Source organism: Dendrobates tinctorius, unplaced genomic scaffold, assembly GCF_039654945.1.
Source record: "Dendrobates tinctorius isolate UK_male_01 unplaced genomic scaffold, ASM3965494v1 ptg000332l, whole genome shotgun sequence".
In the NCBI taxonomy this organism is placed as follows: Eukaryota; Metazoa; Chordata; class Amphibia; order Anura; family Dendrobatidae; genus Dendrobates; species Dendrobates tinctorius.
Genome location: NW_027361998.1, coordinates 7,640,972 through 7,713,060, shown reverse-complemented (window position 1 = coordinate 7,713,060; position 72,089 = coordinate 7,640,972). Strand labels below are relative to the sequence as shown.

At 49.5% G+C, this 72,089-nt stretch overlaps 1 protein-coding gene across 2 annotated transcripts; it reads right to left on the bottom strand.

Moving 5' to 3' along the window:
• Positions 1-29,736: 29,736 nt before the first annotated feature.
• On the bottom strand, positions 29,737-50,538 carry CCDC25 (coiled-coil domain containing 25). 2 transcript variants are annotated; one of them, XM_073561966.1, is made up of 10 exons: positions 50,385-50,538; positions 41,954-42,040; positions 41,542-41,589; positions 41,412-41,451; positions 37,551-37,602; positions 37,390-37,465; positions 37,058-37,161; positions 34,641-34,843; positions 33,144-33,189; positions 29,737-30,267 (listed from the first exon to the last, which is right to left on the bottom strand). In XM_073561966.1, the coding sequence occupies exons 2-10, from the start codon at positions 41,976-41,978 to the stop codon at positions 30,238-30,240; spliced, it is 624 nt and encodes a 207-aa protein (XP_073418067.1). In that variant the 5' UTR covers positions 41,979-42,040; positions 50,385-50,538; the 3' UTR covers positions 29,737-30,237. The 2 variants fall into 2 exon arrangements, with proteins under 2 accessions (XP_073418067.1, XP_073418068.1); XM_073561967.1 differs by lacking the exon at positions 50,385-50,538 and adding an exon at positions 50,144-50,315.
• Positions 50,539-72,089: the final 21,551 nt, after the last annotated feature.

Sequence of the window (72,089 nt, the reverse complement as noted above, 5' to 3'; positions counted from 1 at the left end):
AGGTGACATCACTGAGAATGCCTCCTATCCATCACTAGAGATCAGAGGTGACATCACTGAGAATGCCTCCTATCCATCACTAGAGATCAGAGGTGACATCACTGAGAATACCTCCTATCCATCACTATAGATCAGCAGTGACATCACTGAGAATGCCTCCTATCCATCACCAGAGATCAGAGGTGACATCACTGAGAATGCCTCCTATCCATCACCAGAGATCAGAGGTGACATCACTGAGAATGCCTCCTATCCATCACTAGAGATCAGCGGTGACATCACTGAGAATGCTTCCTATCCATCACTAGAGATCAGAGGTGACATCACTGAGAATGCCTCCTATCCATCACCAGAGATCAGTGGTGACATCACTGAGAATGCCTCCTATCCATCACTAGAGATCAGCGGTGACATCACTGAGAATGCCTCTTATCCATCACTAGAGATCAGAGGTGACATTGCTGAGAATGCCTCCTATCCATCACCAGAGATCAGCGGTGACATCACTGAGAATGTCTCCTATCCATCACTAGAGATCAGCGGTGACATCACTGAGAATGCCTCTTATCCATCACTAGAGATCAGCGGTGACATCACTGAGAATGTCTCCTATCCATCACCAGAGATCAGCGGTGACATCACTGAGAATGTCTCCTATCCATCACTAGAGATCAGCGGTGACATCACTGAGAATGCCTCCTATCAATCACTAGAGATCAGAGGTGACATCACTGAGAATGTCTCCTATCCATCACTAGAGATCAGAGGTGACATCACTGAGAATGTCTCCTATCCATCACCAGAGATCAGCGGTGACATCACTGAGAATGCCTCCTATCCATCACCAGAGATCAGAGGTGACATCACTGAAAATGCCTCCTATCCATCACCAGAGATCAGAGGTGACATCACTGAGAATGTCTCCTATCCATCACTAGAGATCAGCGGTGACATCACTGAGAATGCCTCCTATCCATCCCTAGAGATCAGAGGTGACATCACTGAGAATGCCTCCTATCCATCACCATAGATCAGAGGTGACATCACTGAGAATGTCTCCTATCCATCACTAGAGATCAGCGGTGACATCACTGAGAATGCCTCCTATCCATCACTAGAGATCAGCGGTGACATCACTGAGAATGCCTCCTATCCATCACTAGAGATCAGAGGTGACATCACTGAGAATGCCTCCTATCCATCACCAGAGATCAGCGGTGACATCACTGAGAATGTCTCCTATCCATCACTAGAGATCAGCGGTGACATCACTGAGAATGCCTCCTATCCATCACTAGAGATCAGCGGTGACATCACTGAGAATGCCTCCTATCCATCCCTAGAGATCAGAGGTGACATCACTGAGAATGCCTCCTATCCATCACCAGAGATCAGAGGTGACATCACTGAGAATGTCTCCTATCCATCACTAGAGATCAGCGGTGACATCACTGAGAATGTCTCCTATCCATCACCAGAGATCAGCGGTGACATCACTGAGAATGCCTCCTATCCATCACCAGAGATCAGAGGTGACATCACTGAAAATGCCTCCTATCCATCACCAGAGATCAGAGGTGACATCACTGAGAATGTCTCCTATCCATCACTAGAGATCAGCGGTGACATCACTGAGAATGCCTCCTATCCATCCCTAGAGATCAGAGGTGACATCACTGAGAATGCCTCCTATCCATCACCAGAGATCAGAGGTGACATCACTGAGAATGTCTCCTATCCATCACTAGAGATCAGCGGTGACATCACTGAGAATGCCTCCTATCCATCACTAGAGATCAGCGGTGACATCACTGAGAATGCCTCCTATCCATCACTAGAGATCAGAGGTGACATCACTGAGAATGCCTCCTATCCATCACCAGAGATCAGAGGTGACATCACTGAGAATGTCTCCTATCCATCACTAGAGTTCAAAGGTGACATAATTGAGAATGCCTCCTATCCATCACCAGAGATCAGCGGTGACATCACTGAGAATGCCTCCTATCCATCACTAGAGATCAGAGGTGACATCACTGAGAATGCCTCCTATCCATCACTAGAGATCAGAGGTGACATCACTGAGAATGCCTCCTATCCATCACTAGAGATCAGAGGTGACATCACTGAGAATGCCTCCTATCCATCACTAGAGATCAGAGGTGACATCACTGAGAATACCTCCTATCCATCACTATAGATCAGCAGTGACATCACTGAGAATGCCTCCTATCCATCACCAGAGATCAGAGGTGACATCACTGAGAATGCCTCCTATCCATCACCAGAGATCAGAGGTGACATCACTGAGAATGCCTCCTATCCATCACTAGAGATCAGCGGTGACATCACTGAGAATGCCTCCTATCCATCACTAGAGATCAGAGGTGACATCACTGAAAATGCCTCCTATCCATCACCAGAGATCAGAGGTGACATCACTGAGAATGCCTCCTATCCATCACTAGAGATCAGTGGTGACATCACTGAGAATGCCTCCTATCCATCACTAGAGATCAGAGGTGACATCACTGAGAATGTCTCCTATCCATCACTAGAGATCAGAGGTGACATCACTGAGAATGTCTCCTATCCATCACTAGAGATCAGCGGTGACATCACTGAGAATGTCTCCTATCCATCACTAGAGATCAGAGGTGACATCACTGAGAATGTCTCCTATCCATCACCAGAGATCAGCGGTGACATCACTGAGAATGCCTCCTATCAATCACTAGAGATCAGAGGTGACATCACTGAGAATGTCTCCTATCCATCACTAGATATCAGAGGTGACATCACTGAGAATGTCTCCTATCCATCACCAGAGATCAGCGGTGACATCACTGAGAATGCCTCCTATCCATCACCAGAGATCAGAGGTGACATCACTGAAAATGCCTCCTATCCATCACCAGAGATCAGAGGTGACATCACTGAGAATGTCTCCTATCCATCACTAGAGATCAGCGGTGACATCACTGAGAATGCCTCCTATCCATCCCTAGAGATCAGAGGTGACATCACTGAGAATGCCTCCTATCCATCACCATAGATCAGAGGTGACATCACTGAGAATGTCTCCTATCCATCACTAGAGATCAGCGGTGACATCACTGAGAATGCCTCCTATCCATCACTAGAGATCAGCGGTGACATCACTGAGAATGTCTCCTATCCATCACTAGAGATCAGAGGTGACATCACTGAGAATGCCTCCTATCCATCACCAGAGATCAGCGGTGACATCACTGAGAATGTCTCCTATCCATCACTAGAGATCAGCGGTGACATCACTGAGAATGCCTCCTATCCATCACTAGAGATCAGCGGTGACATCACTGAGAATGCCTCCTATCCATCCCTAGAGATCAGAGGTGACATCACTGAGAATGCCTCCTATCCATCACCAGAGATCAGAGGTGACATCACTGAGAATGTCTCCTATCCATCACTAGAGATCAGCGGTGACATCACTGAGAATGTCTCCTATCCATCACCAGAGATCAGCGGTGACATCACTGAGAATGCCTCCTATCCATCACCAGAGATCAGAGGTGACATCACTGAAAATGCCTCCTATCCATCACCAGAGATCAGAGGTGACATCACTGAGAATGTCTCCTATCCATCACTAGAGATCAGCGGTGACATCACTGAGAATGCCTCCTATCCATCCCTAGAGATCAGAGGTGACATCACTGAGAATGCCTCCTATCCATCACCAGAGATCAGAGGTGACATCACTGAGAATGTCTCCTATCCATCACTAGAGATCAGCGGTGACATCACTGAGAATGCCTCCTATCCATCACTAGAGATCAGCGGTGACATCACTGAGAATGCCTCCTATCCATCACTAGAGATCAGAGGTGACATCACTGAGAATGCCTCCTATCCATCACCAGAGATCAGAGGTGACATCACTGAGAATGTCTCCTATCCATCACTAGAGTTCAAAGGTGACATAATTGAGAATGCCTCCTATCCATCACCAGAGATCAGCGGTGACATCACTGAGAATGCCTCCTATCCATCACTAGAGATCAGAGGTGACATCACTGAGAATGCCTCCTATCCATCACTAGAGATCAGAGGTGACATCACTGAGAATGCCTCCTATCCATCACTAGAGATCAGAGGTGACATCACTGAGAATGCCTCCTATCCATCACTAGAGATCAGAGGTGACATCACTGAGAATACCTCCTATCCATCACTATAGATCAGCAGTGACATCACTGAGAATGCCTCCTATCCATCACCAGAGATCAGAGGTGACATCACTGAGAATGCCTCCTATCCATCACCAGAGATCAGAGGTGACATCACTGAGAATGCCTCCTATCCATCACTAGAGATCAGCGGTGACATCACTGAGAATGCCTCCTATCCATCACTAGAGATCAGAGGTGACATCACTGAAAATGCCTCCTATCCATCACCAGAGATCAGTGGTGACATCACTGAGAATGCCTCCTATCCATCACTAGAGATCAGTGGTGACATCACTGAGAATGCCTCCTATCCATCACTAGAGATCAGAGGTGACATCACTGAGAATGTCTCCTATCCATCACTAGAGATCAGAGGTGACATCACTGAGAATGTCTCCTATCCATCACTAGAGATCAGCGGTGACATCACTGAGAATGTCTCCTATCCATCACTAGAGATCAGAGGTGACATCACTGAGAATGTCTCCTATCCATCACCAGAGATCAGCGGTGACATCACTGAGAATGTCTCCTATCCATCACTAGAGATCAGAGGTGACATCACTGAGAATGTCTCCTATCCATCACTAGAGATCAGCGGTGACATCACTGAGAATGCCTCCTATCCATCACTAGAGATCAGAGGTGACATCACTGAGAATGTCTCCTATCCATCACTAGAGATCAGAGGTGACATCACTGAGAATGTCTCCTATCCATCACCAGAGATCAGCGGTGACATCACTGAGAATGCCTCCTATCCATCACCAGAGATCAGAGGTGACATCACTGAAAATGCCTCCTATCCATCACCAGAGATCAGAGGTGACATCACTGAGAATGTCTCCTATCCATCACTAGAGATCAGCGGTGACATCACTGAGAATGCCTCCTATCCATCCCTAGAGATCAGAGGTGACATCACTGAGAATGCCTCCTATCCATCACCAGAGATCAGAGGTGACATCACTGAGAATGTCTCCTATCCATCACTAGAGATCAGCGGTGACATCACTGAGAATGCCTCCTATCCATCACTAGAGATCAGCGGTGACATCACTGAGAATGCCTCCTATCCATCACTAGAGATCAGAGGTGACATCACTCAGAATGCCTCCTATCCATCACTAGAGATCAGAGGTGACATCACTGAGAATGCCTCCTATCCATCACCAGAGATCAGAGGTGACATCACTGAGAATGTCTCCTATCCATCACTAGAGATCAGCGGTGACATCACTGAGAATGCCTCCTATCCATCACTAGAGATCAGCGGTGACATCACTGAGAATGCCTCCTATCCATCACTAGAGATCAGAGGTGACATAACTGAGAATGCCTCCTATCCATCACTAGAGTTCAAAGGTGACATAACTGAGAATGCCTCCTATCCATCACTAGAGTTCAAAGGTGACATAACTGAGAATGCCTCCTATCCATCACCAGAGATCAGCGGTGACATCACTGAGAATGCCTCCTATCCATCACTAGAGATCAGCGGTGACATCACTGAGAATGCCTCCTATCCATCACTAGAGATCAGCGGTGACATCACTGAGAATGCCTCCTATCCATCACTAGAGATCAGAGGTGACATCACTGAGAATGCCTCCTATCCATCACCAGAGATCAGAGGTGACATCACTGAGAATGTCTCTTATCCATCACTAGAGTTCAAAGGTGACATAACTGAGAATGCCTCCTATCCATCACCAGAGATCAGCGGTGACATCACTGAGAATGCCTCCTATCCATCACTAGAGATCAGAGGTGACATCACTGAGAATGCCTCCTATCCATCACTAGAGATCAGAGGTGACATCACTGAGAATGCCTCCTATCCATCACTAGAGATCAGAGGTGACATCACTGAGAATGCCTCCTATCCATCACTATAGATCAGCAGTGACATCACTGAGAATGCCTCCTATCCATCACCAGAGATCAGAGGTGACATCACTGAGAATGCCTCCTATCCATCACCAGAGATCAGAGGTGACATCACTGAGAATGCCTCCTATCCATCACTAGAGATCAGCGGTGACATCACTGAGAATGCCTCCTATCCATCACTAGAGATCAGAGGTGACATCACTGAGAATGCCTCCTATCCATCACCAGAGATCAGTGGTGACATCACTGAGAATGCCTCCTATCCATCACTAGAGATCAGCGGTGACATCACTGAGAATGCCTCTTATCCATCACTAGAGATCAGAGGTGACATTGCTGAGAATGCCTCCTATCCATCACCAGAGATCAGCGGTGACATCACTGAGAATGTCTCCTATCCATCACTAGAGATCAGCGGTGACATCACTGAGAATGCCTCTTATCCATCACTAGAGATCAGCGGTGACATCACTGAGAATGTCTCCTATCCATCACCAGAGATCAGCGGTGACATCACTGAGAATGTCTCCTATCCATCACTAGAGATCAGCGGTGACATCACTGAGAATGCCTCCTATCAATCACTAGAGATCAGAGGTGACATCACTGAGAATGTCTCCTATCCATCACTAGAGATCAGAGGTGACATCACTGAGAATGTCTCCTATCCATCACCAGAGATCAGCGGTGACATCACTGAGAATGCCTCCTATCCATCACCAGAGATCAGAGGTGACATCACTGAAAATGCCTCCTATCCATCACCAGAGATCAGAGGTGACATCACTGAGAATGTCTCCTATCCATCACTAGAGATCAGCGGTGACATCACTGAGAATGCCTCCTATCCATCCCTAGAGATCAGAGGTGACATCACTGAGAATGCCTCCTATCCATCACCATAGATCAGAGGTGACATCACTGAGAATGTCTCCTATCCATCACTAGAGATCAGCGGTGACATCACTGAGAATGCCTCCTATCCATCACTAGAGATCAGCGGTGACATCACTGAGAATGTCTCCTATCCATCACTAGAGATCAGAGGTGACATCACTGAGAATGCCTCCTATCCATCACCAGAGATCAGCGGTGACATCACTGAGAATGTCTCCTATCCATCACTAGAGATCAGCGGTGACATCACTGAGAATGCCTCCTATCCATCACTAGAGATCAGCGGTGACATCACTGAGAATGCCTCCTATCCATCCCTAGAGATCAGAGGTGACATCACTGAGAATGCCTCCTATCCATCACCAGAGATCAGAGGTGACATCACTGAGAATGTCTCCTATCCATCACTAGAGATCAGCGGTGACATCACTGAGAATGTCTCCTATCCATCACCAGAGATCAGCGGTGACATCACTGAGAATGCCTCCTATCCATCACCAGAGATCAGAGGTGACATCACTGAAAATGCCTCCTATCCATCACCAGAGATCAGAGGTGACATCACTGAGAATGTCTCCTATCCATCACTAGAGATCAGCGGTGACATCACTGAGAATGCCTCCTATCCATCCCTAGAGATCAGAGGTGACATCACTGAGAATGCCTCCTATCCATCACCAGAGATCAGAGGTGACATCACTGAGAATGTCTCCTATCCATCACTAGAGATCAGCGGTGACATCACTGAGAATGCCTCCTATCCATCACTAGAGATCAGCGGTGACATCACTGAGAATGTCTCCTATCCATCACTAGAGATCAGAGGTGACATCACTGAGAATGCCTCCTATCCATCACCAGAGATCAGCGGTGACATCACTGAGAATGTCTCCTATCCATCACTAGAGATCAGCGGTGACATCACTGAGAATGCCTCCTATCCATCACTAGAGATCAGCGGTGACATCACTGAGAATGCCTCCTATCCATCCCTAGAGATCAGAGGTGACATCACTGAGAATGCCTCCTATCCATCACCAGAGATCAGAGGTGACATCACTGAGAATGTCTCCTATCCATCACTAGAGATCAGCGGTGACATCACTGAGAATGTCTCCTATCCATCACCAGAGATCAGCGGTGACATCACTGAGAATGCCTCCTATCCATCACCAGAGATCAGAGGTGACATCACTGAAAATGCCTCCTATCCATCACCAGAGATCAGAGGTGACATCACTGAGAATGTCTCCTATCCATCACTAGAGATCAGCGGTGACATCACTGAGAATGCCTCCTATCCATCCCTAGAGATCAGAGGTGACATCACTGAGAATGCCTCCTATCCATCACCAGAGATCAGAGGTGACATCACTGAGAATGTCTCCTATCCATCACTAGAGATCAGCGGTGACATCACTGAGAATGCCTCCTATCCATCACTAGAGATCAGCGGTGACATCACTGAGAATGCCTCCTATCCATCACTAGAGATCAGAGGTGACATCACTGAGAATGCCTCCTATCCATCACCAGAGATCAGAGGTGACATCACTGAGAATGTCTCCTATCCATCACTAGAGTTCAAAGGTGACATAATTGAGAATGCCTCCTATCCATCACCAGAGATCAGCGGTGATATCACTGAGAATGCCTCCTATCCATCACTAGAGATCAGAGGTGACATCACTGAGAATGCCTCCTATCCATCACTAGAGATCAGAGGTGACATCACTGAGAATGCCTCCTATCCATCACTAGAGATCAGAGGTGACATCACTGAGAATGCCTCCTATCCATCACTAGAGATCAGAGGTGACATCACTGAGAATACCTCCTATCCATCACTATAGATCAGCAGTGACATCACTGAGAATGCCTCCTATCCATCACCAGAGATCAGAGGTGACATCACTGAGAATGCCTCCTATCCATCACCAGAGATCAGAGGTGACATCACTGAGAATGCCTCCTATCCATCACTAGAGATCAGCGGTGACATCACTGAGAATGCCTCCTATCCATTACTAGAGATCTGAGGTGACATCACTGAAAATGCCTCCTATCCATCACCAGAGATCAGAGGTGACATCACTGAGAATGCCTCCTATCCATCACTAGAGATCAGTGGTGACATCACTGAGAATGCCTCCTATCCATCACTAGAGATCAGAGGTGACATCACTGAGAATGTCTCCTATCCATCACTAGAGATCAGAGGTGACATCACTGAGAATGTCTCCTATCCATCACTAGAGATCAGCGGTGACATCACTGAGAATGTCTCCTATCCATCACTAGAGATCAGAGGTGACATCACTGAGAATGTCTCCTATCCATCACCAGAGATCAGCGGTGACATCACTGAGAATGTCTCCTATCCATCACTAGAGATCAGAGGTGACATCACTGAGAATGTCTCCTATCCATCACTAGAGATCAGCGGAGACATCACTGAGAATGCCTCCTATCCATCACTAGAGATCAGAGGTGACATCACTGAGAATGTCTCCTATCCATCACTAGAGATCAGAGGTGACATCACTGAGAATGTCTCCTATCCATCACCAGAGATCAGCGGTGACATCACTGAGAATGCCTCCTATCCATCACCAGAGATCAGAGGTGACATCACTGAAAATGCCTCCTATCCATCACCAGAGATCAGAGGTGACATCACTGAGAATGTCTCCTATCCATCACTAGAGATCAGCGGTGACATCACTGAGAATGCCTCCTATCCATCCCTAGAGATCAGAGGTGACATCACTGAGAATGCCTCCTATCCATCACCAGAGATCAGAGGTGACATCACTGAGAATGTCTCCTATCCATCACTAGAGATCAGCGGTGACATCACTGAGAATGCCTCCTATCCATCACTAGAGATCAGCGGTGACATCACTGAGAATGCCTCCTATCCATCACTAGAGATCAGAGGTGACATCACTCAGAATGCCTCCTATCCATCACTAGAGATCAGAGGTGACATCACTGAGAATGCCTCCTATCCATCACCAGAGATCAGAGGTGACATCACTGAGAATGTCTCTTATCCATCACTAGAGTTCAAAGGTGACATAACTGAGAATGCCTCCTATCCATCACCAGAGATCAGCGGTGACATCACTGAGAATGCCTCCTATCCATCACTAGAGATCAGCGGTGACATCACTGAGAATGCCTCCTATCCATCACTAGAGATCAGCGGTGACATCACTGAGAATGCCTCCTATCCATCACTAGAGATCAGAGGTGACATCACTGAGAATGCCTCCTATCCATCACCAGAGATCAGAGGTGACATCACTGAGAATGTCTCTTATCCATCTCTAGAGTTCAAAGGTGACATAACTGAGAATGCCTCCTATCCATCACCAGAGATCAGCGGTGACATCACTGAGAATGCCTCCTATCCATCACTAGAGATCAGAGGTGACATCACTGAGAATGCCTCCTATCCATCACTAGAGATCAGAGGTGACATCACTGAGAATGCCTCCTATCCATCACTAGAGATCAGAGGTGACATCACTGAGAATACCTCCTATCCATCACTATAGATCAGCAGTGACATCACTGAGAATGCCTCCTATCCATCACCAGAGATCAGAGGTGACATCACTGAGAATGCCTCCTATCCATCACCAGAGATCAGAGGTGACATCACTGAGAATGCCTCCTATCCATCACTAGAGATCAGCGGTGACATCACTGAGAATGCCTCCTATCCATCACTAGAGATCAGAGGTGACATCACTGAGAATGCCTCCTATCCATCACCAGAGATCAGTGGTGACATCACTGAGAATGCCTCCTATCCATCACTAGAGATCAGAGGTGACATCACTGAGAATGCCTCCTATCCATCACTAGATATCAGTGATGACATCACTGAGAATGCCTCCTATCCATCACTAGAGATCAGTGGTGACATCACTGAGAATGCCTCCTATCCATCACCAGAGATCAGAGGTGACATTGCTGAGAATGCCTCCGATCCATCACTAGAGATCAGTGGTGACATCACTGAGAATGCCTCCTATCCATCACCAGAGATCAGAGGTGACATTGCTGAGAATGCAATTTATGCCCAAACTTCCATTAGTAATAGTAGCTTTGGAGCACAAGCTGCTGCTCGAAGGAGTAAAATATTGATTATAGCAGTGGGCTATCCATGATGTGTCCTACTGTAAGTTTTTAGTCTATAGGGGATTCTTGTCGGAGGGGATAAGGGATACAGGCACACTTCTCTCCTGGTGGGGGCTCTTATGTGTCAGGGGCCCTTTAAGCTTCTAGTTTCCCTCCATGTCTGCAGGATGGCTGTGGATGAGATCTGAGCTGGTGTCAGGAGATGCTGACTGCTTGGCTCTGCAGCTGGTCACACAGTTCTTAGGCTGAAATGTGCTGATTTCCTCTGTTTCTGAGTCATCCGTCTTATTTGCTATTTAACCCTGTACAGAGGGGAACGCTGACAACTGGAGAGACTTGTGCATGACTTGTGTGTGGAGACCCTATAGCCTTGCTGTGCCCCCCCAACATGTAAACTTGCATTGTATCATATTTGCAATGTAACAAATATTTACTTTATTTATTAAAGTTACTCCGACTATCTATTATTCCGGTTTCTCAGATGATGTGTTGGACGCCATGTGCAGACGTGTCGTGTGTGTATTGTTTGTGTATTTTGGGATTGCATAATATCCGACATATATGGAGGTGTCCCGGATGTCGGGCTCACATAGTGCAGTGCGGTATGGTCAGATTCATCTATGGCTTATACTAAGATGTAGAGTCCTAAGTCCGATCCCATGGTCCAGGTGACGAAGTTCTGGTCTGGTCCTCGGTGCGTAGCGTGATGACTTTTTCTACGCTCATAAACACGTCTCCTGTATATACAACCACATACAGTTTTCTTGCATAGTCATCCTTCCGTGTGGTTACAGGAGCAGCAGAGAATGGAGTTTCAGCCAACTGTACCATGGAGAAGAATGTGCACAAAGATCACCACAATCCTCCCGGGGACTGTGGGAAAAATTCTTGAAAAGATGGCCATGTAGAAGGTTCAGGAGCTCCAGTATCTCAAAACACCACAGACGTATCTCAGAAATGTGCTGGCTGTCGGGTTGTAGGTCTTTGTACAGATGTAGGTTTACAGGTGGCATCTGAAGGCTTTACTCATGGAGGACTATCTGAAGTGTTATGGTAAGGAGGACCAGAGTCATGGAGATGAAGGAATTATGGAGATGATTAAGTGCTGAGAAAAAAACAAAACAAAGAGATCTTTCGAAGACCGGTGACTACATATATGATACATATATGGGGACAAACCAAAATGAACCCCAGATCTTCTGTGTATGAGGCTTGTGCGGATCCTTCTGCCTCTTCATGTGATCCCCAGACAGACTGGATGATGTGAGATCTGTAGGGTCAGATCATCACAATCAGGACTCCTCATTCTTAATGACATTGGCAGGACGTTGGGGGTCATTGTCGCTGAAGAATAAATTTGGAGCCGACCAGATGCCATCCTGATGATATTACATGATGGATAAGTATCTGCTGGATGTCTCAGCATTTAGAAACTCCATTAATCCTGACCAAATCCACAACTCCATTTGCTGAAATACAGTCACTAGCCTTAGGATCCTCCACCTTGCATCACTGTTCCTGCAGACCCTCATTATTGCGCTGCTCTTCGGTCCTTCAGGGACAATCTGTTTATGTTACAGCAAAATATTCCACATTGTGACTCCTCAGTTCAGAGACCTGCTGACATTTTGAGATCCATATGAACCCCCCAGGCATGGGGCATGTACCATATCTACCACCATACAGGGGCCAGAGACCGTACCATTACTGTATGGGTCTACATCTACTTTCTATTGGGGGGGGTTGTGACTTCTTCTCTGAAGGTTTCAACAATTCATCTCACCTTATCTAAATACCTTCCTACGCAGTCAGCTGCCTAATCTACTGCATTCTTCTTTAGATAGGTCATACTGTATCTTGATGGCAGACAAGACTCTTGACACCATCCTAATAGTTTGCAAAGTCTCCAACACTACACTTGAGGAGATCCAGTTACTCAAAGGTTAACACCATGATATCTTTACATTCATATCTCGGTGACAGCTTCGCCTCCAGCAATTAAACCTTGGATCCAAATCTTGATAGTAGGTTATATCCGTGGACAATGAAGTGAACGGTGGTGTACATGTGGGACCATCACTCCATTCAAACTCTAGAGCCCCATTCTCAGTACTTATCGGGCCAGTAACTGTGAATAGGTGATAGGTATGGCAGAGACAACGTCTTTAGGTTTGTGCCTAAGCATCTGAGCGCAATTCAGGCCCAGATTGTGACTAGACTGCTCCAATATGTTGAAGTTTTTCTTTAGACTTAGTCTTGGGCTTCGATCACTGTCCCACAGTTTGAGTCAACAAACCTATGATTCTACTAGGTCTCAATTAGAGCTCAATGTGGTTCCAGGGTCAACCGTGGAACTTGTCCTCCGCAGCAATCATCATAATCCAGTCCCTGCTTTCACTTGAGTCAAAACACATTACCCAGCCATCTGAACATTCCTGGAGTCATTTCATATTTATTGCTTAAACAGGACAGTAAAATCCAGCAGATTATGGGTTTTCCACTGAAAATCAGCAGGCTCAGCTGCATCATGTCTTATCGAAACAGGGGGCAAAACAACATAACATAGCAGATTGAAGTTCTTTACAACTTCCGCTTCATCGCCGTCCATCTTAAATGTGTCGTACCTGGCAGTAGTCAATGTCTTTGTCTTCTTTATATTGAGTATCAGTCCCATGTTCGAGCTTTTCATCTTGGAACTCCGTAATGTCTTTCATCTCATTTACGCTTGTTGCTATCGATGTTGTATAGTCTGCCTATTTAATATTGTTTATAATTCGTCCAGCAATTGTGATTGCTTCATTTTTTGGCAAGTCCAGACTTCCTGAAAAAAACTTCTGCATATGAATTGAATAGAATTGGTTTCAGGATGCAGCTTTGCCTGACGCTTCAGTCTACTTTGAACCATGCTGTGGTCACCACGTTCCGTTCGGACTGTTGTTTCTTGGTTGATGTGAAGTTTCCTAATGAGACTTATCAGATCGTTCGGCAACACCCATATCCTTCATGGTATTTCAAAATTTCTGGTGATCAACACAGATCTTCATGTTGTATTCTTTGACCTTTTCGATTATAAATCTAATGTTAGCAATTACATCTCTTGTTCCTCGGCCTTTTCTGAATCCTGCTTGTTCCTCTGGCAACTGTTTGTCAAAGTAAGGCAGTGACTTTGTAGGATCTTCAATAGTATTTTGCTGGTATGAGGCATGAGCGCAATGGTCAGATAGTTTGCACAGTTGGCAGCATCTCCCTTCTTCGGAATAGGAACAAACACGGATCTTGTCCACTCTTTGGGTCATTCTAGTAGAGATGCTCCATGTATGCTTTCCACTTCTCCTTGATCTGTTCTGGCTTAGTTTGTTCCCATTGGCGTCTTTGAACATTCCCACTTTGTTAAAACTTTTGTTGTATCTCTTTGATCTTTTGGTATGCCTTCCTGGTCTTGCCCCCAAGATGTTCGCTTTCTATCCCTGTATATCTCTTGGTAATAAAGTTCTTTGCTCGAATGGCTCTCTAGTCTATTACTGATGTTCTCTGCGTCCTGCTTGTCATCTTCTGCCATTCATCTTTCTTCGATGATCTTTAGGGTCTCTTCTGTTAAGTGAAGCGGGGCAGGCGCGCATGTGCCACTACACTTCCATCCTCGTGAGATTTGAGTGGCAGAGAAGGGCGAGCCAGATGGGTGAAAGAGAAGGAGGAAATAGTATACAAGGGTGGGCTTGATTCACTTACACCTTTCCAGTGAGGCACCTCGTCATCTAGACCGCTCCCCGCACCGTATGCGGTGACCGCAGAGCTCTGCCCCCGCCGTGACCCCGGACTTTTGAGATTTTCAGGGGTTAAATAGTCATCTTATACACCAGAAAATACGGTAGTCAGTCTGATTCTTATAGGCACCATTTGATGATGTCCATGTCTAGAGTCTCCGCTTGTGATTTTGGAAGGTGTTCATGATGATCTTCCTCCATCCTCGTTTCGTTCACCAAGTACTAAGTTTCCAACAACAGTTTCATGTTTGCCGTGGCCCACTTAGGTAATCAAGTCTCCCATGATAATGAGTAAGTCTAGTTTTGGCATATCAATTTCTTCTTGAACATCATAGAATAGTTCAATGTCCTCCTCCTCGGCATCCGTTGTTGGGGAGTAGACTTGTATAACTGTGACATGGATTGGTACCCCTTGTAGTCGCATCGAGATGACTATCACTGACCGCATTGTACTTCAGGACACTGTCGGCTAATATACGGTTGAGAATAAAAGCGACACAGTTTCATCTTCGGTTATCGTTGGCAGAATAGTAGACCCACTGTTCATATGACTGTATAGGTCCGGATTGAGCCCATTTTAGTTCACTACTTCCGAGCTAGTCAAGTCCTGTTTTGTCCGTTTCGGCTTTGACGATGTCAACTTTGCCTTGGTTCATGGTTCGTACATTACAAGTTCAGAACTTTTTGATATTTCTGCAGCTTTTGATGTTCCCTTTTGGCTATGCGATATCAGCACCAAGGCATCCATCCGGCTTTGATCCTGGCACACCATGAGCATTGGTCATACTAAGGTGGAGAATCGTCCCTTCCTCAGTAGCTTGCTGAGTGCCTTCCGACCTAAGGGTGCATATTCCAGCACTATATCAAATTCCTATAGCTGTTTTCTCCATCAGGTATTCTCGGCATAATACGGAAGTAGATTTCCAGGCCTTACTTCACTGTGGCACCCGTGCAGGAACTATAGTGAATCAACGTTGTGTGTGGTCAATGTAAGTCGCCTCATTGCGCAACATCCCGTTACCGACGCTAGGCAGTATGTTTCAGATCCAATATTTTGAAATGTGAATACACATTTTGCATTATACTCCAGAGCTGCACTCACTATTCTGCTGGTTCAGTCACTGTGTACATACATTACATTACCGATCCTGAGTTACATCCTGTATTATACCCCAGAGTTGCACTCACTATTCTGCTGGTGCAGTCACTGTGTATATACATTACATTACTGATCCTGAGTTACATCCTGTATTATACTCCAGAGCTGCACTCACTATTCTGCTGGTGCAGTCACTGTGTACATACATTACATTACTGATCCTGAGTTACATCCTGTATTATACTCCAGAGCTGCACTCACTATTCTGCTGGTGCAGTCACTGTGTATATACATTACATTACTGATCCTGAGTTACATCCTGTATTATACTCCAGAGCTGCACTCACTATTCTGCTGGTGCAGTCACTGTGTACATACATTACTGATCCTGAGTTACATCCTGTATTATACCCCAGAGTTGCACTCTCTATTCTGCTGGTGCAGTCACTGTGTACATACATTACATTACTGATCCTGAGTTACATCCTGTATTATACTCCAGAGCTGCACTCACTATTCTGCTGGTGCAGTCACTGTGTACATACATTACATTACTGATCCTGAGTTACATCCTGTATTATACCCCAGAGTTGCACTCACTATTCTGCTGGTGCAGTCACTGTGTATATACATTACATTACTGATCCTGAGTTACATCCTGTATTATACTCCAGAGCTGCACTCACTATTCTGCTGGTGCAGTCACTGTCTACATACATTACATTACTGATCCTGAGTTACATCCTGTATTATACCCCAGAGTTGCACTCACTATTCTGCTGGTGCAGTCACTGTGTACATACATTACATTACTGATCCTGAGTTACATCCTGTATTATACCCCAGAGTTGCACTCACTATTCTGCTGGTGCAGTCACTGTGTACATACATTACTGATCCTGAGTTACATCCTGTATTATACCCCAGAGTTGCACTCTCTATTCTGCTGGTGCAGTCACTGTGTACATACATTACTGATCCTGAGTTACATCCTGTATTATACTCCAGAGCTGCACTCACTATTCTGCTGGTGCAGTCACTGTGTACATACATTACATTACTGATCCTGAGTTACATCCTGTATTATACCCCAGAGCTGCACTCACTATTCTGCTGGTGCAGTCACTGTGTACATACATTACATTACCGATCCTGAGTTACATCCTGTATTATACCCCAGAGTTGCACTCACTATTCTGCTGGTGCAGTCACTGTGTACATACATTACTGATCCTGAGTTACATCCTGTATTATACTCCAGAGCTGCACTCACTATTCTGCTGGTGCAGTCACTGTGTACATACATTACACTACTGATCCTGAGTTACATCCTGTATTATACTCCAGAGCTGCACTCACTATTCTGCTGGTGCAGTCATTGTGTACATACATTACATTACTGATCCTGAGTTACATCCTGTATTATACTCCAGAGCTGCACTCACTATTCTGCTGGTGCAGTCACTGTGTACATACATTACATTACCGATCCTGAGTTACATCCTGTATTATACCCCAGAGTTGCACTCACTATTCTGATGGTGCAGTCACTGTGTACATACATTACATTACTGATCCTGAGTTACATCCTGTATTATACTCCAGAGCTGCACTCACTATTCTGCTGGTACAGTCACTGTGTACATACATTACATTACTGATCCTGAGTTACATCCTGTATTATACCCCAGAGCTGCGCTCACTATCCTGCTGGTGGAGTCACTGTGTACATACATTACATTACTGATCGTGAGTTACATCTTGTATTATACTCCAGAGCTGCACTCACTATTCTGCTGGTGCAGTCACTGTGTACATGCATTACATTACTGTTCCTGAGTTACATCCTGTATTATACACCAGAGCTGCACTCACTATTCTGCTGGTGCAGTCACTGTGTACATACATTACATTACTGTTCCTGGGTTACATACTGTATTATACACCAGAGCTGCACTCACTATTCTGCTGGTGCAGTCACTGTGTACATACATTACATTACTGATCCTGAGTTACATCCTGTATTATACCCCAGAGCTGCACTCACTATTCTGCTGGTGCAGTCACTGTGTACATACATTACACTACTGATTCTGAGTTACATCCTGTATTATACTCCAGAGCTGCACTCTCTATTCTGCTGGTGTAGTCACTGTGTACATACATTACATTACTGATCCTGAGTTACATCCTGTATTATACTCCAGAGCTGCACTCACTATTCTGCTGGTACAGTCACTGTGTACATACATTACACTACTGATTCTGAGTTACATCCTGTATTATATTCCAGAGCTGCACTCACTATTCTGCTGGTGCAGTCACTGTGTACATACATTACATTACTGATCCTGAGTTACATCCTGTATTATACTCCAGAGCTCCACTCACTATTCTGCTGGTGGAGTCACTGTGTACACACATTACATTACTGATCCTGAGTTACATCCTGTATTATACCCCAGAGCTGCACTCACTATTCTGCTGGTGGAGTCACTGTGTACATACATTACTGATCCTGAGTTACATCCTGTATTATACTCCAGAGCTGCACTCACTATTCTGCTGGTGCAGTCACTGTGTACATACATTACATTACTGATCCTGAGTTACATCCTGTATTATACCCCAGAGCTGCACTCACTATTCTGCTGGTGCAGTCACTGTGTACATACATTACATTACTGATCCTGAGTTACATCCTGTATTATACCCCAGAGCTGCACTCACTATTCTGCTGGTGCAGTCACTGTGTACATACATTACTGTTCCTGAGTTACATCCTGTATTATACCCCAGAGCTGCACTCACTATTCTGCTGGTGCAGTCACTGTGTACATACATTACATTACTGATCCGGAGTTACATCCTGTATTATACCCCAGAGCTGCACTCACTATTCTGCTGGTGCAGTCACTGTGTACATACATTACATTACTGTTCCTGAGTTACATCCTGTATTATACACCAGAGCTGCACTCACTATTCTGCTGGTGCAGTCACTGTGTACATACATTACATTACTGATCCTGAGTTACATCCTGTATTATACCCCAGAGCTGCACTCACTATTCTGCTGGTGCAGTCACTGTGTACATACATTACATTACTGATCCTGAGTTACATCCTGTATTATACTCCAGAGCTGCACTCACTATTCTGCTGGTACAGTCACTGTGTACATACATTACACTACTGATTCTGAGTTACATCCTGTATTATACCCCAGAGCTGCACTCACTATTCTGCTGGTGCAGTCACTGTGGACATACATTACATTACTGATCCTGAGTTACCTCCTGTATTATACCCCAGAGCTGCACTCACTATTCTGCTGGTGCAGTCACTGTGTACATACATTACATTACTGATCCTGAGTTACATCCTGTATTATACTCCAGAGCTGCACTCACTATTCTGCTGGTGCAGTCACTGTGTACATACATTACATTACTGATCCTGAGTTACATCCTGTATTATACTCCAGAGCTGCACTCACTATTCTGCTGGTACAGTCACTGTGTACATACATTACACTACTGATTCTGAGTTACATCCTGTATTATACCCCAGAGCTGCACTCACTATTCTGCTGGTGCAGTCACTGTGGACATACATTACATTACTGATCCTGAGTTACCTCCTGTATTATACTCCAGAGCTGCACTCACTATTCTGCTGGTGCAGTCACTGTGTACATACATTACATTACTGATCCTGAGTTACATCCTGTATTATACTCCAGAGCTGCACTCACTATTCTGCTGGTGCAGTCACTGTGTACATACATTACATTACTGATCCTGAGTTACATCCTGTATTATACCCCAGAGCTGCACTCACTATTCTGCTGGTGGAGTCACTGTGTACACACATTACATTACTGATCCTGAGTTACATCCTGTATTATACCCCAGAGCTGCACTCACTATTCTGCTGGTGGAGTCACTGTGTACATACATTACATTACTGATCCTGAGTTACCTCCTGTATTATACCCCAGAGCTGCACTCACTATTCTGCTGGTGCAGTCACTGTGTACATACATTACTGATCCTGAGTTACATCCTGTATTATACTCCAGAGCTGCACTCACTATTCTGCTGGTGCAGTCACTGTGTATATACATTACATTACTGATCCTGAGTTACATCCTGTATTATACTCCAGAGCTGCACTCACTATTCTGCTGGTGCAGTCACTGTGTACATACATTACTGATCCTGAGTTACATCCTGTATTATACTCCAGAGCTGCACTCACTATTCTGCTGGTGCAGTCACTGTGTACATACATTACATTACTGATCCTGAGTTACATCCTGTATTATACCCCAGAGCTGCACTCACTATTCTGCTGGTGCAGTCACTGTGTACATACATTACATTACTGATCCTGAGTTACATCCTGTATTATACCCCAGTGCTGCACTCACTATTCTGCTGGTGCAGTCACTGTGTACATACATTACATTACTGATCCTGAGTTACATTCTGTATTATACCCCAGAGCTGCGCTCACTATTCTGCTGGAGCAGTCCCTGACTCTGCCCCCTAAGACGTTTCTGGTACGCAGTGCCTCTCGGTAATTATCCGCTGGATCACTTTCACTCATCTGCTTCTCATTTTCTCCGATCCCTCAGGATACTAAGACAAGGAAACAGCCCGTTAGTGAGACCTGATGTGTATATGGCAGGAGGGAGAGAATGGACGTCATGTGACAAAGCAACCAAAAACAAGAACACCCGCAGTCCAGAATATTATTAGGAGCGCAGAGGGGGCGACCTGGGAGGGGTACAGCTAAATCCTTGGCACTTGTAGAGAGAAAGCCTCGGGGCTCAACCTTCACCCTTGTGTTCCGGAACGTGATACATATATATGCGGCTTGGAAAGGGATGCGAAGATCCATCCAAAGACCCTCGTTAGGAGTCAGTCATTACACAATGCTCCCTGCAGGGGGCGCTGCTTGGATGGAATAATGAAAGTCAGGTCACAGAAGGAAAAAAACAATAACATCCGGAACTAGTCGTCATTGCAGAGGAGAGTCCTGGTGGCCGAAGTTTCTGGACAAGTCCGGAGTCAGGAAAGTTGTGGAGTCATTTCCTGATTTTTTGGGTCTTTAGACACAGGTCTTGGCGCCCATTGGAGGCCAATAATTACCTGCTGGGGTAAGGAAGGGTATGCAAATAAATTCTCTTCCAGATGGAGGAGAGTCGGCTCTGTGGTGCCACCAAAGCCCATGTGGTTTAGACCGGAAGCAGCGCTCCTACCCATAGTGTGAAATATACAAGAGCAAAATGCCCTTTATGGAGAAAAGAATCAGGGTGAAAGGTTTAGGGCACGTGGCACCGAATGAAAAACCTGATGAAATCTGGCCCCTCCCCTGCAGAGCCCCCTAATCCCAGAGTGGTCCTGCAATAGGAGCCACCGGGGTAACAAGTCCGCCCACGACATTTCTTCCTCCTGAATCTTCCCCCATGAAAAGAAGATAGAATTCTGCTACAGATGGATCTGGATAAGTTGGAAACTTGGACCGAAAGGTGGCAGATAAATGATAAATGTAAGGTTATACACGTGGGAAGAAGGAATCGATATCATCATTACACACTGAACGGTAAACCACTGGGTAAATCTGACCTGGAGAAGGACTTGGGGATCCTAGTTAATGATAAACTTACTTGCAGCAGCCAGTGCCAGGCAGCGGCTGCCAAGGCAAACAGGATCATGGGGTGCATTAAAAGAGGTCTGGATACACATGATGAGAGCATTATACTGCCTCTGTACAAATCTCTGGTCAGACTGTACATGGAGTACTGTGTAGTTTTGTACATGGAGTACTGTGTACAGTTTTGTACATGGAGTACTGTGTACAGTTTTGGGCACCGGTGCTCAGGAAGGATATAATGGAACTAGAGCTGGTACAAAGGAGGGCAACAAAATTTATAAAGGGGATGGGGGAACTACAATACCCAGAGAGATTAGCAAAATTAGGATTATTTGGTCTAGAAAAAAGACGACTGAGGGGCGATCTAATAACAATGTATAAGTATATAAGGGGATATAAGGGGACAATACAAATATCTCTCCGAGGATCTGTTTATACCAAGGAAGGTGACGGTCACAAGGGGACATTCTCTGCGTCTGGAGGAGAAAAGGTTTTTCCACCAACATAGAAGAGGATTCTTTACTGTTAGGGCAGTGAGAATCTGGAATTCCCGGCCTGAGGAGGTGGTGATGGCGAACTCAGTCGAAGGGTTCAAGAGAGGCCTGGATGTCTTCCTGGAGCGTAACAATATTGTATCTCACAGTTATTGTTAGGTTCTTTAGAAGGACGGAGATCTGGGGATTTATTCTGACAGAATTTTATAGGCTGAGCTGGATGGACACATGGATTTCTTTGGCCTAGGAGTGATATTATTGAGAAGTGGAAGGAACAGAAGCAACTCAGCCACAAAGTGGAGACCCCGTAACGTTACAGAGCGGGGGGCCAAGTGCTGAGGAGCAGAAAAATCACCACCGCTCTGCTGACCGCATAACTGCAGAGTCCAGACCTCCTCTGGTATCAGCACTAATACTGCACCCCCCGCCAGGATCTTCATGGCCGAGCAGCTGCATGCAGCCGTACATCACCAAGCACAATGCCGAGCGTCGGATGGAGTGGTGTAAAGCCACCACCACAGGACTCTGGAGGAGACGTGTTATGTGCAGTGATGGATCGCACTTCTCCATCTGCGTCAGATGGAGGAGTCTGGGTTTGGTGACTCCAGGACGTTACCCCCTGACTGCATTGTGCCCCCGTACAGATGGTGGAGGAGGATGATGCTATGGGCTGTTATCAGGGGGCAGACTCGGAGAAGCGACTCCTTATTGTCTGTGGATGTAAATGGGCAGAGAAGCCCCCAGAGGTGCAATGCAGAGGGGGGTCCATACTTTAGTGTTGTACCAGCAGCCCAGTTAGACCCTCATTCCAGTCCCCATCCACTGGTGAATCCAAGTCCTTATGTAACATCTGTACCAGACCCACCAGCCATTATCCTACTGACCCCTGCTGTGCAGGTCCCTTCACAACTACAACCCCCCATCCCCACAAATGATCAGGACATTCCTGCAGAAATCAGACAGCGCACAACCCTAAATACACAGGGTGAACTCCAAGCACGCCACGAATATGGACGTGTTCAGACCGAGGAGTCCTGGGTCAGCCATGATAGTCATGTGAGGACCCCTAGTGGACAATGAGTGAACGACAAGCAGTCCAAGCTGCGGACAGTCCTGTGCAGGGAGCACCTCTGTACAGGAAAGAGGCCATTTCACTACATTTTCTCATTAACCCTTTTTTCGAAGTGGTATCCAGCAGGTGTCATAAGAGGAGATCTGTGTATACAGCAGAGTGCTATAGTGATCGGAGATGCGGGGCAAGATGCAGCAGAGTAAGATTGACAATTAATTAATAAAATGAAACAAACAAATGAGAAAAGTCAATCCTGTCACTATCTGGTTAGAGCCCGTCGCCTCCATCGTCAGTACCTGGAGAGCGCCTGTCGCCTAAATCACTGGTACACAGGTTATGGAGGATCTCTGCAGGAGGTTGTGCCAAACATCTTGGAGACCTGACCCCAGATCTTCTGTGTATGAGGCTTGTGCGGATCCTTCTGTCTCTTGTGTACGCAGACTAACTGGACGATGTGAGATCAAGGATCCGTGGCCGGATCATCACCCCCAGGACTCCTCGTTATTATTGACATTGGCCGGATGTTGGGGGTCGTTTTCCAGCTGCAGAACAAATCTGGAGCCGATCACACGCCTCCTGATGATATTACATGATGGGTAACTGTCTCCTGGATTTCTCAGCATTGAGGACACCAAGAAATAGGTAACATTGAGGACCGTAGACACAGAGGTTGGCCAAGGAAACTTAGTGCAGCAGATGAAAGACATCATGTCACTGGCCTTTAAAATTAGAAGATGTTCAGCAGTGGCATCAGCTCACAACTGGCAGCAACAAGTGGACACAGCTACTCACATTTCTGTACGGAGAAGTCGTCTTCAAGGAAGAATTGTGGTCAATTGTGGAGGAGATATGGAGGAGACGAGCGGTCACCAGATACTGAGGATGGAGGTGATAAGCGGTCACCAGATACTGATGATGGAGGAGACGAGCGGTCACCAGATACTGATGATGGAGGTGATAAGCGGTCACCAGATACTGATGATGGAGGAGACGAGCGGTCACCAGATACTGATGATGGAGGTGATAAGCGGTCACCAGATACTGATGGAGGAGACGAGCGGTCACCAGATACTGACGGTGAGGGAGACGAGCGGTCACCAGACACTGATGATGGAGACGAGCGGTCACCAGATACTGTCGGTGAGGGAGACGAGCGGTCACCAGATACTGATGATGGAGGAGACGGGCGGTCACTAAATACTGACGGTGAGGGAGACGAGCGGTCACCAAATACTGACGGTGAGGGAGACGAGCGGTCACCAGATACTGATGATGGAGGAGACGAGAGGTCACCAGATACTGATGATGGAGGAGACGGGCGGTCACCAGATACTGATGGAGGAGACGGGCGGTCACCAGATACTGACGGTGAGGGAGACGAGCGGTCAACAGATACTGATGATGGAGGAGACGAGCGGTCACCAGATACTGATGGAGGAGACGAGCGGTCACCAAATACTGACGGTGAGGGAGACGAGCGGTCACCAGATACTGATGATGGAGGAGACGGGCGGTCACCAGATACTGATGGAGGAGATGGGCGGTCACCAGATACTGATGGAGGAGACGGGCGGTCACCAGATACTGATGGTGAGGGAGACAAGCGATCACCGGATACTGGAGGAGACGAGCGGTCACCAGATACTGATGACGGAGGTGATAGGCGGTCACCAGATACTGATGGTGAGGGAGACGAGCGGTCACCAGATACTGATGATGGAGGAGACGGGCGGTCACCAGATACTGATGGTGAGGGAGACGAGCGGTCACCAGATACTGATGATGGAGGAGACGGGCGGTCACCAGATACTGATGGTGAGGGAGACGAGCGGTCACCGGATACTGATGATGGAGAAGACGAGCGGTCACCGGATACTGATGATGGAGGAGACGAGCGGTCACCAGATACTGATGATGGAGGAGACGAGAGGTCACCAGATAATGATGATGGAGGAGACGAGAGGTCACCAGATACTGATGATGGAGGAGACGAGCGGTCACCAGATACTGATGATGGAGGAGACGAGCGGTCACCAGATACTGATGATGGAGGAGACGAGCGGTCACCAGATACTGATGATGGAGGAGACGAGAGGTCACCAGATACTGATGATGGAGGAGACGAGCGGTCACCAGATACTGATGATGGAGGAGACGAGCGGTCACCAGATACTGATGATGGAGGAGACGAGCGGTCACCAGATACTGATGATGGAGGAGACGAGCGGTCACCAGATACTGATGATGGAGGAGACGAGCGGTCACCAGATACTGATGATGGAGGAGACGAGAGGTCACCAGATACTGATGATGGAGGAGACGAGAGGTCATCAGATAATGATGATGGAGGAGACGAGCGGTCACCAGATACTGATGATGGAGGTGACGAGAGGTCACCAGATACTGATGATGGAGGAGACGAGAGGTCATCAGATACTGACGGTGAGGGAGATGAGCAGTCACCAGATACTGATGATGGAGGAGACGAGAGGTCACCAGATACTGATGATGGAGGAGACGAGAGGTCATCAGATACTGATGATGGAGGAGACGAGGTCACCAGATACTGATGATGGAGGAGACGGGCGGTCACCAGATACTGATGATGGAGGAGACGGGCGGTCACCAGATACTGATGATGGAGGAGACGAGCGGTCACCAGATACTGATGATGGAGGAGACGGGCGGTCACCAGATACTGATGATGGAGGAGACGAGCAGTCACCAGATACTGATGGAGGAGACGAGCGGTCACCAAATACTGACGGTGAGGGAGACGAGCGGTCACCAGATACTGATGATGGAGGAGACGAGAGGTCACCAGATACTGATGATGGAGGAGACGAGAGGTCACCAGATACTGATGATGGAGGAGACGGGCGGTCACCAGATACTGATGATGGAGGAGACGAGCGGTCACCAGATACTGATGATGGAGGAGACGGGCGGTCACCAGATACTGATGATGGAGGAGACGAGCAGTCACCAGATACTGATGGAGGAGACGAGCGGTCACCAAATACTGACGGTGAGGGAGACGAGCGGTCACCAGATACTGATGATGGAGGAGACGGGCGGTCAGTAAATACTGACGGTGAGGGAGACGAGCGGTCACCAAATACTGACGGTGAGGGAGACGAGCGGTCACCAAATACTGATGATGGAGGAGACGAGAGGTCACCAGATACTGATGATGGAGGAGACGAGAGGTCACCAGATACTGATGATGGAGGAGACGGGCGGTCACCAGATACTGATGATGGAGGAGACGAGAGGTCACCAGATACTGATGATGGAGGAGACGAGAGGTCATCAGATACTGATGATGGAGGAGACGGGCGGTCACCAGATACTGATGGTGAGGGAGATGAGCGGTCACCAGATACTGATGGTGAGGGAGACGAGCGGTCACCAGATACTGATGATGGAGGTGATAAGCGGTCACCAGATACTGATGGAGGAGATGAGCGGTCACCAGATACTGACGGTGAGGGAGACGAGCGGTCACCAGATACTGATGATGGAGGAGATGAGCGGTCACCAGATACAGATGGAGGAGACGAGTGGTCACCAAATACTGACGGTGAGGGAGACGAGCGGTCACCAGACACTGATGATGGAGGAGACGGGCGGTCACCAGATACTGATGGAGGAGACGGGCGGTCACCAGATACTGACGGTGAGGGAGACGAGCGGTCAACAGATACTGATGATGGAGGAGACGAGCGGTCACCAGATACTGATGGAGGAGACGAGCGGTCACCAAATACTGACGGTGAGGGAGACGAGCGGTCACCAGATACTGATGATGGAGGAGACGGGCGGTCACCAGATACTGATGGAGGAGATGGGCGGTCACCAGATACTGATGGAGGAGACGGGCCGTCACCAGATACTGATGGTGAGGGAGACAAGCGATCACCGGATACTGGAGGAGACGAGCGGTCACCAGATACTGATGACGGAGGTGATAGGCGGTCACCAGATACTGATGGTGAGGGAGACGAGCGGTCACCAGATACTGATGATGGAGGAGACGGGCGGTCACCAGATACTGATGGTGAGGGAGACGAGCGATCACCAGATACTGATGATGGAGGAGACGGGCGGTCACCAGATACTGATGGTGAGGGAGACGAGCGGTCACCGGATACTGATGATGGAGAAGACGAGCGGTCACCGGATACTGATGATGGAGGAGACGAGCGGTCACCAGATACTGATGATGGAGGAGACGAGAGGTCACCAGATAATGATGATGGAGGAGACGAGCGGTCACCAGATACTGATGATGGAGGAGACGAGCGGTCACCAGATACTGATGATGGAGGAGACGAGCGGTCACCAGATACTGATGATGGAGGAGACGAGCGGTCACCAGATACTGATGATGGAGGAGACGAGCGGTCACCAGATACTGATGATGGAGGAGACGAGCGGTCACCAGATACTGATGATGGAGGAGACGAGCGGTCACCAGATACTGATGATGGAGGAGACGAGCGGTCACCAGATACTGATGATGGAGGAGACGAGAGGTCACCAGATACTGATGATGGAGGAGACGAGAGGTCACCAGATACTGATGATGGAGGAGACGAGCGGTCACCAGGTACTGATGATGGAGGAGACGAGCGGTCACCAGATACTGATGATGGAGGAGACGAGCGGTCACCAGATACTGATGATGGAGGAGACGAGCGGTCACCAGATACTGATGATGGAGGAGACGAGCGGTCACCAGATACTGATGATGGAGGAGACGAGCGGTCACCAGATACTGATGATGGAGGAGACGAGAGGTCACCAGATACTGATGATGGAGGAGACGAGAGGTCACCAGATACTGATGATGGAGGAGACGAGCGGTCACCAGATACTGATGATGGAGGAGACGAGAGGTCACCAGATACTGATGATGGAGGAGACGAGAGGTCATCAGATAATGATGATGGAGGAGACGAGCGGTCACCAGATACTGACGGTGAGGGAGACGAGCAGTCACCAGATACTGATGATGGAGGTGACGAGAGGTCACCAGATACTGATGATGGAGGAGACGAGAGGTCATCAGATACTGACGGTGAGGGAGATGAGCAGTCACCAGATACTGATGATGGAGGAGACGAGAGGTCACCAGATACTGATGATGGAGGAGACGAGCGGTCACCAGGTACTGATGATGGAGGAGACGAGCGGTCACCAGATACTGATGATGGAGGAGACGAGCGGTCACCAGATACTGATGATGGAGGAGACGAGCGGTCACCAGATACTGATGATGGAGGAGACGAGCGGTCACCAGATACTGATGATGGAGGAGACGAGCGGTCACCAGATACTGATGATGGAGGAGACGAGAGGTCACCAGATACTGATGATGGAGGAGACGAGAGGTCACCAGATACTGATGATGGAGGAGACGAGCGGTCACCAGATACTGATGATGGAGGAGACGAGAGGTCACCAGATACTGATGATGGAGGAGACGAGAGGTCATCAGATAATGATGATGGAGGAGACGAGCGGTCACCAGATACTGACGGTGAGGGAGACGAGCAGTCACCAGATACTGATGATGGAGGTGACGAGAGGTCACCAGATACTGATGATGGAGGAGACGAGAGGTCATCAGATACTGACGGTGAGGGAGATGAGCAGTCACCAGATACTGATGATGGAGGAGACGAGAGGTCACCAGATACTGATGATGGAGGAGACGAGAGGTCATCAGATACTGATGATGGAGGAGACGAGCGGTCACCAGATACTGATGATGGAGGAGACGAGCGGTCACCAGATACTGATGATGGAGGAGACGAGAAGTCACCAGATACTGATGATGGAGGAGACGAGAAGTCACCAGATACTGATGATGGAGGAGACGAGAGGTCATCAGATTCTGATGATGGAGGAGACGAGCGGTCACCAGATACTGACGGTGAGGGAGACGAGCAGTTACCAGATACTGATGACGGAGGTGATAGGCGGTCACCAGATACTGATGATGGAGGAGACGAGAGGTCATCAGATACTGATGGAGGAGACGAGCGGTCATCAGATACTGACAGGGGGGAGATGAGCGGTCACCAGATACTGATGATGGAGGAGACGGGCGGTCACCAGAAATGGAAGGGATTTACATTTCTCTTTTGTTCATTCACTTTGCATTTTATAAACACTTCTATTTGGGAAGCTTCTTACTTTTTTTCACACCTCCTAAATCTGTTGCACAGTACTGATTATATCGTCAGAGGGCTTTGCCTTCATAAGAATGCTAAAACCCCACGCAGGCCCCCCATGTGATTTTGGCCCCAGAACGGAGCAGGGGCCCTCAGGAACAGAACTTTAGAGTGTCTGACAGAATGTGGACAGAAATAAACTCACTCTTCCCGGAGTGCCCCTTTTAAGGTTCCCCCACCTCCATAACTCTGTACACAAGCTCACATGAGATGCCGCGGCTTAAAACAAGAGCACGGACACGTCCCACAGCCATTAATTTATTTTGCCAGCTTGATTGTTCCATGCACCTGGAGTCAGGCAGCGAGATGAGGCTGATCAATGGTGCCGGTGACGTCCATCGCTGAACCCCAGTCGGTAGCATTCAAAATAACCATGACTCTGCTTTTCGAGATGTTCAAGAGCATTAAAAATGCTAAAACCTTTCTTCCAGCAGCTGCCAACGGGCGGTCGAGAAGGCGCAGGGGGATGTAGAGTCTCTGGAGGCTTCTTCCATAGGGCGCCCCACAGGAGGCTGCCGGCCCAGCGGACTCATGTTTAGTACAAACCCTCATCCACCCCCATATTCTCCATGATACATGAAGACGATCCGTCTCATCCCGGAGGGATTCATGGTGGCTGAGCGCGGGCCGGAGCAGCGAAGCAGGTTCTGAATGCACAGATTCTTTATTTTGGCATTGAGTAGAGGGTCTCCCAGACCAATGTAGATGAGTCCGTATCTCTTTAACAACGGGCGCTGCCCGCGTCACATGAAGTCGTCGGAGTCGTTGCCATCCTGGAAGAAAAAAAAAAAACATTACAATTTTATAGTATTATGATCCCGTCTCCCATGACAAATGTACACCCCTAAATCAGTGTACATTGATTGTAGTGGAGTTCTCGTAAAGAGAATATGCTCCTCGGGGGCGGGGCATAAGGTAATAGTTGTGACCCCAGAATAGAACGCTAGGGAAGGATTGTGCTGGGGGCATTAGAAAGGGAAAAGAAAAGGTCAGTGAATATTTGGAAGGGAACAGCAAACAGGAATATTAAAACTTTACATTTTATATTTTCAGGGGCGGTTTGATAACTTTCTCAGTGGGCTTATGACCACATCAAAGCTCAGCTTAACTTTCACCTAGTCTGCAGCTATGAATCAACACCAGGGAGATATATAAAAGACAAGCTCCCCTGTCAGAGCGAGATCACTGACAAATTCCCCGTTGACTCATTCTGCAGCCAGTATATACACACAGTGCAGCATAGAGGCTGTCCAGCCTTTCTAGAAAACACCGGCGATTGTCTAAACGCTGTGTCTAATATCATGTCCTCACTATATCTGAAACTGAAGCTGTCAAAGACTGAACTCCTGGTGTTTCCTCCCTCTACTAATGTACCTATACCCGACATTGCCATTTCCGTGTGTGGTTCCACTATTACTCCCCAGCAACATGCCCGCTGTCTTGGGGTCATACTTGATTCCGAGCTTTCCTTTGCCCCCCACATTCGATCACTGGCTCGCTCTTGTCATCTGCACCTCAAAAACATTTCTAGAATTCGACCTTTTCTTACCTTTGACTCTGCAAAAACTCTTACTGTTTCTCTTATTCATTCTCGTCTCGACTATTGTAACTCTCTTCTAATCGGTCTCCCTCTTACCAAACTCTCCCCTCTCCAATCTGTCTTGAATGCTGCAGCCAGGATCATATTCCTCACCAATCGTTACACCGATGCCTCTACCTTGTGCCAGTCATTACACTGGCTACCCATCCACTCCAGAATTCAGTATAAACTTATTACCCTCACTCACAAAGCCCTCCATGGCTCAGCACCACCCTACATCTCCTCCCTTGTTTCAGTATACCACCCTACCCGCGCCCTCCGTTCTGCTGATGACCTGAGATTAGCATCCTCAATAGTCAGAACCTCCCACTCCCGTCTCCAAGACTTTACACGTGCCGCGCCAATTCTTTGGAATGCACTTCCCAGGTCAATACGATTAGTCCCCAATCCCCACAATTTTAAGCGTGTCCTGAAAACGCATTTATTCAGACTGGCCTACCACCCCAACACATTAACCTAATCTATCCCTGTGTGGCAGAGCCAAAAGTTTTACCATAACCAGGTTCCCCGCATCATGTTCCCACATGCTTTATGCCTCCATTAGCCCTCTGTGTCTGTACTGTTACACACTTAACATTATGGCTGGTCCATACAATCAGGGTAACTGTTACCACCCACCTTTCGTGTCTCCCTCTTTCCTCATAGATTGTAAGCTTGCGAGCAGGGCCCTCACTCCTCTTGGTATTTGTTATAATCTACTGTATGTGATTATTGTTATGCTGTAATGTCTATTGTCTGTACAAATCCCCTCTGAAATGTAAAGTGCTGCGGAATATGTCGGCGATATAAAAATAAAATTTATTATTATTATTATTATTATTATTAGAAGGCAAGTGCTGAAACATTTCAAACCCATTTATGACCTTGGATGTATAGGTACGTCCACAATTGTTTCCCTCCCTTTGAAATGGGCGCCGGCGCTGAGCTTGCATCTTTTCCGGCACATGACAGCAGATTTGATCAGCTTTCACGTGTCGATAACAGCCGCAAGTGGAATCACCATCCATCTGTGGCTGTTAAACTTATTAAATGCCACTGTCAATCAGCGATGGCGACAGTCAACACGCGTGCGCCGAAAGCGCGTCATTACCTCCGCCCATCAGCACCCGTCAAGTGATTGTGATGCGCCGACGGGTTGTCATGACAGCTGAGGGGGGTCTGGAGAAGACCCCCTGTGCTTTTCATTGCACATCTCCCTATGATGATTACAGCTACAGCCCTGCTGTGATCGGATGAGCGCAGCTTCAAGTCTTCTAAGGAGACTATCAAAGATGGAAAAAGACGGAAGACGGAAAAAAGAAGTAGAAAAAAGTAAAACAATAAAAAACGAATTAAAATGGAGACGCTACGGGTATCGGAATATGGCAACTTTATTGTTTTACAAAAACTTTGGATTTCTTTTTCACCACATGAATAAAAACAGAACAAACCTGGACGTGTTTGGTGTCTGTGAGCTCGTAATGACCTGGAGAATCATAATGGCAGGGCAGCCTTACAATTTAGTGAATGTGGTAAATAAACCACTCACCAAGTGTAATTGACATTTTTTTTTCCCCCCACTTTCACCGCATGGGGAATTTTTTTCCCCCCGTTTTACAGAACATTATATGGTAAAACCAATGGTGCCGTTCAAAAGTACAACTTGTCCCGCAATAAAAAAAACCCCTCACACGGCCGTATTGAAGAAGGGGAGCGAAAAAGGAAGACAGAAAAATTGCAATGTGGCGAAGGGGTTAATGAAAAGTACGGTAATTGTAATATTTATCTTTATACGTAAATGTAGGAATTTTAAGTTTAAAAAAAAAAAAATTTAAAAATATCCTTGAAGGTGAAGGTACCCACATCCTCACATCCCAAGGCTATAAGAGAATGTTAGCGCACCGACTCAACTGTGCGTGTGCGACTAAATCCCACACTGACACACTGCGACGAGCACTGCAGCTGTGTGAGCAGCAACAAATGAGGGGTGGCTCCATACAGTGACACTGATAAATGGTAGTAATGAGACAATGTGGGGTAGAAAGGTGCAGAAGTCGTCACTTCTCTTACCTGATTAGAAGACATATTTTCTGACTTCATCAACGAGGTGTAATTCCTGGAGAGAATATACAGGATTAATATGCGGGGCACACATAAGGGCCGGTACACCGGGGGCCCCATGGAGGCCACTCATCTCAGAGATGTCTGGTGCCGTCTGGCTCCATCAGATCCTGTATGTCCAGAGCGTCGCTCGCTGCGGCTTCCCAAAGATGACTGACGGATGGAGATCTGGGGATCCGTACAGTCATCACCTGAGCAGACGCTCCAATCCTGATCTCATGCTCCTTCTAGGAAGCTTTACCACCATGAGCTCTAACACTGTCTGCAACTGCTGCGCGAGCTGTGATGTTCTGCGTGTTCAAATATCGTGCTATCATAGCTGCATATATTGAGCCCTTCCACAAGACCCGCCGTACACCGGGGACACCCCACAAGACGCGCCTAACACCCCACAAGACCCGCCGAACATCGGGGACACCCCACAAGACCCGCCGGACACCGGGGACACCCCACAAGACCCGCGGTACACCGGGGACAGCCCACAAGACCCGCCGGACACCCCACAAGACCCGCGGTACATCGGGGACACCCCACAAGACCCGCCGGACACCGGGGACACCCCACAAGACCCGCGGTACACCGGGGACACCCCACAAGACCCGCCGAACACCCCACAAGACCCGCCGGACACCGGGGACACCCCACAAGACCCACGGTACACTGTGAACACACCCCACAAGACCTGCCGTACACCGCGAACACCCCACAAGACTCGAACACCACCGGGGATACCCACAAGACCCGCCGTACACCGGGGACACCCCACAAGACCCGCCAGACACCGGGGACACCCCACAAGACCCGCCAGACACCGGGGACACCCCACAAGACCCACCGTACACCGGGGACATCCCACAAGACCCGCCCTACACGGGTTACACCCCACAAGACCCGCCCTACACGGGTTACACCCCACAAGACCCGCCCTACACGGGTTACACCCCACAAGACCCGCCGTACATCGGAAACACCCCACAAGACCCGCTGTACACCGGGAACACCCCATAAGACCCACCGTACACAGGGAACACCCCACATGACCCGCTGTACATCGTGAACACCCCACATGACCTGCCGCATACCGAGGACACCCCACAAGACCCAATGTATACCGTGAACTGCACCCAAGACCCGCCGTACATCGGGAACACCCCACAAGACACACCGTATACCGAGAACAACCCACAAGAGCTGCCGTACACCGGGAACTGTCCACAAGTGCTGCCATACAGCGGTAACACCCCACAAGACCCGCCGTATACCGGGAACACCCCCACAGGACCTGCCGTATACAGGAAAACTCCTGCCACAATTTGGCCTCTCACAATGTCCCGAGACAACCTGTGTTATTCTCATCACCTGTCAGTGGTATTATGGAGGATGGAGACTCTCACTATAAGCTCTCCGCCAGCAGATCATCAGTCGTACGCTGGACATGACACTGACCTGAGCTCTTCCATCTCCTTCTTCTTCTTTACTTCGTCTTTCTCTTTCTTCTTCATCTCCTGGATCTGAGCTTTCTTCTCGTTCCTCTCCTCTCGATCTCGGGATTCCTTCTCTGCTGCCAGGTCCGGGAACCGCTCGTCTTTCGTTTTTTCCAACCGGTTTAGGATCTCATTGACTTTCTTCTCGACATTGATGCTCTTTACCTGGAATAGACGTAATGGACCCTCAGATGAGACATCTGACATGTCAGAGTCACGTGCTAACAGTCTGGATCAGGGGGGCCGGTTCCTGAGAACTCCAACAATGGCAGACGCGATCTGCTGTTCCTCTGAGAGGGAGCAGGGCGGTGTTCAGACTCGCAGACTTTCACCTTGATTAGATCAGCACTACGGCCCCCTCTTCGGCGACTCAGACCCCAACGATCCAAATATCTGACAAGGGGCTAGAAAAAAGGATTTTTCTTCCCCCTTTAAAGGGAATCTGTCACCCTTTTTTTCGGCTTGCGGCTGCCGGCATAGACATCAGGGGCTTATCTATAGCATTCTGTAATGCTGTAGATAAGCCTCCGATGTAACCTGAAAGAGAAGAAAAACACGTTATATTATACTCACCGGGGTGGGCGGTCCGGTCCGGTGGGCGTTGCGGTCCGGTCCGACGCCTCCCTTCTTCATGCGATGACGTCCTCTTCTCCCGTCCTATAATGGCTCCGGCGCACAGCTCTGCCCTGTTGAGGGCAGAGCAGAGTCCTGCAGTGCGCAGGCGTCAGGAGAGGTCCGGCGCCTGCGCACTGCAGAATTCTACTCTGCCCTCAACAGGGCAGAGCAGTGCGCTTGCGCCGCAACCATTACAGGACGGGAGAAGAGGACGTGATCGCATGAAGAAGGGAGGCGTCGGACCGGACCGCAACGCCCACCGGACCGCCCACCCCGGTGAGTATAATATAACGTGATTTTCTTCTCTTTCAGGTTACATCGGAGGCTTATCTACAGCATTACAGAATACATTACAGAATGCTGTAGATAAGCCCCCGATGTCTATGCCGGCAGCTGCAAACCGAAAAAAAGGGTGACAGATTCCCTTTAACCCCTTACTGACCGCTGACAGGATAGTACGTCAGCGGCCAGTATCCCCCCCACTTTGAAGTGGGCTCCGGCGATGAGCCCACCACAAAGCTGCAACGTCAGCTGTTTAAGGCTGTGTGCCCACGATGCGATTTTTAAGTGTTGTTGCCGCGATTTTCGGCGCGAACACGTTTAAAAATCGTGTACATGACGCCCCCATGCATTCCTATGGCATTCCGCACATGCTGTGCTAATGCTGCACTTTTTTCCACGGCAGAATCGCATCGCGGAAAAAAATCGCAGCATGCTCATTCTTTTGTGCGGAATTGCAAAGAATTGCCGCGATTCCGCACCCATAGGAATGCATGAGAATCGCTTACTTCCCGCATGTGGCTATGCCCACCATGCGGGAAGTTAAGCGTCTCATGTGCGGTTGGTACCCACGGTGTGGAGGAGAGGAGACTGTCCTCCAGGCCCTGGGTACCATCCCCCTGTAAAAAAAATAATAAAAAATCGGGGTATATTTACCTTCCGACGTCCCGCGCAGCCTTCCCGGCCTAGCGTTCCCAGTAATGCCTTGCGAGACCTGTGATGATGTAGTCTCGTGAGATCACTATAGCAAAGCGAGACCAACGTCATCACAGGTCTCGCAAGGCATCGCTGGGAACGGGAGCGTCGCTGAGACTGCGCGGGACATCGGAAGGTAAATATACCCCGATTTCTTTAATTTTTAACACTCTATCTTTTATTATTGATGCCGCATAGCCACAGAAAGCCAGGCGTCCACCCCACCCACCCACCACCCACACACACAGAGAGCCTGGCGTCCGCCCCACCCACAGCACACACAGAGAGCCCGGCGTCCGCCCCACCCACAGCACACACAGAAAGCCAGGCGTCCGCCCCACCCACAGCACACACAGAGAGCCTGGCGTCCGCCCCACCCACAGCACACACAGAGAGCCCGGCGTCCGCCCCACCCACAGCACACACAGAAAGCCAGGCGTCCGCCCCACCCACAGCACACACAGAGAGCCTGGCGTCCGCCCCACCTACAGCACACACAGAGAGGCCGGCGTCCGCCCCACCCACCCACCACCCGCACAAGGAGCCGCGTCCACAGGGGGCTTGGCATCCGCCCCACCGACCGCCCATGTCCACAGGGAGCTCGGCTTCCGCCCCACCCACCAACCGTCTGTGACCACAGGGAGCCCGACATTCACCCGGCCCAACGCCCGTGCCCACAGGGAGCCCGGCGTCCCCCCATCCACCACCTGTGCCCATAGGGAGCCCGGTGTCCGTTCCCCTCTGTGCCTGCCCCAAGCTGTACTTGCACATTCATTCCTGATAATTTACATCTTTCTGCCGATGAAATCCGATCTGACCGACGTCCATGTCTCCGGTCTTACGCAGGTTGCTCCACGGCGTGTACACCACATTGATGTTGTTCATTTTGCAACCTGATGTGTAAAAAAAAAAAAAAAAGAACAAAAAAAAGAATTATTAGCTCCTGCACCAAATCTTACATTCTCCAGATGTGGCCACCAGGGGGCAGGAGACTGTGCAGGACCTCTCCATACCCCGCTCCTCCCTGTAGCCTTGACCATGCCTCCCTGAGGTGTCGGGTCAGAGGTCACACCAGGGGTCCGGCTGTATCTGAGGGTGGATCCCCCCAACATCACACGCACCTTGGATGCTGTTGCCCTTCACCAGATGTGCGCAGTCCGTCAGGACGTCTTTCGGGATGTCGTCTATTGTCTGTCCCTGCAACCGTAGAGTCACATCAATAGCAAAGAAGAGGCGAGAGAAATCTACAGATGGCCCCAAAACGTGCGGCGGAAAAACTGACCTTGTGTAACCGGAGGTAAACGTGAGCGGAGGAGAGTTTATCCACATGGAACCTGGGGTGAAAGGACAAGAGGATATACATCATACAGAGCACGGGGCGGAGGCTCTATGGAGGTTATACATCATACAGAGCGCGGGGCGGAGGCTCTATGGAGGTTACACATCATACAGAGCACGGGGCGGAGGCTCTATGGAGGGTATACATCATACAGAGTGCGGGGCGGAGGCTCTATGGAGGTTATACATCATACAGAGCGCGGGGCGGAGGCTCTATGGAGGTTACACATCATACAGAGCACGGGGCGGAGGCTCTATGGAGGGTATACATCATACAGAGCACGGGGCGGAGGCTCTATGGAGGTTATACATCATACAGAGTGCGGGGCGGAGGCTCTATGGAGGTTATACATCATACAGAGCGCGGGGCGGAGGCTCTATGGAGGTTATACATCATACAGAGCGCGGGGCGGAGGCTCTATGGAGGGTATACATCATAAAGAGTGCGGGGCGGAGGCTCTATGGAGGTTACACATCATACAGAGCGCGGGGCGGAGGCTCTATGGAGGTTATACATCATACAGAGCGCGGGGCGGAGGCTCTATGGAGGTTATACATCATACAGAGCGCGGGGCGGAGGCTCTATGGAGGTTATACATCATACAGAGCGCGGGGCGGAGGCTCTATGGAGGTTACACATCATACAGAGCGCGGGGCGGAGGCTCTATGGAGGTTATACATCATACAGAGCGCGGGGCGGAGGCTCTATGGAGGTTATACATCATACAGAGCGCGGGGCGGAGGCTCTATGGAGGTTATACATCATACAGAGCGCGGGGCAGAGGCTCTATGGAGGTTACACATCATACAGAGCGCGGGGCGGAGGCTCTATGGAGGTTATACATCATACAGAGCGTGGGGCGGAGGCTCTATGGAGGTTATACATCATAAAGAGTGCGGGGCGGAGGCTCTATGGAGGTTATACATCATAAAGAGTGCGGGGCGGAGGCTCTATGGAGGTTATACATCATACAGAGCGCGGGGCGGAGGCTCTATGGAGGGTATACATCATACAGAGTGCAGGACGGAGGCTCTATGGAGGGTATACATCATACAGAGTGCAGGGCGGAGGCTCTATGGAGGGTATACATCATACAGAGTGCGGGGCGGAGGCTCTATGGAGGTTATACATCATACAGAGCACGGGGTGGAGGCTCTATGGAGGTTATACATCATACAGAGCACGGGGCGGCCGCTCTATGGAGGATACACATTATAGAGAGCGCGGGGCGGAGGCTCTATGGAGGTTACACATCATACAGAGCACGGGGCGGCCGCTCTATGGAGGTTATACATCATACAGAGCGCGGGGCGGAGGCTCTATGGAGGTTACATATCATACAGAGCACGGGGCGGAGGCTCTATGGAGGTTACATATCATACAGAGCAAGGGGCGGAGGCTCTATGGAGGTTACACATTATAGAGCGCGGGGCGGAGGCTCTATGGAGGTTACACATCATACAGAGCACGGGGCGGAGGCTCTACGGAGGTTACACATTATAGAGCGCGGGGCGGAGGCTCTATGGAGGTTACACATCATACAGAGCACGGGGCGGAGGCTCTACGGAGGTTACACATTATACAGAGCGCGGGGCGGAGGCTCTATGGAAGTTACACATCATACAGAGCGCGGGGCGGAGGCTCTATGGAGGTTACACATCATACAGAGCACGGGGCGGCCGCTCTATGGAGGTTATACATCATGCAGAGCGTGAGTCGGATTCTCTATGGAGGTTACACATCATACAGAGTGCGGGGCGGAGGCTCTATGGAGGTTATACATCATACAGAGCATGGGGCGGAGGCTCTATGTAGGTTATACATCAAACAGAGCACGGGGCGGAGGCTCTATGGAGGTTACACATCATGCAGAGCGCGGGGCGGCCGCTCTATGGAGGTTATACATCATGCAGAGCGTGAGTCGGAGGCTCTATGGAGGTTACACATCATACAGAGGGCGGGGCGGAGGCTCTATGGAGGTTATACATCATACAGAGCATGGGGCGGAGGCTCTATGTAGGTTATACATCATACAGAGTGCAGGACGGAGGATCTTTGGAGGGTATACATCATACAGAGTGCGGGGCGGAGGCTCTATGGAGGGTATACATCATTCAGAGCGCGGGGCGGAGGCTCTATGGAGGTTATACATCATACAAAGCATGGGGTGGAGGCTCTAAGGAGGTTACACATTATAGAGCACGCGGGGCGGAGGCTCTATGAAGGGTATACATGACACAGAGCGCGGGGCGGCCGCTCTATGGAGGTTACACATCATACAGAGCGCCGGGCGGAGGCTCTATGGAGGTTACACATCATACAGAGCACGGGGCGGCCGCTCTATGGAGGTTACACATCATACAGAGCACGGGGCGGCCGCTCTATGGAGGTTATACATCATACAGAGCACCGGGTGGAGGCTCTATGGAGGTTACACATCATACAGAGCACGGGGCGGCCGCTCTATGGAGGTTACACATCATACAGAGCGCAGGTCGGAGGCTCTATGGAGGTTACACATCATACAGAGCACGGGGCGGAGGCTCTATGGAGGTTATACATCATACAGAGAGCGGGGCGGCAGCTCTATGGAGGTTATACATCATACAGAGTGCGGGGCGGCTGCTCTATGGAGGTTATACATCATACAGAGAGCGGGGCGGCAGCTCTATGGAGGTTATACATCATACAGAGAGCGGGGCGGCCGCTCTATGGAGGTTACACATCATACAGAGAGCGGGGCGGCCGCTCTATGGAGGTTACACATCATACAGAGCACGGGGCGGCCGCTCTATGGAGGTTACACATCATACAGAGCGCGGGTCGGAGGCTCTATGGAGGTTACACATCATACAGAGCAAGGGGCGGCCGCTCTATGGAGGTTATACATCATACAGAGAGCGGGGCGGCAGCTCTATGGAGGTTATACATCATACAGAGTGCGGGGCGGCTGCTCTATGGAGGTTACACATCATACAGAGAGCGGGGCGGCAGCTCTATGGAGGTTATACATCATACAGAGAGCGGGGCGGCAGCTCTATGGAGGTTATACATCATACAGAGAGCGGGGCGGCAGCTCTATGGAGGTTATACATCATACAGAGAGCGGGGCGGCAGCTCTATGGAGGTTATACATCATACAGAGAGCGGGGCGGAGGCTCTATGGAGGTTATACATCATACAGAGCACGGGGCGGAGGCTCTATGGAGGTTATACATCATACAGAGCACGGGGCGGAGGCTCTATGGAGGTTATACATCATACAGAGCACGGGGCGGAGGCTCTATGGAGGTTATACATCATACAGAGCACGGGGCGGAGGCTCTATGGAGGTTATACATCATACAGAGCACGGGGCGGAGGCTCTATGGAGGTTATACATCATACAGAGCACGGGGCGGAGGCTCTATGGAGGTTATACATCATACAGAGCACGGGGCGGAGGCTCTATGGAGGTTATACATCATACAGAGCACGGGGCGGCGGCTCTATGGAGGTTATACATCATACAGAGCACGGGGCGGCCGCTCTATGGAGGTTATACATCATACAGAGCACGGGGCGGCCGCTCTATGGAGGTTACACATCATACAGAGCACGGGGCGGCCACTCTATGGAGGTTATACATCATACAGAGCACGGGGCGGCCACTCTATGGAGGTTATACATCATACAGAGCACGGGGCGGCCGCTCTATGGAGGTTATACATTATACAGAGTGCGGGGTGGCCGCTCTATGGAGGTTACACATCATACAGAGTGCGGTGCGGCCCTTTATGGAGGCTATATGCAGCTATCTCGTACCAGATATCTTCCGGCCAGCCATATTTTATAAGATCCTCATCTGAAAGAGAATGATATAGAAACATAAGGAACATCTGAGAAGATGGAGGCCGCCCCCATTATTCGTACCTCTCCTGTTCCCATCACTTACTCTCATACTTGTCCTTTCCCATGTATATCGTATACGGCGGAGAGATGACTGCAAGAGAAGCAAAGAAATGATGGTCGGCATCCCGCTGAGAAGCAGACATGGCTGATCACAGGAAACAATAGCTCCGCTCCCAGATACGCTGATCGGGGTGTGGAAATTATCGAGATTGTCCCATCATCGTGTACCTGTGAGCGACGTCTGCAGGAGGCGTCACAGAGTCCATCTGATCGGGTGGGGGGGGGCGCTCCTAGCAGGGTTTAGGGTCCTTTTTCTTCTCACCCCGCTGCTGTCAGATTTCCGTACCAGACACATTGTATATATTTGAATGTATGAGCAGCGATGGACTTGGTGTTATTGGGGTCTGTACTTTGCATTACACACGAGGTGTGGACCCCACTGACGAGACACTTACCATTACTAGTGAAGTAGAACACCATAGCGCCCCCCTGAGGATGGTGACCGCGCTCCTCTCACGTGATCCAGGGGAGAATAAGGAGATCTGCCGAAGAAATCACAAGGGTTAATACCGAGGAGCGTCTAACAGAGGGTCACGCTTAACAGGTGCAGATCAAAAATGTCCAGCCAATCAGACGCAATCTTTTATTTCTTAACCCCTTATACACCTGTTTGCATTACAGAAGAGAGAACTTTTTGGGGGCGTTAGGTGTCAGAGGCGCTGCTGAAAGTCTCAGGAGCCCATCATACTTTTTTCTCAACAGTGTTCACACAGGAAAAGGATTTGCCAGGGGAAATGCAGAGTGATAATGTAAACTCCCCATTAAGTATTACCTGCCTAACCCAGGAAGAAGTGCAGAACCGCCTTAGTAAGATTAAAATGGACAAATCACCAGGCCCTGATGGCATTCACCCTCGGGTATTAAGGGAGTTAAGTAATGTGATAGACAGGCCTCTATTCCGTATTTTTAAAGACTCTATAGAAACAGGGTCTGTTCCTTTTGATTGGCGGCAAGAAAATGTGGTACCAATATTCAAAAAGGGGTGTAAAAGGGAACCTGGAAACTATAGGCCGGTAAGCTTAACATCTGTTGTGGGTAAAATTTTTGAAGGGTTTCTAAGGGATACCATTATGGAATATCTCACTGTTAATAAATGTTTAACTCCATATCAACATGGATTTATGAAGGATCGCTCCTGTCAGACTAACCTGATCAGCTTCTATGAGGATGTAAGCTCTCAAATGGACCAAGGAGAATCATTGGATGTCATTTATCTCGACTTCTCTAAAGCATTTGACTCTGTCCCACATAAAAGATTAGTAAGTGAGATGAGAAAGCTTGGGCTAGGGGAAAATGTGTGTAGATGGGTAGGTAGCTGGCTTAGTGAGAGAAAACAAAGAGTGGTTATTAATGGGGCATCCTCAGATTGGGCCAGGGTTACTAGTGGGGTACCACAGGGGTCTGTATTGGGCCCTCTACTATTTAATATATTTATTAATGATCAGTGGATGGCTTACACAGTAAAATATCAGTATTTGCAGATGATACAAATCTATGTAAGGTCGTTAACACAAAGGAGGATAGTTTGCAACTACAGACAGATTTGAGTACATTGGAGAATTGGGCTGAAAAATGGCAAATGAGGTTTAACACAGATAAGTGTAAGGTTATGCACATGGGAAGGAGAAACAGAGGCTACAATTACTTACTAAATGGGAAACTGCTGGGGAAATCAGACGTGGAAAAAGACTTAGGCATCTTAGTCAATAAGAAGCTAAATTGGAGTGCCCAGTGTCAGGCAGCTGCCACCAAAGCAAATAGGGTCATGGGATGCATTAGAAGAGGTCTGGGGACACGAGATGAAAACATAATTCTCCCTCTGTACAAATCACTCGTCAGACCACACTTGGAGTATTGTGGGCAATTTTGGACGCCGGTGCTCAAGAAAGACATTACTGAGCTTGAAAGGGTTCAAAGGCGGGCTACTAAAATGATAAATGGAGTTGGTTCACTACAATACCCAGAAAGGTTATCAAAATTAGGTCTATTTACTCTAGAAAAGAGAAGACTTAGGGGAGACTTAATATATATGTACAAGTATATCAGAGGGCAATACAGAGATCTCTCCAATGAGCTGTTTGTACCAAGGACTGTGACAAGAACAAGGGGGCAATCTCTTCTTTTGGAGGAAAGACAATTTCTGCACCAGCATAGAAGAGGGTTCTTCACGGTAAGAGCAGTGAGGCTCTGGAATTCTCTTCCTGAGGAAGTGGTGATGGCCAACTCACTGAATGAATGTAAGAAAGGAATGGAGGCTTTTCTTGTGAGTAACAGTATAGAAGGTTACGAATAACAGAATATTATAGGTAGATGGTTGACCCAGCTTAGGGGAAGGAATGTTTTTCCCTATGGAGAAAATTGGCTTCTACTCTATGGGTTTTTGCCTTCCCCAGGATCAACAATGTCTATTAGAATCACTGCACACATACACTTAAGGAGTATTTGCTTATTAGTGAAATTTATTGAAAGCAGGTGCTGTTATAGTGATTGCGACAGAATGACGTTTCGGTCATTCAAGACCTTGATCACATTAGTCACCTTGAACAATGTAGTGGTTCATGAAGGATGTGGTCCTTATGATCAAAAATAGGGACAGCGAGTATGCCCGTAGTAGTTCTGAACGAAGGGCTGTCCTGAATTAGGTAATGGTCACTTATGCCTTTAGGTTAGCCAGGGTCAGAGCGGTCGCTCTATGTGGGGTGGTGGCGAGACGGTGGAGTGTGTTAACACTCAGTTGTAGCAAGGGGGAGTGTCGCAATCACTATAAGAGCACTTGTTTTCAATAAATGCCGAACTATCCCCCGCAGAACCGCGCCGACCCCCCTACAGAATGCCGACCTATTCCCCGCAGAACCGAGCCGACCCCCCTACAGAATGCCGACCTATCCCCCGCTGAACCGCGCCTACATCCCTACAGAATGCCGACCCATCCCCCGCAGAACCGCAGCGACATCCCCTACAGAATGCCGACCTATCCCCCGCAGAACCGCGCCGACCCCCCTACAGAATGCCGACCTATTCCCCGCAGAACCGCGCCGACCCCCCTACAGAATGCCGACCTATCCCCCGCTGAACCGCGCCTACATCCCTACAGAATGCCGACCCATCCCCCGCAGAACCGCAGCGACATCCCCTACAGAATGCCGACCTATCCCCCGCAGAACAGCGCCGACCCCCCTACAGAATGCCGACCTATCCCCCGCAGAACCGCGCCGACCCCCCTACAGAATGCCGACCTATCCCCCGCTAAACTGCGCCAAAATCCCTACAGAATGTCGACCCATCCCCCGCAGAACCGCAGCGACATCCCTGCAGAACAGCAAAGACCCTCCCTAGCAGAATGCCGACCCATCCCCCGCAGAACCGCGCCAACATCCCTACAGAATGCCGACCCATCCCCCGCAGAACCGCACCAACATCCCTACAGAATGCCGACCCATCCCCCGCAGAACCGCAAAGACCCCCCCCTGCAGAATGCCGACCTATCCCCCGCAGAACCGCAAAGACCCCCCCTGCAGAATGCCGACATATCCCCCGCAGAACCGCACCAACATCCCTAAAGAATGCTGACCCATCCCCCGCAGAACCGCACCAACATCCCTACAGAATGCCGACACATCCCCCGCAGAACCGCAAAGACCCCCCCTACAGAATGCCGACCTATCCCCCGCGGAACCACGCCGACCCCCCTACAGAATGCCGACCTATCCCCCGCAGAACCGCGCCGACCCCCCTACAGAATGCCGACCTATAACCCGCAGAACCGCGCCGAGCCCCCTGCAGAATGCCAACCCATCCCCCCTACAGAATACCGACCTATCCCCCGCAGAACCGCGCCGACCCCCCTACAGAATGCCGACCTATCCCCCGCAGAACTGCGCCGACCCCCTACAGAATGCCGACCTATCCCCCGCAGAACCGCGCCGACCCCCCTACAGAATGCCGACCCATCCCCCGCAGAACCGCGCCGACCCCCCTACAGAATGCCGACCCATCCCCCGCAGAACCGCGACATCCCTGCAGAACAGCAAAGAACCCCCCCAGCAGAATGCCGACCTATCCCCCGCAGAACCACGCCAACATCCCTACAGAACGTCGACCCATCCCCGCAGAACAGCGCCGACCCGCCTACAGAATGCCGACCCATCCCCCGCAGAACAGCGCCGACATCCCTGCAGAACAGCAAAGACCCCCCCCTTGCAGAATGCCGACCCATCCCCCGCAGAACCGCGCCAACATCCCTACAGAATGCCGACCCATCCCCCGCAGAACCACACCAACATCCCTACAGAATGTCGACCCATCCCCCGCAGAACCGCGCCGACCCCCCTACAGATTGCCGACCTATCCCCCGCAGAACCACGCCGACCCCCCTACAGAATGCCGACCTATCCCCCGCAGAACAGTGCCGACCCCCCTACAGAATGCCGACCTATCCCGCACAGAACCGCGCCGACCCCCCTACAGAATGCCGACCTATCCCCCGCTGAACCGCGCCAACATCCCTACAGAATGCCGACCCATCCCCCGCAGAACCGCGCCGACCCCCCTACAGAACAGCAAAGACCCCCCCAGCAGAATGCCGACCTATCCCCCGCAGAACCGCGCCAACATCCCTACAGAATGCCGACCCATCCCCCGCAGAACAGCGCCGACCCCCCTATAGAATGCCGACCCATCCCCCGCAGAACAGCGCCGACCCCCCTATAGAATGCCGACCCATCCCCCGCAGAACCGCAAAGACCTCCCCAGCAGAATGCCGACCTATCCCCCGCAGAACTGCGCCAACATCCATAGAGAATGCCGACCCATCCCCCGCAGAACCGCGCCAACATCCCTACAGAATGCCGACCCATCCCCCACAGAACCGCACCAACATCCCTACAGAATGCCAACCCATCCCCCGCAGAACCGCTCCAACATCCCTACAGAATGCTGACCCATCCCCCGCAGAACCGCAAAGACCCCCCCCCTACAGAATGCCGACCTATCCCCCGCAGAACAGCGCCGACCCCCCTACAGAATGCTGACCTATCCCCCGCAGAACCGCGCCGACCCCACTACAGAATGCCGACCTATCCCCCGCAGAACCGCGCCGACCCCCCTACAGAATGCCGACCTATCCCCCGCAGAACCGCGCCAACATCCCCTACAGAATGCCGACCCATCCCCCGCAGAACCGCAGCGACATCCCTGCAGAACAGCAAAGACCCCCCCAGCAGAATGCCGACCCATCCCCCGCAGAACCGCAAAGACCCCCCCCTGCAGAATGCCGACCTATCCCCCGCAGAACCGCACCAACATCCCTACAGAATGCTGTCCCATCCCCCGCAGAGCCGCAAAGACCCCCCCTACAGAATGCCGACCTATCCCCCGCAGAAAAGCGCCGACCCCCCTGCAGAATGCCAACCCATCCGCCCTGCAGAATGCCGGCCTATCCCCCGCAGAACCGCAGCGACATCCCTGCAGAACAGCAAAGACCCCCCCAGCAGAAAGCCGACCTATCCCCCGCAGAACCGCGCCAACATCCCAACAGAATGTCGACCCATCCCCCGCAGAACAGCGCCGACCCGCCTACCGAAAGCCGACCCATCCCCCGCAGAACAGCGCCGACATCCCTGCAGAACAGCAAAGACCCCCCCCTGCAGAATGCTGACCTATCCCCCGCAGAACCGCGCCAACATCCCTACAGAATGCCGACCCATCCCTCGCAGAACCGCGCCAACATCCCTACAGAATGCCGACCCATCCCCCGCAGAACAGCGCCGACCCCCCTACAGAATGTCGACCCATCCCCCGCAGAACAGCGCCGACCCCCCTACAGAATGCCGACCCATCCCCCGCAGAACAGCGCCGGCCCCAATACAGAATGCCGACCCATCCCCCAAAAACAGCTCCGGCCCCCATACAGAATGCCGACCCATCCCCCGCAGAACCGCGTCAACATCCCTACAGAATGCCGACCCATCCCCCGCAGAACAGTGCCGACATCCCTGCAGAACAGCAAAGACCCCCCCGCAGAATGCCGACCTATCCCCCGCAGAACCGCGCCAACATCCCTACAGAATGCCGACCCATCCCCCGCAGAACAGTGCCGACCCCCCTACAGAATGCCGACCCATCCCCCGCAGAACCGCACCAACATACGTACAGAATGCCGACCCATCCCCCGCAGAACCGCACCAACATCCCTGCAGAACTGCAAAGACCCCCCCTGCAGAATGCAGACCTATCCCCCCGCAGAACCGCGCCAACATCCCTACAGAATGCCGACCCATCCCCCGCAGAACCGCGTCAACATCCCTACAGAATGCCGACCCATCCCCCGCAGAACAGCGCCGACCCCCCTACAGAATGTCGACCCATCCCCCGCAGAACAGCGCCGACCCCCCCCTACAGAATGCCGACCCATCCCCCGCAGAACAGCGCCGGCCCCCATACAGAATGCCGACCCATCCCCCGCAGAACAGCGCCGGCCCCCATACAGAATGCCGACCCATCCCCCGCAGAACAGCGCCGGCCCCCATACAGAATGCCGACCCATCCCCCGCAGAACCGCACCAACATACGTACAGAATGCCGACCCATCCCCCGCAGAACCGCACCAACATCCCTGCAGAACAGCAAAGACCCCCCTCAGCAGAATGCCGACCTATCCCCCGCAGAACCGCGCCAACATCCCTACAGAATGCCGACCCATCCCCCGACAGAATGCGACCCATCCCCCGCAGAACAGCGCCGACATCCCTGCAGAACAGCAAAGACCCCCCCCCGCAGAATGCCGACCCCCCTACAGAATGCCGACCCATCCCCCGCAGAACAGCAAAGACCCCCCCAGCAGAATGCCGACCTATCCCCCGCAGAACCGCGCCAACATCCCTACAGAATGCCGACCCATCCCCTGCAGAACAGCAAAGACCCCCCCCTGCAGAATGCCGACCTATCCCCCGCAGAACCGCGCCAACATCCCTACAGAATGCCGACCCATCACCCGCAGAACAGCGCCGACCCCCCTACAGAATGCCGACCCATCCCCCGCAGAACAGCGCCGACATCCCTGCAGAACAGCAAAGACCCCCCCCCCCGCAGAATGCTGACCCCCCTACAGAATGCCGACCCATCCCTGCAAAACAGCAAAGACCCCCCCTGCAGAATGCCGACCTATCACCCGCAGAACCGCACCAACATCCCTACAGAATGCCGACTCATCCCCCGCAGAACAGCAACAAACCACCTTCCCCCTGTTCCAGAAAGTGAGTTTCCTTTTTACAGCATTTCAGGGGAGGTTTCTTTAGTGATTGTTCGGGGTCTCAGCAAGTCGATTTCTACGACTTATTTAGACCTGTTTTATGGATTTAAAAAAAAAAAAAAAAGAAGAAATCATCGGTGATTTTCTCCCACTGTCTTCTGTAGGAATGTCCTGCGTGGTTGTGGATCCTGCGGGACGCTCCGGTACTAGAGTAGTGCACAGTAGCCGGCAGCTTCATGAATCTCCAGACCCAGCCGGATACAGACGGACCGTGGTTAGACCCCGGGGTGACAGACTGCATCGTCCGCCATCAGGCACTAATCATTAATGCACAGCCCTGGGGGGGGGGGAGGGGGTCGCATTTAGTGACGGCTCTACGAACCTCCCTCTGATGCTATCAATCCCAGCAATCCCAATGGGGGGTCTGCTCGGACGACCACGGCTCACTTTACAACGTTTCCTTCTGGACAGATTCTCAAAATATATAAAACTCCGGACAGCCGATATTATTTCTGACGGACACATGAGAAAATATTAAGATTCTGAGTGAGACCGAGTGCAGACACGAGGCTGCGGCTACACGCCGACTCTGGCAGCGACACCTGCGGTTTAGCTAAAGTCCGTTAATTGTCACTGTGAAGGGGTGGCATTGTGTCCCCGAGGGTCTGCACCCGCGACAAACAAGTAACAACAAACACGGCGTCTGTTTGTAGATCTTGTGATCTGCTTGTTGTGGTCGTGGTCTCCTCGGAGGTGCAGTGCGACCACGTTCAGTCGCACCGCAGGGGTCGCTGCCAGAGTCACTATTTTTCATGGATGGTCCAGGAATTTCTCGGCGATCAGCAGCCCGGCCCCTCGCCACCAGCCCCGGCCCCACGCCGCCGCCACCAGCCCCTCGCCGCCGCCATCAGCCCCGGCCCCTCGCCGCCGCCACCAGCCCCTCGCCGCCATCAGCCCCGGCCCCTCGCTGCCATCAGCCCCGGCCCCTCGCTGCCATCAGCCCCGGCCCCTCGCTGCCATCAGCCCCTCGCTGCCATCAGCCCCGGCCCCTCGCTGCCATCAGCCCCGGCCCCTCGCTGCCATCAGCCCCGGCCCCTCGCCGCCATCAGCCCCGGCCCCGTGTTATCCCTCAGTTTTAACACCAATAATTATAAGCTGAACACGTCCGCCGACATCCCCTCCCCACCATCACTACACACAGCTGCTCTCCTCGTTACACTGTGTCAATGTGGGGGAGACGGTCCCATCGCTAACATGAGGTGGAGATATTGAATATGGGGCAGGACGGGAACCAGAACTGACTCCAAAAAAATGGAGCAGCCCTTTCATTCTTTACCTAGGAGACCCCGTGTATCTGTAGAAAAACCCGCCTACAGCGAAAGAGACGAATCAGAGCACAGCTTCCATATGTCATCCTGCACTGAGGAGATGAAAGAAGAGCTTTGATTGGCTGTTCTAGGCTTTTTAGTTCGATAGCAGTTCCCAACCGCCCCGCACACTGGACCGGCTGCTGCTAGTGACTGCAGTCTTGGGGGGTCCTGTTACCATGACACCAACCCGAGTACCCCGACACTCACCGCGGATCTCTCTTCCACCAGGCGCTTCCTGCCCGGCTTAAACACCGGAAGTGACGTAAAACCAACGAACCGCCGTCAGTGCATGAAAGTACCAATATCGGCGCTTGCGCAAGCACTGCCATCTAGTGGTGGAGACAGGAACCACAGGACTGCAGCCATCAACGACAGTGAATGAAATGAAAGAGGCACTGCTGCCACCTGCAGGTCAGGAGAGGTTATGACAATGATTGGTAATAATAATAATAACAACGTAACAATAGTTATAATAACAATACTGATTGATAATAATTATAACCATACTGCTACTAAAGCAATATTAATAATAAGAGAATTGATAATTAATACAAATAATTATGGTAATAGCAATAAAAGAATAAGGATAATGCTTGTAGTAATAATAATAGCGTTATTAATATTAATAATTTTCGCCATTGCAGGAGCTGACAGTTACGGCTGGTGCTGATCTGGCATTTTTTCCTTTTTCTTTTTGTTTTTCCATATTTACGCTTTAAAGAGCTGCAGCATTTTATTTCTGCAGATATTCCAGTAGTTGTTGCGTCTTTTTGGTGAAACGCGTCGGTCAGTGTTGCTCTCTCTGGCTAATAATGAGTGCTATCAGTAGGAGACCGGGGGAAGAAGCGTTTATTTCCATCCACCAACCACTAGAATACTCATTCTTCATTTTGTGGCAAATATTTCTATACATCGGTCATTTTCTTTTTTCCATAGGGCGGCGGCCAACTCACATGACCGTCCCCCATTGCTGCCGGTATAGGAGAATCCTGAGTGTGAAGGGCGCACAATGTGAGAATTCAGAAGTCTGCAGTCACACAGAGTAACCGCAACAAACCGCGACTATCGACATCTCCACCGCGACTATCGACATCTCCACCGCGACTATCGACATCTCCACCGCGACTATCGACATCTCCACCGCGACTATCGACATCTCCACCGCGACTATCGACATCTCCACCGTGACTATCGACATCTCCACCGCGACTATCGACATCTCCACCGCGACTATCGACATCTCCACCGCGACTATCGACATCTCCACCGCGACTATCGACATCTCCACCGCGACTATCGACATCTCCACCGCGACTATCGACATCTCCACCGCGACTATCGACATCTCCACCGCGACTATCGACATCTCCACCGCGACTATCGACATCGCCACCGTGACTATCGACATCTCCACCGCGACTATCGACATCTCCACCGTGACTATCGACATCTCCACCGTGACTATCGACATCTCCACCGTGACTATCGACATCTCCACCGTGACTATCGACATCTCCACCGCGACTATCGACATCTCCACCGTGACTATCGACATCTCCACCGTGACTATCGACATCTCCACCGTGACTATCGACATCTCCACCGTGACTATCGACATCTCCACCGTGACTATCGACATCTCCACCGCGACTATCGACATCTCCACCGCGACTATCGACATCTCTACCGCGACTATCGACATCTCTACCGCGACTATCGACATCTCCACCGCGACAATCGACATCTCCACCGCGACTATCGACATCTCCACCGCGACTATCGACATCTCCACCGCGACTATCGACATCTCCACCGCGACTATCGACATCTCCACCGCGACTATCGACATCTCCACCGCGACTATCGACATCTCCACCACGACTATTGACATCTCCAGCGTGACTATCGACGTGTCGAGCGCGACTATCGACATGTTGATCGCGACTATCGACATGTCCACTGCGACTATCTCATACCTCCCAACTTTTGAAGAAGGGAAAGAGGGACAAGGGCTGCGGCGCGCTGTGGCAAATTTTAGGCCACGCGCCAACCACATCCATTGCACAACTAGTCACACCCATGTCCATGCCCCAAACACACCCATTTAGCACTGCTGATCACACTGACTGGTACTGAGGGCACAGTGGCTGGTGCTGTGGGCACACTGACTGGTACTGAGGAAAAGAAAGAACAGAGAGAGAAAAAAGAAAACAAAGAGAGAGAAAAAGAAAGGAGAGGGAGGGGAAAGAAATAAAGAACAGAGACAGAAAGAAATAAAGAAAGAAATAAAGAAAGGAAAGAAGGAAAGAACAGAGAGAAAGAAAGAGGGGAAAGAAAGAACAGAGAGAGATGGGAAAGAAAGAAAGATGGTACAGAAAGAACAGAGAGAGAGAAAGAACAGAGAGAAAGAAAGAACAGAGAGAGAAAGAGATGAAAGAACAGAGAGAGAGAAAGGAAGAACAGAGAGAGAAAGAAAGAACAGAGAGAGAGAGAAAGAACAGAGAGTGAAAGAAAGATTAGAGAGGGGAAAGAAAGAACAGAGAAAGAAAGAGGGGAGAGAAAGAACAGAGAGAGAGAGAAAGGAAGAGGGGGAAGTGTAATGTAAAATGTCTGTAAGATATGTATGTTAAAGTAGAGTATGATGTTTCTAGAAATCTTGCATTGCTACACACTGAGGAGAAGAGCCTGTCATGTAGCTGCAACCCCCCTCTTCCCCCACAACACACACACCATCGTCTTCCTGCGTGCAGCTCTGTGAAACCTGAAGCCTCAGTGTAGAATTCTTCTCCTTCCCCCTCTCTGCACAGCTAAAGGAAGTCCTTTGTCCTCTGGGACATGTGTCTGAAATAAAACTGTGAGAGATATTAAAATAGGCTAGCAAGGGCTCCGATCGCGACAGAAAAATGAAACGGACATTTCTGTGATATGCGCGGACTCGGCTTCCCTACGGTGGCTCTTGCAAAATCCTAATCTCTCCAGAAACTGAGATATGGATTGCTCCCAAATGGAGGGTCTTAATTATGGCATGCTTGGTGTCTTCGGATTCTATTCAGTAAATCACAAACAATGATGCCCTATGTGTGTTAGCACAGGCTTTTCTAATTTAGTTATTCTAAGTTTTGTAGCCAAATCATAACTTGGAGAGAGGGAGGTTGGACCTCACCAGGACTCCACTCCGCACATATGCGACTCTGCTCCGTACACTTCGCACACGTGCGGCTCTGCTCCGTACACATGCGGCTCTGCCCCATACTCCTTGCACATGTGCGACTCTGCTCCATACACCTTGCAAATGTGTGGCCCTGCTCCGCACACCTCTAACCCGTGCGGCTCCACTCCATACACCTCAAACACACGAGGCTCTGCTCCATACACCACATACACGTGCAGCTCCACTCCGTACACCTCGTACTCACGCAGCTCTGCTCCATACAAACACGGCTTTGCTACATCCACATTGAAAACTCCTCCTGACCCCACACAGAAATTTCACCTAATCCAGCACCATGACAACCAGCATAACGGAGTCCTTCAGACACTGAGGGCTGTGCGCACAGGAACTGTGATGCGGTCACAGGAGGGGAGGTGCCAGGGGTCACATGATTAGGGGCCTGATCATGTGACCCCTGACTCCTTCCCTCCTGTGACCTCATCACAGTTCCTGTGCGCACTGAACAGCCCAGCGATCGGCGATGTCATTGCTGCAATTTATCACTGTGGGGCTGCGGTGGCCGGTGGGTCTGTCTGGGAGCATTAGGCGTCGGGTTCCTGCAGCTGCACAGGAGGAATCCAGAGCCTTGCATCCTGCAGTCTCCCATTCTTCTCCGACCGCTCAGGAACCTGCACCATGCTCACGGGAGTCACGTGCTCAGGTCCTTCTCCTGATCTGATTGGTCCATCCCAGAGATCTGGAAGGTCCCGCATGGCTATAAAAGGCCGCTCGGCCATGCGCTAGTATAGTCTCTAATTGCTACTGTGTGAATGATGATGGATGCATGAACCTGCAAATGACTCATTAAGATCCCCTCCCTCTGATATTACGCGTGTGGATAGGGACTTAGCCTTAGAGTCAGCGCCAGTCAGTGGCACGCTACAAGCCACAGTGCTCATCTCCACAGAGCTAGCGTCCGACAGTGCGCCCCTCCTGGGCATTGTCGTATAGTGGCTGAGTCAGTTGCCCCGCTGCGGTCAGCAGCACTTGTGGGCGTCCGATGTAGCGACGCCGCACGCACGGTAGGTCTAGACGGACACTGACCCTGTGTCTTGGGCCCGAGTCCTGTGACCATATATCGTGCGTGCACACCGCTGAGACCTGTGAGGTCAACAGGCTCGGCATTTATGTTTATGCCTTAAGGCGACTCTGTGAATATAACAGAGTGCGCCCAGTGCACACCAGGTGATGTTCAACCCGTGTGCGATATACCACCATATTGTGCGTCTGCCATTTTATAGCAGCAGTTTAACACCACTGCACGGTGGACCCCAGGCGGCGAACACACTTTCTATTATTTTATATTTAGTGCGTTCCCCCGTCCCTAACAGGGAGGGTGTGTGGATCAGTGAAATGCGGGAAAAATAAGCTACCACCCGGGACAGCGGGACATGCAATCAAAAACGGGACTATCCTGCCAAATCCGGGACGGTTGGGAGCTTTGCTATCGACATTTCCACTGCGACTATCGACATCGCCACCGTGACTATGGACATCTCCACTGCGTATATCGACATCTCCACCGTGACTATCAACATCTCCACCGTGACTATCAACATGTCGACCACGACTATCGACATGTCGACCACGACTATCAACATCTCCACCACGACTATCGACATCTCCACCATGACTATCAACATCTCTACTGCAACTATCAACATGTTGACTGCGATTATTGCCATCTCCACTGCGACTATCAACTGTCGATCATGACTATTGACATCTCCTCGGTCACTATCGACACCTCCACCGCGACTATCGACATCTCAACCATGACTATCGGCATCTCCACCTTGGCTATCAACATGTCGACCACGACTAGTGACATCTCCACTGCGACTATCAACATGTCGACCGCGACTATTGACAATTCTACCACGACTATTGACATCTCCACCACGACTTTCGACATGTCAACCATGATTACTGACATCTCCACCGTGACTATTAACATATAGTCCGCGACTAGTGATATCTTCACCGCGACTATTGACATGTCGACCGCGACTATCGATGTCTGAGTGGGACAGAGTCAATGGCCTGAACTCTTAAGGGTCTCGCTAGTGTATTACTCATCAGGCCATGAGTCTGGACAAAGTAAGCATCCACCAGATTAACTTCTGCTCCACTGTCCACAAGCACCGAAACAGTCTCAGTCATCCCTCCAACCATCACTTCAGCAGGGATGGTGCACTGAGACGAGAAGATGGAGGAAATAGACACTCCATGGTCGTCTCCTTCCACACGACCAGGGGGACGCGGCTTTTGAGTTGGTGACGGGATTTTGGCGCGAGTTGGGCAGACATTGATGAAATGATGAGTCTGCCCACAGTAAAAGCATGCCCCCATTAATAATAATAATAATAATAATAATAATAATAATAATAATCTTTATTTATATAGCGCCAACATATTCCGCAGCGCTTTACAGTTTAACAGTGTCAAAACACAAGCCATAAGTAACAACATTAATAATACAATAATTAAACCAAAATAAGACGACCCTGCTTGTGAGCGCTTACAATCTACAATGAGGTGGGGGAGATACAAAGTACAGGTGTGTATTTACAATGATGGTCCAGCCATCTTGAGGGAGTGAGGGATGGAGATAGTGAATGGGCTACACATTCACACTTACACATAGAATGACTTTGATTAGTGAACGTGATAGGCCGGAACAAATGTGTTTTGAGGGAGCGCCTGAAACAATGCAAATTGTGGATAGTCCTAATAGAGCATTCCAGAGTATTGGCGCAGCGTGGGAGAAGTCTTGGAGTCGGGAGTGGGAGGTACGGATTAGTACAGAGGTTAGTCGAAAGTCGTTTGCAGAGCGCAGCGGTCAATTAGACCGATAGACAGAAATGAGGGAGGAGATGTAAGGGGGTGCACTGTGGAAAGCTTTGTGAGTGAGAACAAGTACTTTGAATTGTATCCTATAATGAACGGGCAGCCAATGTAAGGACTGGCGAAGAGCGGACGTGTCCGAGTACCGATTAGCCAGATAGATGATCCTGGCTGCTGCATTAAGTATGGACTGGAGAGGGGATAGTCGAGTAACGGGGAGGCCAATTAATAGAGCGTTGCAGTAGTCCAAGCGGGAGTGGATCAATGCTACAGTGAGGGTTTTTGTTGTTTCCATGGTGAGAAAAGGGTGGATTCTATAGATGTTCTTTAGATGTAAGCGGCAAGAGCGGGCAAGAGATTGTATATGGGATGTGAAGGAGAGATTGGTGTCAAACATAACACCCAGACAGCGTGCCTGCTGTCGGGGTGTTATTGTGGTGCCACCCACAGAGAGGGAAATGTCAGATTTAGGGAGGTTAGTAGATGGCGGGAGCAGAAGAAGTTCAGTTTTGGAGAGGTTGAGTTTCAGATAGAGAGCAGACCTGATGTTGGAGACTGCGGACAGACAGTCACTGGCGTTCTGTAGTACAGCGGGGGTAAGGTCGGGGGATGACGTATTTATTTGTGTGTCATCAGCATAAAGATGGTACTGAAAGCCAAATCTGCTGATGGTCTGTCCAATTGGGGCCGTGTAGAGAGAGAAGAGAAGGGGGCCAAGGACTGAGCCCTGAGGTACCCCGACAGCGAGAGGAAGAGGAGATGATGTGGAGCCAGCGAACAAAACACTGAAGGAGCGGTCAGAGAGATAGGAAGAGAACCAGGAGAGAGCAGCGTCCTTAATGCTTAGTGACTGGAGCCTATGGAGTAGGAGACGGTGGTCAACAGTGTCGAAAGCTGCAGATAAGTCAAGGAGAATGAGCAGAGAGTGGTCACCGTTATGTTATAGAAAGTCAAACCCCCCAACTGCTATACCCAGGAACCCCTCTAATCTTATTAATATTCCCTGCATGCCTTCTGTCTCTCTTAATTGTGCCCTTTGGAATTCTCGCTCAGTGTGTAATAAACTCTCCTTCATTCATGACTTTTTCCTTTCTAATTCTCTTAACCTTCTAGCTCTTACTGAAACCTGGATCCAGCAGTCAGACACTACCACTGCTGCTGCTCTTTCATATGGTGGACTACACTTTTCTCATTCCCCAAGATCAGACAATAGAGCAGGTGGAGGCGTTGGTCTGCTCCTATCACCAAAATGTACCTTTCAGGTTATCCCTCAAGTACCCTCACTTGTCTTCCCTTCTTTTGAGGTCCATGCCGTCAGACTCTACACCCTCTTCTCCATGCGAGTGGCGGTGGTGTATTGTCCTCCCGGCCCCTCCCATCATTTTCTGGATCATTTTGCAACTTGGCTTCCACATTTTCTCTCCTGTGACACACCTACCCTCATCATGGGCAATTTCAACATCCCCTTTGCTCTTCCCCTCTCCCCATCTGCTACTCACCTTTTATCTCTAACCTCATTTGGCCTTTCGCAGCTTACTAATTCTCCAACGCATGAAGACGGAAACTCCCTCGACTTGGTCTTCTCTCGGCTTTGTGCAGTGGATGATTTCCAAACTCCCCTCTCCCGCTCTCTGACCACGCTCTTCTTTCATTCTCTATCAAGAACTGCCAGGCCGCTCAGGTCACCCCCACTGTCCATACTTATAGTAACATACAGGTAATTAATACTCAGAAACTTATGAAGAACTTACAGTCATCATTGGCCCCTATCTCCTCCCTCTCCTGTCCTGATTCTGCACTGAAGCATTACAATGAAACACTTTAAAGTGCCCTGGATGAATTTGCTCCTCCTATACATAGAACAACTAGACACAGACGGCGACAACCCTGGCACACCCCGCAAACACGTTTCCTGCAGCGGTGCTCCAGGTGTGCCGAATGTCTGTGGAGAAAATCCAGTCTACACGAAGATTTCATCCATTATAAGTTTATGCTTAGAACATACAACACTGCCCTTCAGCTCTCCAAACAAACCTATTTCAACACCCTCATCACCTCACTGTCCAATAACCCTAAACGTCTCTTTGACACTTTTCATTCCCTGCTCAACCCAAGAGTGCAGGCCCCAACCACGGAGCTTCGAGCTGACGATCAGGCCAATTATTTCAAAGAAAAGATTCACCATATCCGACAGGAAATTATCTCCCAATCACCTCATACCATGCACTGTCCTCCCTCCCCCACTGCATCTAGCTCACTCTCTGATTTTGAACCAGTCGCAGAAGAAGAAGTAAGCAGGCTCCTTGCATCTTCTTGCCCAACCACTTGCAGCAGTGACCCATTTCTGTCACATCTCCTCCAGTCCCTTTTTCCTGCTGTCACCCCACACCTAACTAAAATATTGAACCTCTTTCTCTCTTCTGGTATCTTTCCCTCCTCATTTAAGCATGCCATCATACATCCACTACTTAAAAAACCATCCCTTGACCAAGACTGTGCCGCTAACTATAGACCTGTCTCTAATCTTCCTTTTATCTCAACTCCTGGAACGCCTGGTCCACTCCCATCTGATCCGCTATCTCTCTGATAACTCCCTTCTCGACCCTCTCCAATCCGGTTTCTGCTCTTTACACTCTACTGAAACTGCCCTCACTAAAGTCTCTAATGATCTACTAACTGCTAAATCTAATGGTCATTACTCCATGCTAATTCTCTTGGATCTCTCTGCAGCATTCGACATGGTGGATCATCAGCTCCTCCTCACTATGCTCCATTACATTGGCCTCAAGGACACCGTTCTCTCCTAGTTTTCCTCCTATCTCTCTAACCGCTCCTTTACTGTATCTTTTGCTGGCTCCTCCCCACATCTTCCACTTACTGTTGGAGCTCCTCAAGGATCGGTTCTAGGCCTCCTCCTCTTCTCTTTGTACACTGCCCCTATTGGTCAAACAATCAGTAGATTTGGGTTCCAGTACCATCTCTATGCTGATGACACCCAATTATACACTTCTTCTCCTGACATCACGCCAGCCTTTTTAGAAAACACCGGCGATTGTCTAAACGCTGTGTCTAACATCATGTCCTCACTATATCTGAAACTGAGCCTGTCAAAGACTGAACTCCTGGTGTTTCCTCCCTCTACTAATGTACCTATACCCGACATTGCCATTTCTGTGTGTGGTTCCACTATTACTCCCCAGCAACGTGCCCGCTGTCTTGGGGTCATACTTGATTCTGAGCTTTTATTCACCCCCCACATCCTATCACTGGCTCGCTCTTGTTATCTGCACCTCAAAAACATTTCTAGAATTCGACCTTTTCTTACTTTTGACTCCGCAAAAATTCTTACTGTTTCTGTTATTCATTCTCATCTGGACTGTTGTAACTCTCTTCTAATCAGTCTCCCTCTTACCAAACTTTCCCCCCTCCAATCTATCTTGAATACTGCAGCCAGGATCATATTCCTCGCCAATTGTTACACCGATGCCTCTACCTTGTGCCAGTCATTACACTGGCTACCCATCCGCTCCAGAATCCAGTACAAGCTTTTTACCCTCACCCACAAAGCCCTCCATGGCTCAGCAACACCCTACATCTCTTCTCTCGTTTCAGTCTACCACCCTACCCGCGCCCTCCATTCTGCTGATGATCTGAGGTTAGCATCCTCAATAATCAGAACCTCCCACTCCCGTCTCCAATACTATACACGTGCTGCGCCAATTCTTTGGAATGCACTTCCCAGGTCAATATAATTAGTACCCAATCCCTACAATTTTAAGCGTGCCCTGAAAACGCATTTATTCAGACTGGCCTATCGCCTCAACACATTAGCCTAACTATCCCTGTGTGGCACAGTCAAAAGTTTTACCTTAACCAGGTTCCCCGCATCATGTTCCCACATGCTTTATGCATCCATTAGCCCTCTGTGTCTGTACTGTTACACACTTAACATTATGGCTGGTCCAAACAATCAGGGCAATTGTTACCAGCCACCTTTCGTGTCTACCTCTTTCCTCATAGATTGTAAGCTTGCGAGCAGGGCCCTCATTCCTCTTGGTATCTGTTATGATCTATGTGGTTATTGTTATGCTGTAATGTCTATCGTCTGTACAAGTTATAGAAATAAAATTTATTATTATTATTATTATTATGTTTTGCTGTCAGAAGGTCATTGGTCACTTTGAGTGCAGTTTCAGTCAAATGTAGGGGGCGGAAGCCGGAGTGTAAAGGGTCTAGAAGGGAGTGAGTGGAGAGGTAACGGGTAAGGCGGGAGTAAACTAGGCGCTCCAAAAGTTTAGAGATGAAGGGGAGATTGGAGACTGGTCTGTAGTTGTTTGCAGGATGGGTCGAGAGCGGGTTTCTTTAGTAATGGGGTAACGATGGCATGTTTGAAGGAGGATGGGAAAATGCCCGAGGAGAGGGAGAGATTAAAGATTGCAGTTAGGTGAGTTGTGACGACTGGAGGAGAGACTGGAGGAGATGTGAGGGAATGGGGTTGGTAGTGAGGAGATCAGGGTGGTGAAGTAGGTCTGTTTGGCGAGGTGAAGGGCAGCGTTATAGGTTTGTAACATAAATTTGAAGTGGATGAAGTCTTCTGGTGTGCGGATTTTTCTCCCTAGGCGTTCAGCACTCCTAGCATTGCTGGAGAAGTTGAGTTTGCGATGTGAGCAAGGGCTGTTTTACTCTGTGCTTGGCGGTTCTGAGGGTGAGGGAAGCTATCAAGGTCAAGGGTGCTTCTAAGAGTGTCGTTGTAGTGATGAACAGCCAGATTAGGACAGGAAAAAGAGGAGATTGGGGACAGTGATGAGTGTAGGGAGTCTGAAAGTGTCTGAGGATTAATGGCTTGTAGATTTCTCAATGTGTGGTAGGTAGGAATGAGCTGGGGTGGGCGAGGATTTGTGAGCGTGAAGGAGAGAATGTTGTGGTCAGAGAGTGGAAGCGGTGAGTTATTTAGGTGCGAGATTGAACAGAGCCGGACAAAGACCAGATCAAGGGTGTTACCGTCTTTGTGTGTCTCAGAGGTTGAAAGCTGTGAGAGGCCTAGAGAGGTGGTTAGTGATAGAAGCTGGGATGCAGATGTGGAAGTAGGGCTGTTAATGGGGATGTTGAAGTCTCCCAGGATGAGAGTTGGTAGTTCTGAGGAAGTGCGGCAGCCAAGCTGAAAAGTGGTCAAGGAAGTGGGTGGCTGAGCCTGGGGGCCGGTATATGACTGCTACTCTGAGGGAGAGGGGACGGAAGAGCCTGATGGTGTGGACCTCAAAAGAAGGAAATGAGAGTGATCGAACTGGGGGGATGACCTGGAAAGTGGATTGTTGGGACAGGAGTATGCCGACTCCACCACCAAGTCTGTTTGTGGGTCTCAGGAATGGGAGATTTGTAAGCCACCATAGGAAATGGCAGCAGGAGAGACAGTGTCAGAATCCTGGATCCAGGTTTCAGTGAGGGCCAACAGATTAAGAGAGTTGTTCAGAAAGTAGTTGTGCAGGAAAGGAAGCTTGTTACAAATAGACCGTGGATTCCAGAGGGCACAATTAAAAGATGGAGATGAGGGAGTGCAAGTAATATTAATAAGATTATTATGGTTTCGATATGAGGTAGGGTAGGGGTTGAGGTTGTGGGATGGTGGACCAGGGTTGGGGGAGATGTCACCTGAAATCAGTAGGAGGAGGAAGATAAAGAGCAAATAGTTTTTGTAATTGTAAGTAGTTTTTTTCTGCAATGTGTTTGGGCAAGATGGGCTGAGGTTTCTCAGAAAGGTGAGGAGTGCATGAGAGCTGCACATGGGAGAGGGAAGTATAGAGGGGCTGATGTGCATGAGTCTTGATGGAGGGGGATGGGGTGGTGAATGTGGATGGCAAGGGAGCACAGGAGGATAGAAATAAAGCACATGGTTAAAGGCGAGAGCAAAGTGTGGGTTACCTGAATCCTGTCCTGATTAACTGCCATGGATAACTGCCGTTTACTTGATACTTAGCTTCTGTGATGCTTTACTTATGAGATGCTTACGTGCTGTACCCCACACTGCGTGCTTCCCCTTAGGAACTACTACATACTGTATATAGGCCACACTATAGGGTCAGGAGAGAGGGATTGTGGGAACTGGTTGGGGATAATTTGGCAGCTGGGGCCAGCACACCAGGTTGTGGTTAGATGATCAAAGGCACTAGACCAGGCTGCATCTATAAGCTATAGCACCTTCCACCTGATAAGGTCTAGTGAGGCCCCAGTCACGGATATAAAGCAGTAAGTATTAAATACAGTGCTACAAATGAATTATACCAAAGCTTTAACAGGCACATTAAAATGTGTAGCAAAGTGGTAAAGCAGTAGAAGACAGACAGCAGGCAGAAGTATGGTGTTGTACCATTTCGAAATATATACTGCAGCAGAAAAGACAGCCAGCAGAGGTGGGGAGTTGTACCATTCAGGCTGCTTGCTAACAGTGAATGGAATGAATACATGCAGGGTGGATCAGATCAGAAGTTGAATGATTTGATTACCTGTGTGAAGAGAGAAGATGAATGTTAATTCCTTGCCATGGATAACTGCCGTTTACTTGATGCTTAGCTTCTGTGATGCTTTGCTTATGGGATGCTTGTGTGCTGTACCCCACACTGCGTGCTGTACCACCACACATTACTTGGTGTACCGCAGGCAACCCCGTTTGAGATCCCACTCCTCCCACCTGCATGGGCTCATCCACTTGCACCAGTGTGTCCTCCTCCCTAGCAAGGACAACAGGGGACACATTTGGTGTATGCCTCTCCCTGAGGTGTCTATCCACTTGGATAGCAAAGGACATGGCAGCCTTCAATGACCTGTGAGCAGCGTACTGCACCAGATTATCCTGCAGCCTTGGAGACAGACCTTGACAAAAATGGCTCCTAAGGGCAGAGTCATTCCACTACGTGTCAGTTGCCTACCTTCTGAACTGTGAGCAGTACTCCTCAGCCGACCGCCCCCTCTGCTTGATTTTATGCATTCTGGATTCTGCCAGGGAGACGCCATCAGGATCGCCATCCATCAGCGCCAAAGCCGTGAAAAACTCACAAGATAGTGAATTGGTCAGCAGAGAGAAGGCCCAGGATTGAGGATCACCCTTGAGAAGGGAGACTATAGTCCCCACACGCTGTTCCTCACTCCCATATGAACAAAGGTGGAGCCTGAAGTATAATTTACAGGCTTCCTTAAACACTGCAAACTTATCTCTCCCTCCAGAGAATCAGTCAGGGAGAGATATTTTGGGTTCTGATTGAGCCTGCACCTGAGCCGAGACCAAGAACTCCGACAACTGCTGCAGCTGCTGCATCAACTGACATTGCAGCTCCTTCTGCTCATCAGTGAGGGTCTGGATCAGTTAGGCAAAGGCTTGTATTTGAACCATAGCTCACCAGAAAAATTGTGCGGTTGGTGTTAATGTCACAATGTGACCAAAGTGGTGTGACCCGACCCAACGAATGGTCGGCCATCTTATGGCACAGCATACAACAGGGATGGAATAAGGGGGAGGAAGGCCCTACCAATAGGGAATGAGGGATGGTCATCACCTGAGCTCAAACCTGAGCCTGTCCCTGCACTTCCCTAACTCCCTATGCAGGTCCTTCCCCCTGCCGCTGTCAGGATACTTCATCCCTATTTTTCACCTAGATCTGCCCTGGCTAGTGCACTGGCCGGCAAGGAGCACTAGTGTCACCTCTGCAGAGAATACACACAAAGGGGAATTGATAGACAACAAAGGGACAAAGTAACAAAAATGCAACACTTAGTTTTCTCTGCTGCAAAGCAACGCACAGCAGGATAAAGGCACCAGAAAAGCAAACCCAGCAAAGCACCACTGCACCCAGAGAGCTCCTTACTCCAGCTTGGTCACTGTAGATTGCTCTAACACCGACAGTCAGCTGATGCATCAGGTGACCTTTTAAAGGATGTAGGGAGTGGTCACCACCCACATCAGCTGACCCAGCAGCAATGCTATTGCACCAGCTTGCCAGCGGGGGGGGGGGGGGAAAGGACATTAACCCCCGCTGGCCTGAAAGGAAAAAAAGTTTTTTTCTGAGAGAAACCAGATCTGCCACAAATCCAAAAATGGATCGTGACAGTTTGTTTGTTTAAATAGTTTTTATTAAAGGAAATTTTAATATATAAGGTGGGTAGGTAATATAAGTATACCATGAATATTACAAAGAAGAAAGTAATAGACAGTGAAGGGTATAATTGCCCCTAGTAATCTCAGAATGACCAAAGATGGGGAACGGTCAGAGTGCAAAATCCTGCATATCTGGGTGTGTCTGAAAAACAGACCTTTCTCCCCCCACCCAAAATGACATGCAGGGAGATCTGCTATACAATGCGTTCAGCTAGATCTGTTTATATGCATGACATTATACCTCAGGAAGACTCTAAGAAGTTGAAACCGGTTGTGTTCAAGTTTGAAATAAATATCATCCTTGAACCGGAATATGGAGTTCCATCATCATCCTTCAGGAGCGCACATTGCTGGGAAAAATATTCACCAAGTGTCATCACCTATGAAAGTACCGTCTAGTGCTCTGACTAGTTTCCAGATCTTTGCAGCAAATTGAATGGAAAGAGCAATAGAGCGATCCATGGATTGGATCTATACACAGTATCTCAAGACACAAAAAAGGTGTGCAACGCCTGCGCAGAGCAAAAGAGCAAAAGAAAGCAGAGCAAAAGAGAACAAGGAAAAAGAATCCAGCACACCCCCAGCTGTGGATGGCTGAACTCAGAAAACAAGGTAAACAAAACCAAAACTAATAAGTTCAAAAGCAGAGCAAAAAACTTATCTTTGGGAAGCAGGAATCAGACTCGTCTCCAAGAATCCAGCAGAGAAATCACCAGCCACTCAGAAGGGCGTTGGCTGCCTTATATCCAGTCTGAAGTTCCCGTTACCCAGTCACAGTCCACCCGATCAGGTGTTTGGTTTCTTTCATCCAAACCAGCCTCACTACCTTCCTTCACCAGAAGAGGGAGATCCTCGGACACAAAAGGTGAATGAACAGATGAGCTCACAACAGTTCCCCTACTATTGACAATTAGTGACTAGTGTTGAGCGATACCACCCGATACTGAAAAATATCGGATCGGAATGGATCGGCCGATCTAAAAAAAGTATCGGGTATCACTGATTCCGATCCCGGAAGTCCCATTCAAGTCAATGGGACAGAAATGTCGGAATTGAAAAAAACCCTTTCTTGCCTTGTACAGCCTGTTCGGGAGGGGGGAAGAGTTTGGGCGGTGCGTGGGCAGACACTGTGTGCGTCTGTGTGTGCGGGCGGGGTCTGTACGGGCCTCTCGGTGGTCTGTACGGGCCTCTCGGGGGCCTGTGCCGGCCTGTCGGGGGCCTGAGTGGCTGTCGGTGGTCTGTATGGGCCTCTCGGGGGCCTGTGCCTGCCTGCCGGGGGCCTGTGCCGGCTGCCGGTGGTCTGTACGGGCCTCTCGGGGGCCTGTGCCGGCCTGTCGGGGGCCTGTGCGGCTGTCGGTAGTCTGTATGGGCCTCTCGGGGGCCTGTGCTGGCCTGCCGGGGGCCTGTGCCGGCTGTCGGTGGTCTGTATGGGCCTCTCGGGGGCCTGTGCCGGCCTGCCGGGGGCCTGTATGGGCCTGCCCCGGTTGTCAGTGGTCTGTATGGGCCTGCCGGGGGCCTGTGCCGGCTGCAGGTGGTCTGTATGGGCCTCTCGGGGGCCTGTGCCGGTCCCATCGGGCGATGCCTGCTACACTGACAGTGATTGACACATTAGCCAATGATGGGACAGTAGTAGTCCCATCATCCGGCTAATGTGTTGAATGTAAAAAAAAAAACATACATACTACATATATACTATACTATATACATACTGTATATATTACATTCATACAACATACATACATACTACATACTACATACATGCTTCATATATACTACATTCATACAACATACATACTACATACAACATACATACATAGTACATACATACTACATACATACTACATTCATACAACATACATATATACTACATACATGCTACATACATGCTTCATTCATACAACATACATATATACTACATACATACATACAACATGCTACAGACATACAACATACATACTGCATACAATACATTCATACATTCATACAATACATACATATAGACATACAGTACATATAACATAGAGTACATACTCACCATCACTTGTCACTTCCGCACTGTATTCCTCCGCCACTGTAAAAAAAATAGTCCCTGGTCTCACTTTATGGCAAATGCTGCGTGGGAACTTTTTCACACAGCAATGCCAAAAGTGAGACTAGGGGACTATTTTTTTACAGTGGCAGAGGAATACAGTGCGGAAGGATACCTACCTCCTGACACTGGATTCCTTGAGCCCCTAGAGAGTGGTCGCATCAGCTGATGCTGCTGCTCTCCACGGGAGATCGGCGTGGGACACACGTGGATTTCTGTGGATCAGGGAGTATATGGTGGTTTGTTATTTTCATATTTTTCCTTAGATGACACTGTCTTCGGGGATCAAAGTGACAAGTAATGGTGAGTATGTACTCTATGTTATATGTATTGTATGTCTATGTATGTATTGTATGAATGTATTGTATGCAGTATGTATGTATTGTATGAATGTATGTATGTTGTATGTAGTATGTATGCAGTATGTAGTATGTTTGTATGTTGTATGTCTGTAGCATGTATGTAGTATATATGTATGTTGTATGAATGTAGTATATATGTAGCATGTATGTAGTATGAATGTAGTATATATATATAGCATGTATGTAGTATGTATGTATGTATGAATGTAGTATATATGTAGCATGTATGTAGTATATATGTATGTATGTTGTATGAATGTAGTATATATGTAGCATGTATGTAGTATGAATGTAGTATGTATGTATGTATGAATGTAGTATATATGTAGCATGTATGTAGTATATATGTATGTGTGCTGTATGAATGTAGTATATATGTAGTATGTATATAGTAAGTATGTAGTATATATGTAGTATGTATGTAGTATGTCTGTATGTATGTTGTATGAATGTAGTATATATGTAGCATGTATGTAGTATGTATGTATGTTGTATGAATGTAGTATGTATGACGGAAGCGTTTCCTCCTGCTGACTCGAATCGTCGCTGATGGTGTAGACAATTGTGGTGGACACACAAAACTTTGCCACATTTGGGCCATAGTGGTCTTGCCTTGTGCTGCGGCGCTGCCTCTGCTCCCTCTTTGTGCAGAGCTTCCTCCACTGCCTCGACGCACAGAGCTGCTTTGTAAAGCACTAGCAACAATGCTGTCGGGTGGAATGGAAAACATTATGGACTGCACCAGTGACTCTTCGTACTCCCGGAGTTTACGCTCCCGGTTCAACGTTGGTATGAGCCTTTGTACGCTGTCCCGGTAGCGAGGATCTAGGAGGGTGTACACCCAATAATCAGCCGAGACGAGAATGTGGGCGATGCGGCGGTTGTTTCTCAGGCACTGCAGCATGAAATCAACCATGTGCTGCAGACTCCCAACTGCCAAAGAACCGCTGTCCCCTGTTTGAGGCGTGACCTCGGCCTGCTCTGCATCACCCCACCCTCGCTGTACATACTGAGTAGAGGTTTGTGTACCTCCCTCCTCTGGAGAGATGTCTTCCTCCTCCATCGACTCCTCCTCATCCTCCTCCTCACAAAGTGTCCCCTGCCTAGGCCTTTGTGAGGAAACACGTAGCGCAGACTGTCCAGAAGCAGATGGCATTTGGGACTCCTCATCCTCCACCTCTTCCGAAACCTCATCCCTTAGTGCTTGCAGTGTTTGTTGAAGCAGGCAGATAAGGGGGACAGTCATGCTGACTAGTGCATCATCTGCACTCGCCATCCGCGTGGATTCATCGAAGGCACGCAAAACGAGGCAGATGTCCTTCATAGAGGCCCACTCAATGGTGCTGAAGTGTGAACGGCGCACAGTGCGACTTGTTTGCGCCTGATGCAGCTGGTACTCCATGACTGCTGCCTGCTGCTCACACAACCGCTCCAACATATGTAACGTTGAATTCCACCGGGTGGGTAGGTCACATATGATGCGATGTTCCGGAAGGCCAAATCGTCGCTGCAGAGCAGCGAGGCGCGATCTTGCCGTGCTGGAACGCCGCAAGTGAGCGCACTCTATGCGGACCTTGTGCAACAGTGCATCAAGATCCGGATAGTCCCTCAGAAAGCTCTGCACGACCAAGTTAAGCACATGTGCCAGACATGGGATGTGTGTGAGGTTGCCTAGGCCAAGAGCTGCCACCAGATTTCGGCCATTGTCACACACTACCAAGCCCGGCTGGAGATTCGCTGGCCCAAACCACACATCGCTCTCCTGCTTGATAGCATTCCAGAGCTCCTGCGCTGTGTGGCTTCGATTCCCCAAAGAAATTAATTTGAGTACAGCCTGTTGACGTTTGGCCACGGCTGTGCTCATATCGGTCGTAACAGGCTCCTGCTCTGCTGTTTCTGAGGAACTTGAGTAGGAGGAGGAGTCTATGTGTACAGACTGGAGTCCTGCAATCCGTGGCGTTGGAAGAACACGTACAGCGCCACTCTCCAGATCTGTACCCGGCTCCACAACATTGACCCAGTGGGCAGTGAGGGAAAGGTATCGTCCCTGTCCATGGTTACTGGTCCACGCATCGGTGGTCAGGTGGACCTTGCTACTAACGGCGTTTAGTAGCGCATGTTTTATTTTGCCCTCAACATGTTTCTGCAGGGCAGGGACGGCTCGCCTGCTGAAATAAAAGCAGCTGGGCACGTTGTATTGGGGGACTGCCAATGCCATTAAGTCCCGGAAGGTGTCAGTGTCCACCAGCCTGAATGACAGCATTTCAACTGCCAGAAGTTTGGCAATGCCAGCATTCAGAGACTGTGCTCGGTGATGGTTTGCCGAGTAAGGGCGCCTTTTATCCCATGCCTGTGCTACCGATGGCTGTGATGGATGGGAACGTGCTGCTATGGGTGGAATCTGACAGGGTCTCCGGACAACAGTGGCAGAGGTTCTTCCTTGGCGATCCTGTGAGGAAGCCGAACCAGCAGTGTGTGAGCTGGAGGAAGAGGCCCCAACACGAACTGAAGAGGTGGTAGGTGGTGCTGTACGTTGGCCTACGTCTTCAGGGTGTCTCTGCAACTCCAACTCGTGCTTGGTGCGCACATGTTTCCACATATTTGTGGTATTGAGGTTGCTGACATTTCTCCCTCTTTTGACTTTCTGATGACACAGCTTGCATTTGACAAAGCAAATGTCATCTGCAACTGTGTCAAAAAAGGACCACGCACTGCAAGTCTTGGGAGCGCCTGTTTTGCCTTTGGAATGAGGAATGCTCCTAACGGGTGCCGAAGTGGAGGGTACAGGCAACCAAGTCTTCCCCCTCCCTCTGCCTCCTGTTTTGGCCGGTAGGGGAATCTCTTCCTCCGAGCTGCTCCCACCACCTTCCTGTTCCTCACGCCATGATGGGTCAAGGACCTCATCATCTTCCCTCCCCTCTTCAAACAGCTGCTTCTCCGGGGTTGTCTCGCCAGCACCGTACGCACCAGAAAGTGGCAACTGAGTCTCGTCATCATCTGATGCGTACTGAGGTGTGCTGACCATAGGCACTGGCCCACTCGCCTCTTCAGATTCAGAGGGACAAAGAAGTTGCGCATCACTGCATACTCCCTCTTCTTCAGATTCAGGAATGCTGCTTGGCTGGCCCCCTCTTTCCAAGCCAACAGATTCCGAGAACAGAAGTAGAGACTGTGATGGCTCCTGTCCATGTCTCTCTGACTGCCTGGGCACTTTGGCAGGTGGTGAAGAGACAGATGGTTGCTCTTTGGCGCTCTGGTCCTGAGAGGATGCGGAAGTAATTGAAGTCGATGCGTTAGCTGCCATCCATCCGACAACGGCTTCAATTTGTTCCTCCCGCAGCAGTGGGGTACGTTGAGGTCCTACAAAGCTGCGCATAAAGGACTGTTGCCTGCTAAAACTGGGGGATGCTGATCCACTGGTGCCCGCAGCAGGCCCAGAATCCCCACGTCCTCTACCTGCAGAATCCCCACGTCCTCTCCCTGCAGAATCCCCACGTTCTCTCCCTGCTGAAACTCCACGCCCACGCCCACGCGCCTTACTCCCTGCCTTCTTCATCTTGCCAGACTGCTTAAGATAGGCAGAAAAGTACAAAGGGGGGCCTTAGTGTGCTTATTCCTGAACAGCTGGTTACAGGTACAAGAAACACTAATTTTATGAAGTGTGTGTGTGTGGACTACACTTTAATAGGAGCTGATGTGGCCTACACAAGTTCCAAATGTAGTGTTTGGTGAACTTTTTTTGTGGTTTCTTTGTTGGAAACAAACTCAAAGTATGTGAACAAAGAATTGAAACTGATAGTATCACCAACTTTTTGGAGCTATTACAATGCAGGCAGGTAACCTACAATGCAAAAGATGAGGCTCCAAAAAAATTGGGTAATACTAATCTGGCTGTGCCGGCAGGGCACAAGCCAGAAAAAAAGGCTCCTCTATCTACTCCTATATAGTGTTTGCAACCAACCAATGTTGATGGATACGGATGGATGCACACTAATAGGAGAAGAAAAAATGAGCAGCACTCAAAGACAAATATGTGTGAGGCAGTGACGCACGTTGAGCGTCCTACAACCAGACGTAGCTGCAGGACACTCTACTCAGCGTGAGCTGCACTCACACACAGTCAGAGACCTCTCAGACAGCCGTGAACAGTGCAGCTAAGTGGGCACTGGCACTGACAGGCTGCAGAAAATCTCCGCTGTGTACTCCTATATAGTGTTTGCAACCACCGTAGATGGATACGGATGGATGCACACTAATAGGAGAAAAAATGAGCTGCACTCAAATACAAATATGTGTGAGGCACTGACGCACGCTGAGCGTCCTACAACCAGACGTAGCTGCAGGACACACTACTCAGCGTGAGCTGCACTCACACACAGTCAGAGACCTCTCAGACAGCCGTGAACAGTGCAGCAAAGTGGGCAATAGCACTGAAAGGCTGCAGAAAGGCTCCGCTGTCTACTACTAGTGTTTGCAACCAACGTATATGGATACGGATGGAAGCACACTAGATTGAAATTATGTAAAAAATGCAGCTCAAAAATTAAAAGATGTATGAGGCAGCAGTGATCACACTGGGTAGCCTACAGCCTGACGTGGCTGCAGGACCCACTCCACAGCGTGAGCTGCACTCACACAGCCCTTGCAGACAGCTGTGAACACTGCTGCTAGGGCAAAGAAGGCTACAGTGGTGGTTTATGTAGCCTGGGTAAAGCACTAGATGTTTGGTGGAATCGCTATTTCTAACTGTCCCTCACAGTCTTCTACAGCAGCCTGTCCCTAACTGAATTCACAGCAGAGTGAACCAGAAATGGCGGCTGCGGTGGCTTTTATAGTGCATCATGACATCATTTCGGCAGCCAATCACAGCCATGCCAATAGTTAACATGCCTACATGCCTAACAGGATGTGCCCACACTTCGGAGGATTCCCATTGGCTTAATCAAAGCAAGCAGGCTCATAGCATGATGGGAACTTCCGATTCCGGTATCCGATATGACAAAAGTATCGGAAGTCAGTATCGGAATTCCGATACCGCTAATATCGGCCGATACCCGATACTTGCGGTATCGGAATGCTCAACACTACTCAACACTATTAGTGACATTATTAATTTTATAAGAATTTTTTTGTGTGATTATTTTGTGAACTACTCCTAATGAGTTTAAATAATTTTATTGGCAATTTATACTGGAGTTTCTCTTGTGATAATCTATTTGCATCAGTTTTTGTGCCCTGATTATTTATATGGGTATTG

Coding starts and splice junctions, on each gene's coding strand:
- CCDC25 (XM_073561966.1), bottom strand. CDS start 41,978: ATGGTGTTCTACTTCACTAGTAATG. Junction 41,452..41,541: donor GGGAAAGGACAAGTATGAGA/GTAAGTGATGGG, acceptor ATTCTCTTTCAG/ATGAGGATCTTATAAAATAT. Junction 34,844..37,057: donor GATTTCATCGGCAGAAAGAT/GTAAATTATCAG, acceptor CGTCTATTCCAG/GTAAAGAGCATCAATGTCGA.